Source organism: Mercenaria mercenaria, chromosome 18 (assembly GCF_021730395.1).
Source record: "Mercenaria mercenaria strain notata chromosome 18, MADL_Memer_1, whole genome shotgun sequence".
Taxonomy (NCBI): domain Eukaryota; kingdom Metazoa; phylum Mollusca; class Bivalvia; order Venerida; family Veneridae; genus Mercenaria; species Mercenaria mercenaria.
The window spans coordinates 18085522-18157610 of NC_069378.1; the positions used below are offsets into that span (position 1 = coordinate 18085522).

At 34.5% G+C, this 72089-nt stretch overlaps 2 protein-coding genes and 1 long non-coding RNA gene across 3 annotated transcripts; all 3 read right to left on the reverse strand.

Annotated features, from left to right (window-relative positions):
- Positions 1-1596: 1596 nt before the first annotated feature.
- On the reverse strand, positions 1597-15487 carry LOC123537876 (cytochrome P450 2C31-like). Its single transcript, XM_053530250.1, has 6 exons — positions 14340-15487; positions 13036-13248; positions 11880-12018; positions 4686-4951; positions 2832-2959; positions 1597-2441 (listed from the first exon to the last, which is right to left on the reverse strand). Exons 1-6 carry the CDS (start codon positions 14736-14738, stop codon positions 2228-2230), a joined length of 1359 nt encoding a protein of 452 aa, XP_053386225.1. The 5' UTR covers positions 14739-15487; the 3' UTR covers positions 1597-2227.
- Positions 15488-15507: 20 nt separating this feature from the next.
- LOC128550693 (uncharacterized) lies at positions 15508-34790 on the reverse strand. The gene is made up of 3 exons (XR_008368377.1): positions 34702-34790; positions 16068-16149; positions 15508-15684 (listed from the first exon to the last, which is right to left on the reverse strand). It is a non-coding gene; the product is annotated as an uncharacterized LOC128550693 (long non-coding RNA).
- Positions 34791-37423: 2633 nt separating this feature from the next.
- LOC128550493 (uncharacterized protein K02A2.6-like) lies at positions 37424-38053 on the reverse strand. Its single transcript, XM_053529686.1, has one exon. It carries the CDS (start codon positions 38051-38053, stop codon positions 37424-37426), a length of 630 nt encoding a protein of 209 aa, XP_053385661.1.
- Positions 38054-72089: the final 34036 nt, after the last annotated feature.

Sequence of the window (72089 nt, forward strand, 5' to 3'; positions counted from 1 at the left end):
TTAACGTTGTGACGAACGGACGGACAGTTGAAAACTAATATGCCTCCCTACGGGGGCATGAAAATCATGTTTCATATGCTGCTGCAATAATTAGTTGAAAAATATAACAAATCGTATTTTTTTAACATTAAAATAGCAATTTTTTCATTCTGCTTTTATTGTTATGCTCCCACTTTCACAGCGTAGGTGCTGTCCGTACGTCCATACATCCTTACGAACATCCGTACGTCCCGAAATCTTGTACGTCCAACTCCTTCCACGTTTTAAGCCTGATCTGCTTCAAACTTTCATAGATGAGCAAGCTTGACGGAACGTTTGCTGTGTCATAAAAATGAACTTTCTTCTATGACAATTTTTTTCTAGAGTTATGACTCTTTCTTAATTTCACAAAATAGGCCAAAGTGAAGAAACTCCTCGCTCATTTTTTGAAGGAATGGATTAAAAGTTGCTCAGATGCACAGCCTTATCTGAATATGTCCATGCATTTTAAAAAGATGGGCTGAGACCATTGTGACCAGTGTTATGGTCCTGTGTTAACGTTATTTTCACAATATATGGTATGGTGAAGAAATGTTGTGTGTTTAACTTTTCATAGGCTTCAAACTTGCGTAGTTGAAGAACCTTGATATGAAATTGTGCAGTATGTAGGGAAATCCGTGTTCTATGGATACAGTTCTAGTTTTTGTTGCATCTATTGTATTATGTGACATTTGTAAAATAGCGCGAGTAAAATTTACTGTAAATGCACATATTTCCTTGAGGTCAAAATTTCGCGAATTTGAAATTTCAAGTATGTTCGCGAGGCTCAATATTCGCGAAATCGTAAAAATGGTATTCTGCTTGTTTCTGCTTTTTAATAGGTAGGTGTACACAGGCATCTACACAACGCAAACGCCCGGTAGAAGTTCCAGTAGCAGAAATATTTTATGAGAATATTTATTCAGAACATTGATGTAGGTGGTCTCACACATATTTACAAACAAAGAAATGGAATTGCTTTATATTTTCGTGTGGGTTAGTGGAGATGAAGGGAAACGATCACCAAAATTGCTAAAATACAGTCAGAAAGAAATGTTCAGATAGGACTAAAACAACAATCTATTGGAAGACTTTTCCTTTAACTAATACGACATTCACTATGTTGCGTGTTTGTGCAATAGAACTGCCGAACAACAAAGAAAGCGATATTAAAACGTTCGTGTAACAAACATATACAACGGTCATTCAATTTGCAACTGCCTGAATATCTTTAAATTTAATGTATATAGAATCAATCTAAATCTAATGCATCAATTTGCTGGTTGTTCCAAAAGAAAATCATGGAGTCAGTTTGAACACATTCCATGGATAAGTATATCATTTAAATATTTGACGTAACATATTAGCTTTGTTCGTCATATGTACGTGTTTATTTCCATTGTTTGGTAGCATTTATTTAGCTTAAAAGAAATAAGGCATTGCATTACCAAAACATTTTAGCAGTCATGTTTAAAAACACAAAAATTTTCTATAAACATTCATTTGTTGCTGTGTGTTAAGTGATAATTGTTTCAGGGATGTAAAAGTTCATGATAAATACATTTTACGACAGCTATGTAACGCATTACCATTATGAATAATTTTATCTCTTTTATCTTTTAATAATATATTAAGACAAGCGTAATTTGGAGCATAAATGAGGGCAGCTTTCACAAATGACGTGATATAAACATTTACAGCTATTCTAGATTCTCACGAGACCTAAGAAATGATTTTATATTCACTTGTATACAAGTTTGCCGTGTCAGTTTGCAAAGAAATTATTTATCAAAATTTTATAGGGCTCCAATGTCACGTGACCGTTTGAGTATGACGCAGTCATATAGGATTTATAGACATTCTTCTGTTGCTTGGTAACAGAAAACCGTCGGCAAACTGTGAATGATGGCTGTAGCCAAAGGTACAATATCAGGATGATTTATTGATGTGCATCTTATCATTCTGTAAAGGAATTACAGCAATGGTTGCATTATATTTTGAATGACTCTCGTATTCTAATATATCTAATCCATCACACCAATTACAAAAAATGGTAAAGTTGTCAAACACCCTTCTGATCTTACACAGTACGTATATATACTAGGATACCCACTCATGTATATAAATCCTAATCAAGAATTTTAATTATGCTTACTTCAGACACTGAATAATCAAATTATCAAATTATAAGTGTAATTAATGACCTCTACTATCGCTCAGTTGCACAGATGGAAAAGGGCTTTGCTTTGAGAGTTACTTTTAGATCATAGTTGTCTAAATTTCTTGGGTCACAACCTTTCTGTTTTCCGTCAGGAAACTTGAAACGCCAGCGTTGTAACAGGGTCGCCAAGTACAGAAAATATCGTGTTTCTGAAAACACAGCCCCAGGACAATTCCGTGGACCGCAACTGAATGGTATGTGGCTGAAAACATGAGACAATTGGTATAGTAATGCAAGTGAGCACGTATAGTATCTCTAAATCGTTTATTAACTGTCACGTTAGTGCAATATATTCAGCAAATGTCATCGAATCGATCTTATTTTACATATATGAGTTGGTTGTAATCTATATGCAAACTTGCACAATGAAGGTATGAACAGTTTTCAATAAAATTTAATGTATATTTCATGTTGATCATGTACTTAAATTCTTTTGTTTTATATGTGTAAGAACATGTCTTATGTGTATATATTGAATGAAACCGAGTAACGCCACAAAAAGGATGTAAGTTCTTATTTTAATATTTATCTTGTTGATATACAGCACACACTGTCTGTTAGTCGTACATAGTCGTTTAACAAATTCACTTACCTTCTAATCAGCTTGTGCTCAGCTGGTAACAGATTGCCGTCTATGTCCAAGAACCTCTCAGGGCGGAATGTCCAAGGATCTCCCCAGATTTTTTCATCGTGATGAATATACCACGCATTGCTTAATACCTTCATATAATAAAATTGTTGTCAAAAATAATCAGTTAAAACAAGCTTCATCGACACATTTCCTGTTAGAAACCACAATGCGGTTAGACCCACCAAAACCAAGATTAAATACCAACTTTTGTAAAATGAAACGTGAAAACACAAAACGTTGACGATTGTCCTTCCCACACTCGTGAACACACGTTGACACAAATTGGCAAATAAAACCTTTATTCAAAGCATACCGTCTTACAACACGAATGGGCTATAACAAAAACAATTTGTCGAAATGGTTCATATTATACTACGTTCAATAAAATTTAAACATTTCTTTTTCAAAGGCACAACATATGATATACAAGATCGTGTATGTTTATTTAATATTGTAACAATTTTGCAAATACATATTAGTCAAAGCGAGCCACATGTTCAAGTTCAACAACAGAAAACGTGCATAAAAATTTAATATGTAAATTATTCGACAGTTCAACAAGAAAGGACACGCTCAAAGACCGCAGCCCAATCTAAACGAATCCTTATTCAAATATGTGTAATAGGCATAGGAAATTTCAGATCAATATAACTGCATTTTTACTAATCCTACTTATCATGTATAGCAAAACCTATTATGACATTTTGATACAAACAAAATGATTTTTCTTCACTATAAAATACTAAAGAGAATAGGTAAGGGTAGATTTCTCGGAAGCACAGAGCACTTAAAACACAGCCTCAGAGCAATCATATTTCATTTTATATTAGGCTTGTTAAAAGTCATTTTACCATAAGTAACCTAACAAAACATCTAAAGAAGCTTGTATGGGTAAATCAAATTCATATGAATATATCCTATATGTTTTTGTTGTGTCAAAATATAATTGTGTGTCTTAAACCGTTTTCATTTTCCTCTCAATTCTATAATTGCAAGGTAAGTAAACTAATAGATATCTCTGTTTGTAAGTACTTGCCTCAGGCAAGAGTTGTCATTCTTTGTGGATTTCAGCTAAATAAGATAATTTCAGTTATTGATATATATTCAACTTTAATAAATTTCCCGTTTGTAAAATTATTTGTGGTTATTGAAATGACTGATCAATTTCTAGACATTATTTAATGTCTTCTAATATTAATGTTTAAGGATAACATGGTGTAATAGCCATATTTCATATCTTGTAACTGGATGGTAATATTTAAACGAAATTTGGTCACTTTAAAGACATTTAAAATCAAAAACATTTCACCGAGAGATTTTTTTAATTTTATCATTTTTCGGGGAGATAATCGGTATTAAAGTTAACATTGATGCCTATGGGAAATATATAATTTCTTTGATTATGAGAATCTGAGCTTGAGTCTCGAGAAAATTTTGCGGTAGAAAGCTGCATTATATGATTCTGATACAAATATCAAAAAGAAATCTAAAATTCACCGTAGGGAAAACGAAAAATTTATTTTTTTTCTAGTTTTCAGGGGGGATAATTCATGAAAAACCAAAATTATCAGGGGAGGTAATCTAAAGGAAATTTTTGAGAACTTTTGTTACTATATAACTTGTCAATATGCACCTTATTTCTTTCGTTAGACATTTTCAAAGCTTACATTATCAAGTTGTATATACGCTTTGGTGAAATTGAGGCCTATTACGGGCAGTCATCCTTAAGGGTCTATCTCTACGTGTAATACTTTTATAATCTATCATATATAAAGAACTTAAAAGGTAAACATATTTGTGTAATAATGTACTTACCACGCTGTTTCGCCTAATGTGATATCCTTCGAATTCTATACTTTTCCGGCAGTAATGAGGAATTTGTAAAGGCCCTACATTTATGTAGCGGTGTACTTCCATGCCAAAGGCTTTCAGGAAGGTACACTTCCCTCTGTCAGAGTAGTTTGGGAGACGTCCCCTGCCAATGACACGATCAAGTTCTTCTTGTATTTTGGTCTGATACTCTGGGTGGTTCAACAGCACAAGCATGGAACTTGTCAAGACAGACAATGTTGTAATAATGCCTAAAATATTGTATAGCGGTCAAATACAATGCATGGTAAAAAGGTAGAATAAAGATACCGTTTTTGTCTACTTTTGCTGAACTATTTACTCAGTAATCTTTATTTAAGTTCCATGCGGCGGCCGTAAACTATCTCTATGTAATTGGATTCAGTGTTTTTAAATTTGCTGGTCCTTTGGGATCACGGAGTTCAATAATAAGATTCTGCTTAAGCCGATCCTTTGATTTATTCTTTAATTATACCAGAGGAAAGCTTTTCTGTTTTATCAATAACAATCCTGATGAAACACAAAAACCGGTATCTTTGGACCGATGATTGCATATATAGCGGTACAGTGCAGACAGTGTTACGACATGGTATCTATTCATCAAATAACCACCTGCACAATAAACGTTTTGATGTTTAAAGCCACTATGAAGGTCCAGAATAAAATTAATATTCCCCCTAAAACACGCCAATATAGTCAAACACGTATTGAAGTAGTTGTAATGATCACTGTGCGTAAGTGTAATGAATTAAATCATTTTAATTGCGTATAATTAAGAAAAAATAAGTTCCCAAACGTGGTTTATCGTAGAATAACCCGAGTTTTGAGTTCTTATGCGTAAGAATATATCACGAAGGCCGTAGGCCTGAGTGATATATTACTTCGCATAAGAACGAAGAACTCGGGTTATTCTACGATAAATCACACTTGGGAACTTGCTATATCGATTCTAACACGACATACTAGTACAACAGTGTTAAAAAATGGTAACTACTTTTTACGACCGTGCTACGCACCTGGATCGGATGACGTCATTGCACGCGAGTGGTTTATTGCAGAATAACCCGAGATAGATTTTGCTCTACATGTATGTAGGTTATTTGCTGGTCGTGTTAGAATGTAATATACAGTTATTGACTAAGGTTGAGGTCAATATGTGTTTTTACGGACCTGTAAAAATTGACAGAGGACGCAGTCCGTAAAAACACATATTGACCGAAACATAACTTTATAACTGTTATATTATATGCCCTTCTCAAATGCACTTATTTGACTGGCACATATTTCATACATATCAGAAAAAGTGATATCACAAGTCATTATCACATTTGTGCGTCAATATCGCTTTTTGCGGACCCGCGCGTGCACCCCTTCCGACCAATCAAATTAGCGCATTTGAGAAGGGTATATAATATTGTCAAATAATTTAACCTGTTATTTACATCAAAAATGACCTTTCCCGAAAGGGTCATTCACCTGTAAGTAATTAGGAGTTTCTATTTAGAAACTGAGGGGTGCTTGATGTTTCTTTATCAATATAATCGCTGATCCTTTAATAACATGCGGTCTAGCTATTGTTCAATATAACCAGTGTCCAATAAACCTGTGTGCAACCTTTGCCGGAAGGTCATAAAATGTTAATAAACACAGTTAAATTTACTGGTCGGCAGAAACTAAAAGTGAAAACTTTGTTGCTTCAGTAAAAATACTGTGGTAGTGCAAATAGCTTGTGACCGACAAACTTTTCTGGTCTAAATTGACTTCTGTAAAACTCGTACCTGATAAAAATTACCTATATACACGGCAGTGGGGGGCTTTAAGCGTGTAAATATTAATATTTAGAAATTTGACTATAAAGCAAAATCAAATCGTCAATTTCTGGCTTAATGCAAAGCGGACGTTGACGATGTAATTAACTTACATTAGTAAAATTATATATTCATTTTACGCTTTTCAGAAGTACTCGATAAGTTACAATAAGGAAAGATGTCAGTTCACAGTAATTTAATTCTTTATAGTTATTTATAACGCTTAAAGCGACTAACCCAGACATAGCTGTGTCAGATTTAAAAAAAATCAAACTTTTGCTATATTCACCTTTATGCTGCATATTCGATGTTCTAACAACATATTTTTCATCAAATTCTGTTGAAAATCGTTGTTTTCCAATATATTTAAGATCTACAATTTCTGATAAGGGTCTCCCGGTTTATAGAAAATGGAATTACCGTCAGCAAACATCACGTGAATATCAATAGAGCGCAGACGTATTTGAAATAAAATAAAAACAAACGAAACAATAGCGTAAATGAAGTCAGTACACTTAGTACGTATAAGATGCAGTCAATGGTTTCTCGTTGGCCTAGAGCGGTTACGCTTTTTCGTCGTGCGTTTGTGATGATAGCGTCTAAAAACGTTCTATATTTATAATCAATTTTAATCGACCTGGCGGGGCGGGTTTCGTGACGGTCCACTGCAATATTGTGCAGGATATGTAGTATATTGGGCAACCTGATTTATTATTCACTGGCATCTACCTTACACTGTAACCACTGTAGCTCTACCTATTTTGCTCGTTTTTAGTGATTACTATTATTTGCATTAGCCAGAGGTTAACACCGCCCCGCCAGGTCAAATAAAACGGTTTATAAAAGTTCATGAGAAAACTGCAAAAAAAATCGAATGTTCCCGTAATTCTGGAAACTATAAAATGGTCATCCATCATTTTTTATGTAAATATATGAAACAGTGGCGGCATTGTGCCTTTCGGTGATAAATTATTTTGATAATTACAAATCACAATGTGTGGGTTAGTTGCTTTAATTTAAGGAGGTAATATAACCTTGTCACTGGAGGAAATTCAAATTAATTGAACCGTAGCAATTTATTGTGTTTCCTAATTAAATGTTTCAGCTGATATAATATCAAATTCGTTAACACATCACTGTCACTTCAAGTACAATTGTTATCCTGGTTTGAAGCAAATTACCCTCCAAAGGTATTTTATATTGAAATATGTGCACGTAAGCTTTTTGATGTATATACCGCGGGCTCGTGTTTCCATTGTAACACATTTTCTCACATTTTTAAACAACTAAGTATGATAACGGATTGTTGGACCGCTTCAGTGCCATTCTCTTTATGACCAAAATAGTATACTACGGTAATATTATTAGCAGAATATTAAACACTTTACATGATGACCTTTTAATCTGAACATTAAAAGTATCCATGGCAACAGAGATGTTTAAAGTATCTTATATCTTGCTTTTTATCATAATATTAAATAAATTTACCTCTCTTGTTTAATGTAGCTTCAAAATATTTTATTTCTAATAAGTCAGTCACTACAGCATTTTTGGTCCTAATAGTCCGCGTTAATGATCCATTTTAGTTCATTCTCACACTAGAGAAACACCGTATGGCGTTAACGGACGTCCAACGTATAACAAAATTTTTCATCCGTTCGTGTCCGTTCGCATGCGTTTCTTTTCCGTTTCTCATGCGGCGCATGCACTCCTTGCCCGGCGATGTTCGTTCCATCGAGCGGATGGTCTTGAGATGTTCAAAATTTTGAACGTACACAAACGGATAAAGTTGTCCGTTAGATGTACGGTAGCTGTGCTGGCATGCGTTTTGTTCGTTACTCGTGCGTTCTTATTCTGTGCTTGTCCGGTTCACATCCATTCTTGTCCGGCGGACCTGATTCACAGCCGGACTAATACCGGCCATGCAACGGATGTAACGTATATTCAACGTACGATAACTGACAATACATTCGTCAAACGTTTGAAGAACGTTTTGTCAGTTTCTCGTGCGTTGCACTTACGTTTTACGCGGTACAAGTCCGTTACTAGTACGGTGATGTCCGTTAATTGAACGTTGTTCGTCTAGTATATGTGCATTAATCTTGCGGTCATTGTGCGTTTTGTTCGTTTTATGCGCCCCGTACACCGATCGCGAAAGCACCGATCTGCAGCGGGGGATGCCTTTCGTCACAGGATAACTTTCTGTCGCAATTTTTCTTTACGTTGGGCGTCCGTTAACTCTATACGGTGAAGTGTGACTGACCCATAAAGTAGGTAATACGTTCGTTTTATTTGCATTTACTTACAGCAGTACTCCTCTGACATTTTTATATTCTTGCAAATTTTATTCTCATGGATAGTGTTGAAATACAGATAAAAAAGCTGAAACTGTGTTCCATAGATAGACAAGTGTCAACGCCATTGAATTTTACATTTAGATATATAGGTCTCTGGGTTCGTTTCGATTGCAACATTAATTCAATATAAGATATCGCTATTTTCTGCTGAAACAATTTTAGAGTATAGTTTTAGTATATAAGTACCAAATTATCAATAGAAACAGAAAGAATATGATTACAAATCAAACTGCCCAGTTTTTATTTGAAAATGGCCGTAATAAGTCACTTTGCACCAAACTATATTCCAAATAACATCAGTTACTATAAACCAATTTCTTTCTTTCATTCCGCATAACAGTTCAATATTATACATAAAAGCCGCAAAATTTTGGTCATTTTTCAAAGCGAAAGACTTATAAAATATTTCGGCAAATAATGGCTCTTTATAAACAGCTCAAATAAGAAAATGCTCAGAATTACGTACTTTCAAGATAAAAGCTATTAATTTTGCGCGATAACCGGCACGTCACGTCATGACGTTGATGACGTCATTCTAAATGGTTTGTATAGTTACTATGGTAAGTTATTCATTATTTCAGCACTATTCAAGCGACTAACCCACACATCGTGGAGTTAGATTTAAGAAATCAAACTTTTCCTATATTCACCTATATGCCGCACATCTGATAATCTTACAATGTATTTTTCATCACATTCTGTTGAAAATCGTTGTTTTCCTAATAAACTGAAGATGAAAACATTCGTCTACAATTTCTGATAAGGTTTTCCCGGTTTATAAAACTTCCCGTCAGCGAGCACTTTGAAGAGTGACAGTGAGAGAAAATAACACCAAACATATTTATCAATAGAGCGCACACATATAGGTTTCGCACTGTATTATGACGTTTTGAATTAAAACAAACAGAACAATAACATTAAATAAAGTCAGTACACTTAGTACGTTAACGATGCAGTTGCCCGAGCGGTAACGGTATTCATATTATACGTTTTCGTCGTGAGTTCGATTCCCAGACCCGTTTAATTTTGTCTTTAAACTGTATGGATTTTCTTTTTCTTCAATACGATTCAATGAAGACAAAACGAGTTAGTAAATCTAGTTCTAACATGACACGTAATTATGTTTAGATACACTCTACCTTTAATATGATCTAATGTTTTTAAAGCTTTCTTGTGATATGTTTAAAGCTGTATGGGTTAGTTTTATTAGTTTTAAAACAATCTTACACTTCACTTTAATAAAAGCGTTGCCCGGCCATATTTTCAGGATCGATTGATTTAAAGATACTACCAATTTTATACGAAAATAAGAAATAGAACAATAAATTAGAAACCAGAGAAAAACAATTTTACAAAAAGTATGTATTGCAAACTGAAAGATATTGGGGATCGAACTCCCGACGAAATGGTATAATAGGAATACCCTAATCATCAATGATGAATCACAGACTAAATCGTAAACTTAGTATATTGACTTAAGTTTAAGTTATTGCTTTGTTTTCAATTCTAAGAATACTTAGCGCTACCTATAGTTCGGTTTTGAGGTCAGCGGATAAAGGAGGAGGGTTGGGCATGGAGTTAACACCCCCATCCTGTAAGACAAAAGCTGTTACAGAAACGTCAACAAATACAAATGCATACCAAACAACCTCACGTGGGACGAGGCACAATACGCTGCCAACGACAGAGACAGGTGGAGATGTACTGTTCATGCCCGTTCGGGACGAAGAGGATTAAGTAAGTAAGTAACTTAATAATAACGGTCCGTTGCTTAGATAATGTTATTCAGTTTGTTAGTGGTTCTTACCTAAATAAGGCAAAGGTGCCTAATCAGTAGACGAGTCTATAAATTGAATTCCTCAAACTGCATGCGTAGATTTGGTTTGCTGCGCATGTAATGATAGCGTCAAAAATACTGTCGCGTCTCGTTCTATATTTATCAATGTTAACAAAAATAAAGCGCTGCAACGGTTTATAGAAGTGCATTGGGAAAATTGCAAAAACGCGAATGTACCCTTAATTCTTGAAACTACAAACTAGTCAACCATTGTTTCATGTAAATATACGAAACATTGGCGGCATCTTGCCTTTCGGCGATGAACTAAAATCAAATCACAATGTGTTCGTTAGTCGCTTTAAGCATCAGATTAGAGACTGTTTAATGATTTTCTTTTTCAGACGAATGAACATAAAAACACATTTAGTTTTGTCCTATACGCTATCGTAAATACTCACGTTACCTTCCGGTTGGTCATGCACACACACAAATATTAAGTTATACTACCTCCTAAATCAAATTTTATTAGCATCCTTCCTATTACACATTGTATTTAGAAATTATAATTTTGGAAAGGTGTATTAGAAAAGCAAACCTAATCTAAAACTAATGAAAAGAACGGGTGAGGCTTGCCGGTAGCTAAAAGTGTTATTGCATGGCTTGGGGGAACAGTGTCAGAAATTTTGATAGTTGGGTCCAACAGAGGGATATACCCCTTAAACATACAACACGTGAAAGGAATTGCAGAATATAGATTTTAATATTTCCAGTATATGATATCGCAAATACAAAAGTCATGAACTGTCGTTTAAACGTTAAAAAATATCTACTTAAATCATGTACATGTACATTAATCGTACATATTCAGAGCTTTTTCTTGAAGTTTTCATATTTTTCCTAGGTTTAGATTTCTCATTTCGGCCTGTCGAATATAGGAAAGAATTGATTGACTGAAATCACTCCCTGTGGTTATAATTTGTATGCATGCATGCTCATCATATAATATATCAAATGCTTACAAGAATTATTTTCTAACTTCATATTAATAATATTAAATTATATTTCTATTTCTCCATATTCGAAACATTAATACCACTATATCATTTTGCTTTTATGTAACTATCTTAAATGAACGCTAGCATCATTCTCATAATAATAAGCAATTACCTTAACGAGTATTTCAGAGGTCCTGTGTTTTTCCAGTACTTAAATATTTTACCTGCAACTACAGTTTCGGTCAACTGAGCAATTATTCTTTCATCGGTGAAGAATATGTCACTCCCAGATTCAACTTGTTTTCGTTGCACTTCAAGATAGTGTTCAATAATACCTCGAACTTCGCCCGGAACGTGATTTTCCTACAGAAATCAAATGCGTAGCACATAACACTTTCTTTTACATTTTAATAAGGTATTTATTATAGCAAGGAAAAGTCGTATTTGCAATCATATGTATCAAAACATCGATATTTTCTGTACCGACAGATTTTGAGAAATACATTGAAAGAAAAATCTAGAAATATAGAATATACTCAGGCGGAATTCCTGAAATAGTATTTATTGCAAATATAGTAAAGGTCATAAAAACTCATTTGGTTCTGTTGTGAAATGACTGATACTTTACGATAACTCGATGTCGCGAAGAAATAACAAAAATGTTTCAAGTAAAGTTTAAATAGCCATATCCATAAATAACATAATTTTGAATATATGAATAACAGACAAGAAAGAAATGATTAATAATAATTATTCTAAATGAATTTCAAAACAACAGATTCTAACTTGAAGACAAAGTATTTATACACAAGTCATGGTATACTAGTTTATATATTCCTTTCATCTGTAAACATCGTTGTCTGTTGTATCCCTAACGTTTTTTTTCCTACCTGTGTGGTGCGTTTGTATGCTTGTGAGTCTATAACGGTGCCCTACTGTTTTCTTATGTGTTGCTTGTTCGTTTTTCTATGTTATTCAGTTGATCGTCGTTGTGTGTTTATCTTTGGTACATGAGTGTCTGCGCTATTGTGGTTTACGTTGTAGTGCGACTGTTTTTAAAGAACATGGCTTTCCCTTGTATATTCGTCCTTGTTCAACTTTCCCCTTCGGATTCCCCCCCACCCCCACACACACCACCACCACCACCCCCACCCCCGACCCTATTTCGCCACTTACCATTTCCTTCCCCATTATCAATATTTAGCTTAAATTAATATGTACTTGTTGGATGTTTGAAGCAACCCGTCTGAAATATTTTTCCATTACAGCTTCTTTTTGTTGAGGGCCTACTATGTAAATGCGTGGCTCTGGGGCTGTGTTTTTGGTGCTCTGTGCTTCCGAGAAATCTACCCTTACCTATTATCTTTTGAATACTCTTACCTTTATATCAAAAAAGTATCGTTGCACAATTTTGTCATACGAGGCTTTGCATTTTTTGTATTCTTCTTTAAATTTTCCAGGAATGAATCGCATGAATGGGAACGTGTTCATGATAATGTTAACCTCCGGGGTTAGAAAGAAGTCCGCTGCATCTACATGCTGCCAAAACATGTCAAGGTCAGGGTCGTTGTCGTCAATGACGCTGTCGCTGAACTAAATTATATGGATAAATATGTAGTTAGTATCCTACAATATGTTGAAAGAAACCATTAACAAATTCTGTACTAGTAACGTTTATACGAAATGAATTTAATATAAGGGCGATCTCATATTGAGATCGCATTTGAGTTGCATGAAGAACGTAATTTCATTCATGTAAGTTCGTAACCGTGATAATTCATATTATTATTCAAACAACTGCAAAACGTATACTCGTACGCAAATAAAAGTTATTATCCCAATACATATTCATCTGACAATATATTGCAGTCGCTTCCTTTTTCGAGTAATATATAATTACAGGTTATTAGCTTTGTATCGGGAAATATGCACGAGTTCTCAGACTTTAGGAGCGCAATATTCTTCCGTTGAAGAACGAGTGCATATTTTCCGATGTAAAGATAATAACCTTTTTATTACATACACATCTGCACGTATAAATATAATGTAAGTATCATAAATTTGTTCAATAGCCTGAATAGGATTGACAATACTGAACAAAATAGAAAAAAAAATAATGCAAGATCAAACACTGAATTACGTCACGCACCCGATATGAAATTCAGGCGTCAGTGTATGGAAAAATATTGACGTTTCCGGTACCAGTGTAACTTAACAGGGAATAGAAACGTGTATGTAATAATCTCTGATATCTAAACTTTAATCAATGATAAAATATTGATGCCATAGTTCAATTCTCAGATCTTCCTGTGTATAATGGTTTACTGAATAAGGTTTTCCCGGATGTGACAACGCATTTCGCTCTGCACTACAATATCAAACATTATTTAGCGACTGTTCCGTTTAAACAATACTAAAAATCTATCACGCGTGTAACATAAATAAAACATTATTTTTGGATGTGTACTCTACGCTAGTTTGATAAACCCAAATGAAAGGCACTATGGACAGTGACATTGTATATTTTAATTACGTGCCCTTTGGCCGTGTCGAACACGTTTTAAATCAACAAGTCAGATCGAGTACTTTTATTACTATGTCTGTCAATCCCTTAGGAATTCTCACATCCAATATATATGCTAATGTAAAGTGATTGCAAACTAGAAAAACAGGTGTCTACTCACCACCAATGACATTATATTTGATAATGATCTTCGGAATAAATCAAAACACTGCATTTCTTTCCCGTGCATATTTTCTATCCGATTGACCAGCAGTTCCATCTCTGTCATCACGTTGTTTTCTAGGTCTTGCAGGCCACTACCGTAAACATGCATAGCTTTTATGAATTCCTTTCTAGTAGTTCTATGTACATTTCCCGCACCGTCAATTGTTGTCCCCAAAGATTTCTGGCGACAATTGAAATGTTGGCCGTAATACAGATCAACCCTATCATTAAAATATTCATTGTATTGTTTATCTGCAAATGCTTTCCGTACGAGTCTCTCGCTATTTAAGACGACAAAGGTATCGACGAACATTTGAATCTCAAATATTTCGCCAAATGCCTCCGCATATTCCATAAACTGGAAGTGAATATTATCGGCATGAACTTTATGTGCACATCCTATCAACGGAAGTCCATGTGGTCCTGGTATATCATTTTCCGTCTTCTGATAGCGCCATTGAACAAGTTTATAAAGGGTCAAAACCCCTATAAGAGCATATATGGACTAGCTGTATCATCATACTAAAGCACTTTTACACACGTTAGTATTGGTATAAAAACAAATCGTGAATGGGTTAGAGGGTCGTGGCGTTATCTTTTGTAAATTTATTCAGTTATATAAACAATTTATGGTTTAAGGCCAGAAAAAAAAAACGGTTATCCGTCGGAACATGATATTTTGCCCCCGGCCCTACCGTTCGACTTAAAATAAATAAAACCAAATAAAAACCAAAAATGTGTAAAAATGACGCTCTAGTAGAATAAAATAATCGCCGTTAACAGTCGCTTCTTGTACGTTCGGTTTTTTGCTTTTTAAAATCGTAATTCTGCTAATCATACTGTTTCACTAGACTTGAAAAGTCATTCAGATGACACTGGAGTGTTACTGCTACCATGAAATACCTTTTCTAGGTAATTGCCATTTAAGATATGTTATATGCTACTGACACTTTGCTATATCATTTTCAATACGGTTAGCCGACACTTGCGCTATTGTCAACTTGCTCTTGGTTTACTTATTCTAAAATGTATTAAATTCTTGTAAAATGCATTGGTTCAAAACACAAGCGAAAAAGGTAGTTATACATAGGAAATGATTTTCAAGAACTTTATTCAGCCCCCCGTTTGCCAGATTACAGTGCAATCTCGTTGGTTTTCTTTAATTTATATCAATAGAATCGAGATATGAGGCGTGGATTCAGTTCTGTTAATTTATTCAATTCTGTAACAGTCATCGTCATTTCAAGTTCATCACTTATACCAACATAGCTGTCATAAGCATAATCCTCGTAATCCTGGCTCTGAAAACATACAACCAAGAGCCTGATAAAATATTGTGAGAGAGCTGATAATTAATTAATGAACACAAAGCATTCAGCCTCTCTTTACATACATATATACTTAAGACTAAGAAACCGGACTCACTGGTAAATGCCGGTATGGTTCATCACGTACTACAGCGTCACGGCATGTGCTCTGGTTCGAACCGGTTACCGGACACATAGTATCACTATACATAATCTGACTGTACTTATATATTATTAAATCACATATACAGCACAGTGGTCCGAGTCTTCAGTACTTATTTATAAAACATATTAAAATGCCTATATAATAAAGGTGTATGTTACAAACAAATACAGATGTAACTATATCAAAAAGGTAACTAAATAACTACACTTACCAGTTCTGTAAGAACTGTAAACCACAAATCTCCCAGCCATACATGTATACATTCACTGTGCTGTGCTGTTACTACATTGAAGCTGTTAAAATGAACAAACGGTTGATAATAACATGCATGTTAATATTTCAAACATGAGACGAAATAGAAAGTTGTATTTGAGACCGCCATCTTTAATCGCGAATTCACAATACATTACTAGGTTAAATGTCAGTAATTCAAATCCTTCTTTGTTTCATATAAAAAACGACAACTTCAGGTCGTCTTTACGTATCTTTAGAGAACATCACTTTTTCCTACACCTATTTTTCATGAAAGTTCTATCACAAATTAACGAAAAAATGAAAAGAAAATAGGGGGTTATGTAGTTCCTAGTGAAATGCCAGTCAGTTGTGGTCTGCTACCCTAAAAATGGCGCATATTTGCTCTCGTCCGCGCAATAAACACCTACTTCCGGTTTCGATCTGCAAAACTTGCCATGTGGGGTGTATGAACATGAAAACCGTCTCATTTCATGCAGAATGTATTCTAGTAGTGAAAACTGGTGATCAAAGCACTCGTTCTACACGAATTTGCGCAAAAAAATGGGAAAATTAGGATCTATTTATTATGGACTTCTTTCGACTACACCACGGAAGCACATTTTCGACCGAATTACTGACCTTATTCCTATAAGAAATGTTTCTTATCAGATTTCACACAATTTTCATCTCTGTTTTCAAGAACGATGTAATACCAAACATATTGCCAAGTTTCATTGTGAAATTTCGAGATTTTAGAGAAATATAGACATTTAATAGAAGCCACCCCCTACCAATTTACTGGACTAAATTTTGGCCCTATGGTCCTTTTATTGTATATTTTGGTAAAAGTTTCACTCGTTTGCATTATTTTTCACTTGGATTCTGAAATATCATTCATTCCGTCATGAATAAGACCTAGAGGAATGCATTTTGTGCATTTCCTGACATTCTGGAGACCAAATATTGGCTTTTTAATCCCAGAAATCGCTGCTGAATAGGTGCATTTACTCAAACTATGGTCAAAATTCAAAATTTTTCAAATTTCACTATTATTTTGCATTGGAAACACCCTTTTATATCACATACAACCGATCTATGACTATTAAGACTAATTGCGATGTGTTTCGAGAAAGTCTTATTTCAGCTCTTATAGGTTAAATGTCAGTGATTCAAATCCTTCTTTGTTTCATATAAAAAACGACAACTTCAGGTCGTCTTTACGTATCTTTAGAGAACATCACTTTTTCCTACACCTATTTTTCATGAAAGTTCTATCACAAATTAACGAAAAAATGAAAAGAAAATAGGGGGTTATGTAGTTCCTAGTGAAATGCCAGTCAGTTGTGGTCTGCTACCCTAAAAATGGCGCATATTTGCTCTCGTCCGCGCAATAAACACCTACTTTCGGTTTCGATCTGCAAAACTTGCCATGTGGGGTGTATGAACATGACAACCGTCTCATTTCATGCAGAATGTATTCTAGTAGTGAAAAATGGTGATCAAAGCACTCGTTCTACACGAATTTGCGCAAAAAAATGGGAAAATTAGGATCTATTTATTATGGACTTCTTTCGACTACACCACGGGAGCACATTTTCGACCGAATTACTGACCTTATTCCTAAATTCAGCAGCACTGAAACTATCAAAATCTAAAGATATTTTTATAAAAGGGGTTTAAATCAATCCAGCAGTTACCTTTATAAGATGACCAATTGCAGAGACTAAAAGAACTTGAAGTAAATAGATAAAACTTGCACAGAAGCACATCTGACAACCAACGTCTTTCCATTCAAGTAACCGTGACAAAAGTCCCGCGAAATCTCCCAAAACACGAGATTTCGTGAACTAAAATCAATGGACCATAAAATGAGAGACAATTGGGAAGAGACGTATCCAATGGGGATAACTGACCCTACTACATATTTCCCCCGTCCGTGAATTGACGTCCCGTCATTTTACCTTAACGTCAAAAAAAATCGCATGATACTTTTTAAAAGTGTCCTTAAGTTAATTTAAGTTACCGTTTTTGCATGACATAGTATTGTAATGTCTTGGTATATTTCTTCCAACACAAAATACATTATTAAAGTACAAGTTTGCAGTGTAGACTAGCAATCTCCCAATAAACCAGACTAAAGAGTCTACATTATCTTTAGATATACTCTATATCATCACTACACTGCAACAACTTTATACAAGATATGATAAAACACAAATATTTGTAGTACAATATATATATATACACTATCCTACCCTGTGTAACTTCAATAGCTTAATCTACACCATTTAAGTTTGGCTGTACAGCCTACTATTCTTTATTTATGTCTGTACTACTAATCAAATACAAGTATCCACACTTTACTTACCAAATTGTACATACATGGCCTTCCTGTCTGCTAAATTGTGTCTCACAATTTAATAGAGAAGGCAGAATGTTAAGGTAAGTACTATATAGTCTTTTAGGATTGTATAATGTCTACATCAGTGGAATTCATTACCAGCTATCCTTCACTGTACTTCTACAATTAAACATTGTATGACAATGTCTACTTTCTACATCAATTACTACTAAATTATAGATCTGTATGATATACAGCTAAGTACATTATTTGCTATCAAGCTCACTTCAAGGTTATCTAAGTACATAAAGTAATTCATACAAAGGTGTAGTATACATTTACATAAATGAACAATGACAGAAGTTACAATGACGTAGCAATTCATATAGTGACTAAAACATGATAAAAACATGACAAACTCATTTCATCAAAACATATACGATAATCTGTACTAAGTCAGGTTATAAAGTACCTAGCAGACCTGTTGACACAATTCTGTTCAGTGTTGTTAGTTTGGTGTCCTTGTTCTCTGTCCTTTTTACTGTCTGTTGTCCAACATGGTAATCTTTCATCCATTCTGGCAGCTTCTTTGGTCTTTCTGACCGTCTAAAAATTAGTGCTGCTGCTTCAGTATATTTTGTGTCATCATCAGAAGTGTCCTCATCTGTATGTTCCCCTTCTGTATCACTATTAGTGTCACCAGTTGTTTCTTCAGTCCTTTCTGTTCCTTCCTCTGTCTGTACAGTCTCTTTATCTGTTTCACTTGTCTCTTTATCACCATCTCCATCTTGACTAGGTGTTAGGGCGTCCCTTCATAGTATGTGTGTGAAACATACTTTCAGATTTCTGAATCTGTGACGTCACATTTTTCTCTTTCTCTTTCTGCATCTTTTCTGTACTTTTCTTCATTGAAACCGGTCGGTTTCTCTTCCTTGGTACTGGTCTTGGTCTAGGAACACGTTTAACTTCTGGACCTTATTCACTGTGTTGTGCTACTTTCTCTGTATCTAAATTCTGTTCTTCCTTTGTTCTTCCTTTGTAGACCGCCTCGGTAGCCTAGTGGTAGAGCGTCCGCTTCGAGTGCGGGAGGTCGTGGGCTCGATCCCCGGCCGCGTCATACCAAAGACGTAAAAAATTGTACTAGCAGCTTTTTCGCTTGGCGCTCAGCATTAAGGGGATAGTGCTAGGACTGGTCAGCCCGGTGTCAGTATAATGTGACTGGGTGGGTTATCATGCCACGTGTCTACGGCGTGATATTACAGTGAGGCAGCACTATAAAGTTGGGCATTGTGTTCACTGCTACAAGTAGACACCGTCGTTTATATGACTGAAAAATTGTTGAAAAAGACGTCAAACCCGAACACACACACTCCTTTGTTAGAATTGTCATACACATTTCCGACATGAAGTAGATGGTTTCTGTGTAGTTTCTTGACTATACCTTTTGATGATTTAATGACATACACAGGAATACTTCTGTTTCGTTGGTCTATATACTTTATATACGTCTGGTTCAAACTTGTCTGCTATTTTATGTCTGCCTTCAAAAGCAAGAATCCTAACAAGCACTGTCTTCAATTTTTAGTCTAGAAGCCATTGCTTTTCTATCATACACATCTTTCTGTCTCTTTTTTGTATTGTTCTGAGACTTTCTTAACAATACCCTGAGTTTCCCTAAGTCTTTCTTTTAGATCATTGGGGTATTCTTTTGCAGTTTTGTTGTTTGTTTCTGTTTCTACTTGAAATACTGAATCAATGGGAAGTTTTGGTTCTCTACCAAACATGAGTTCAAAAGGTGATATTTTAATGGTTTCATGAACAATACAATTGTAGGCGTAAACCAGAGATGGAATATACTTTTTCCAGTCTTTCTCTTGTTCTGGATCTAGTGTACCAAGCATGTTTAAGAGTGTCCTGTTGTATCTTTCTGATGTTCCATTCCCCATTGCCTGATATGGTGTGGTTCTAAATTTCTTAATGCCCATGATCTTGCATAACTCCTGAATAGTTTCCGATTCAAAGTTTGCACATTGATCTGCATGTAATCTTGTGGGTATACCATAGTGAACAATAAACTTGTTATACAGGGCCTCTGGTCTTAGCTGTTTGGTTCCTGCAGGGTACAGCTAGGGAGTATTTTGGAAAATGGTCTGTGACCACTAAAATATGTTCCATTCCTCCCTTTGATGGTTCCACAAATAAAAAGCCCATTGTTACTAGCTCCAAAGGGTAAGTTGTGACTATATTGACTAATGGGGCCCTTATGTTACGAGAAGATTTCCTTTTAATACATCTGTCACAATGACTAACCCACTTCTCCACATCTGCAGGAATACAAGGTCAATAGAACCTGTAACGGAGTAATGAATACATCCTATCACGCCAATGGTGGCCTACTTCATTATGAAGTCCTGTCAATATCTCTTTCTTGTATGTTTCAGGAATGACAAGTTGTTTTTTTAATTTATCTCCCTCTTGAATGCATCTATACAGAATACCTCTTATGATCTTAAAATGGTTGAAATTCTTTTTCATCACATGGCCTTTCTTTTGAAATATTACTGATTTTCCAGGTAATATTTTGTCTAATACTGCTCTGTGCCATTTTCCTATTACACTGTCCTCTCTCTGAGATTTCTCTCTTAATTCAATTTGTGCCAAACGTTCTCCCTCATCTGTGATGTCTACTAAGTTCACACTACAGACTGATATTGTGTCAATATTTTATGTAAACTGTGCTGAGCAAATGGCCTAAATGGTGTTATCTCCAAGCAATATTTTCTCTCCATCATTAGAGTCAAATTTGTCATATGGGTATCTAGACATCCCGTCAGCATCTGCATTTTTCTGTCCACTGCGGTAAATCAGATCAAAATTGTAAGTTCCTAAAGCTGATGCCTATCCCTGTCCTGTTGCATCTAGTTTGGCCGAGGCTAAAACATAAGTGAGTGGATTATTGTCCGTGTATACTGTGAACTTGTTGTTATTAAGAAATTCAGAAAATTTCTCAGTGACGGCCCATTTCAAAGCTAGGAATTCTAGCTTGAAGGCAGAGTAATTCTTCTCTGACCGTGACAGGCTCCTGCTTGCATAAGCAATTACTCTCTTCTTGTCATTCTGTGACTGGTAGAGGACTGCGCCAAGTCCTTTTGTTGAGGCGTCTGTGTGCAATTCAAATTCTTTTGTGAAATCCGGGTATGCTAACACAGGTGGACTGGTTAGCTTCAATTTGATACTTTCAAGTATATGTTGTTCTTCATCTCCCCAAGTCCAAGGTTTTGTCTCTTTGTTTGATTTCTTTTTCTTTGTTAATCTGGGAGGTAACATATCTGTAAGGGGTTTTGTAATCCTTGGAAATTTCTTCATGAAGCGGCGACAGTATCCTGCGAATGAAAGAAATGAGCGGAGTTCATCTGAATTATTCGCTGATGGCCAGTTCTTGACTTTGTCTATTTTGCTGGGGTCTGTTTCTATTCCCTGTTCGCTTACAACATGTCCTAAAAAGTTCACTCGTTTCTTGAGAAGAAAACATTTATTGGCTGATAGTTTCAGATTACATTCCTGAAGACGAGTGAGAACTAAATCGAATCGACGAAGGTGTTCTTCGAAGCTGTCAGCAAATACCATTAAATCGTCCAAGTATATTATGCAGATTTTCAGATTGTAATCGCTTAAACATTCCTCTATTAAACGTTTATATGCCGCAGGAGAGTTAGAGAGACCGAACGCCATTTTAACATATTCAAAGAAACCAATAGGTCCCACTGTGAACGCTGTATGTTCTTTATGCTCGTCTTCTATCTCTACCTGGTGGTAACCTGCCTTCATGTCTATTGTACTGAACCAAGACGATCCTTTCAGTACATCAAACACCTCTTCAATTCGTGGGAGTGCGTATGCATCTTTTATGCACCTCGCATTAAGACACCTGTAGCCCACACATAGCCGAAGAGTGTTGATTTTCTTTCTTACGAGCACTACATTAGAATCCCAGGGTGACTTTGGTTTCCTAATAATACCGCTGGCTAGAAGTTGTTCTATATGTGCTCTGACCTCATCGATCATGCCTGGTGGAATCCTACGATGACGTTGTTTAAAAGGTGTTCCATCATGTAGGTCTATTCTATGTTTGATTAAGTCACAGCTACCAATGTCTGCATCGCTTTTTGAGAAGATGTCGATGTGCTTCCTTAATAATTCTTTCACCTTATTATCCTGTTCTGTACTGAGTGTAGATTCAATGGTGACTTCAGCAAAGATTTTCTTGTATTTTTTTTCCCTTTTCTATTCTGTCATAAACAGAGTTGTCAACTGTCACTGGCTGAAGTTCACATAAAATGGCATTTGGTGATATGTGAACTGTATCAGTACTGACATTTGATAAGTTCACTATGACTTCTCCATTAGATTTTGATCTATAGTTTGTAACAGTTGGTGTAATGTCCACAAAATCAGGCAAGGAAGATAACTCTGTTGTCTGAAGATTAGCACAAGTTGGATGGTAGTCCATTTCTTTGTCAATATAGCCTTTCACATCCACCGACATGTTTGGTCCTGAAGTTATTTTCTGAAATTCAGCTGGACGTACAATAGCTAACTGGTCCTTATTCTTTTTCAGTTCCTTTTCCCTTAATGTTACACATCTGAACGCCAAGTACCAAGGGGTCTTTAAAGATACTTTCTGTAAAAATTGTTCTCCAAATGTCTCTTTGTAATTTGATGTCAACTTTTTCAAAATGTTAGTGCCAAGTAGTATTTGAATTATAAGGTGTATCTGCAGACATTTTGTTGTTTGCGGTTTCACCTTTTGTTGTTCGCTCTCGATTTTCCTCACTTCTGTCTTAAATTCATCCAATTTGGCCGTAGTCTCAAATTTCAAACTGGACAGTTGTTTCAATTCAATTCAATTCAATTCAAATTTATTCAGGCATAAGATCATAAAACATTATATAAAACTAATGCAATAAAAAAAAAACATGTATACAATAGCTAATATAGATTTAGGGGTTGGCGTATCCCTTGATAGACTACACTCATTAATATTTTCTCTTTTAAGGCATTCATTTCAACTGCCTGAGTAAATAATTCTTCCACACAGACACAATACTTTGTGAAAGATTCTGTTTCGCCCTGTTCACATGCGTAGAACTTCTTAAGGTTTAGGAGTATATCACCAAAACACAGAAATATTTGATAAACGAACAACATCGTTACCAATATTTTACCTGACCATTACATGTTCTGCCGTACTGTCCTGTACTAAAAATATTCTGGAAAAGTTGTCGCCCTTTGAAAATGAATGCCATTTGTAAAGAAATAAAAATAAACAATTGCTGAAAACTGTGTTCCATCTAGTTATGTGAAATTTCAACATTTGCACACTATTGCTAATGCATCAAAACAAACATGTGTAACAGTTCTTTGAAAATGGTGAGTTTTTGAAGGCGTTTGACTGTCTGTAAGTGGGGCCCCTGTAGGCATTCCTTTTCCGGAATTCAATGTTTATATCAGTATACTGACACTTGTTTTGTAGTTTTTGTAATGATATGTGTATATTATTCTACAAAATAAGTGTCAGTATACTGATATAAACATTGAATTCCGGAAAAGGACTGCCTAAAGGGGCCCCACTTCCGGACAGTCAAACTAACCATTTACAAGGAACTGTTACACATGTTCGTTTTGATGCATTTGCAATAGCGTGCGAGTGTTGAAATTTTACATAATTAGGTGGAACACAGTTTTCAGCAATTGTTTATTTTTATTTCTTTACAAATGGCATTCATTTTCAAAGGGGGACAACTTTTTCAGAATATGTTAAGTACGGGACAGTACGGCAGAACATGTAATGGTCAGGTAAAATATTGGTAACGATGACGTTCGTTTATAAAATATTTCTGTGTTTTGGTGATATGCTCCTAAACCTTAAAAAGTACTTCAGCAGAATCTATTTGACCATAAACACTATGAAATTTGGTCAACATTTCTCCAACTGTGGCCTGTACCCAATCTCCTCAAAATATCCGCTGCTTCACCCCTTAAAGATCTCCGGATTGCTAAGAGCAACATTTCTTCCGGATATGCCTTTTCTTTCACAAGGCATCTAATCTCATATCTCCAAGTACTTTATGTGACGTCTCCCTTGTCCTCCTCTCCAAAACATGTTGAAATCCTTGGAAATGTCTTCTTTTCAGTAATTGTGTGTGTCTTTACATCATATTTATGCATATATTCCTCAAACTCCTCCTGAGTTTCAATACCTTCAGGCTTTATGCCTAAAGTCCTGATTGCACCTAATAACTTCAACTCCTCTTCCGTAACATCGTCCTTTGTCGCAGGAGTCGCCATTGTTTCTTTATTTATCAATTCAAATCACAATATTTTACAATATCACATGTACATATACGTATTTATACACACATTTAAAAACACTGTTTAAAATTGACTGAAATAAAATAGCATATGTTTCATCAAATGTAGGTATGCAGGAGCCTTAATCTCTTGCTACCACTTTTCTGAAATTGTTTCACAACAAAATTGTAATATATTTATTGTAGGTATACAACAACCTTTACACTAATCACTCTCTTATAAATTATTATAAACACCGGTCATAGGTATACAATCACCTTAATTCTGTTTCTCTTGACAACATGCTACTACTCACTCACTTACACCCTAACTATCAACTTGATTATCCAAGTCAAGGTTAACTAAACTTTTCACAGCCTACTTAACGGAATATATCAAGCAATATATTTCACAGTGAATTTTGAATTCACATTGGTTAAATATACAATATGATACTACTAATCTATCTATGTCAGTTTCCTCTATGTCAAACTCCAACCCTACATAAGCACCAAATCAGATACAGTAAAAAAGTGAGGTGCTAAGGCATACAAGTACCTTAAATTAAATGTCAATGGTAACTAAGTAAAATGTTATGAGGTATTCAGATACCTTAAGAATGAGTGTAAGCTTATTCGGTTTGAATGATCTTCGCCGACACTAACGGTAGAACACAGTGGTATCCATACACCTTAAGTAAATCAAGACACTGTACTGAATAGCTTATCACTAATGTGCAGGTCTTAACTACCTTAAATGTAAATAATGGTGGTATACAACTACCTTAAAGTAAATGATTGTGTAAACCAACTACCTTAAGTGTAAATGATTGTAGTGTACAGCTACCTGAAGTGTAAATTATTGTAGTATACAACTACCCAGGCCCGTAGCCAGAGGTAAAACAATAGGGAGACATTTGGTAGGTGGTCCGGGGGCATGCTCTTCGTGCTTTTTTTTCTGCATTTCAAACATGTTTTTGTTACTTTTAATTAAAAGATACATGTACCGATTTCGGAAAAAATAAATGACGTTAAAAAGATTCGCACACATTTTGGTTCATATAGTTAATATAGATCTACAGAAGGATAAGAATTGCGAAATAGTCAAGTTGAACGTATTTTCGATTGTTGTCACTCTAGAGCCCAAATTTAAAGGCATATGGTCATGTCTGCTTGGTTCTTACATCTATAGTTGAGTAAATGGATATATGTTCATGTATAAACTTTTTAGCATGGCTGACGTGAAACGAAAATTTTAAAGAAGCAACACAGTTTATGCATATATAAATACAATACAGAAATGTAATACAAAATTAATGTACTTAATACAAAATATATTTTGTCAAATTTCTTTAATTATCCTTTATTTTAAAATTCAGCAAAAAATGTTTATACTTAGATAAATAGTGCGTATGTCATGTCAGATCTAAAAGATCAAATATTGTCATAAAGTTATACTTATAAGTTAATCAAATTCTAAAAAGTAACACATTTATATAAAAAGTATAAACGGGAAGATTCCATACTTACAAACAATTAATAAGTGTATCTGATACAAGTTCTTAACTTTTAAGTGATCATATGTTTTTGAGAGAAACCTTAGAACGAATTTTTGAAATGATATACGTATAATTGTGACCTTTTAGAAATGATATGTTCAACGGTGTGTATAAAGAACAAAACCTCATGATTGCAAGACTTCATACTGCTGTAATGTCAAAATGATTCAATGCAGGAAAAATATCAACATTCAGTCAGATAAGCGCCACGTTTTATTTAGGTATGCATACCATAAAACTTCTTTCGCAAGAACATGAACCAGCTGACAGCGACAGTGTACGCCGGAACATAAACTAACGGGCGCATAGCTTATGCGAAAACTATGCTATATAGCATTGCCGTAGCGACTATTGAGGGCACTTGCCTCGGTCATTTTTTCTACCTCATTTGCCTCGGTAGTTTTTTTTTTTATTATTTTCATTTTGCCTCAGGCTTTACGGTAGTACTTAATCTCGATTTAGTAATATGTGTCACATCCGATATACCTGTCTCACAAGTGGTGTGGGAAATCGTATATCAAAAGACACTCTGCCAAATAATTATGTTTTATACTACTCGAACAGTACTGTAATAGTATTTTAATTTTTCCATGTAAAAGGAGTCATATTCGGGTCTGTCGTATATAGCTCTTCTGTCCCAAGGAGCAATATACGAAAACGTGTGCCGAATACAGCTCCCCGGGAAGCTATATCCGAAGGGAGCTATATGGGGTGTGACCAATATGTCTTCAATTTTCATTTTCAAATAGGTATGTTATATGACAACAGCGTAAAAGCACGTAACGACATTAGAATTAGAACTGTGTGATGTTTGTGAGATATTTCAGTATCATTATGATTACGAAAAGCAATTAAAAAATCATGTTTGTTGCTTATGTAAGACCAAATATAATACATAAGTCATGAATTGATCATTTTGAGCATGTTGTTTTAATATTCTGGGGTTGGGGGGGGGGGGGGGGGGGGGGGTTTTTTTAATTTCCATGTAGCCGCTCCTGCAGATAGTCCTACTTACAAAGATATTGATAAATGTTTAATCCCGATTATTGCAGATATAACTTCTCTCAATGACGCAAAATTGTAAGATACAGGCATATTGTATGATATCAGAAAATGTTGTAATAAAATAAATTCAGATCCATTTTTTCATCTGAAATTTAGATATAATGTTATTCGAACCATATCATATATGAAAACAAGCAAAAACTATTCAGTATTTATCATAATAATTAACATTACATTGAAATGACTTTTCACTAAGTTGTGACAAACAGATGTATGGATGAATGCAAGGTTTAATGGACGCAACTTGACCCCTATGGTTGACCTTTGCATTATAATACATTATGAGGCACAACCTATTATTGAAAAGGAGCGTACGTAAAACACGAGCTGCGCGAGAAAAAGGAAATATAAATTTATGTAAATATAAATTAGTGTATTGGAAAGTTTTAACTGATCAAATGTAAGTATATATACTTTGATACTGCAATGTATACAAACTAATTCAATATAAATATACACGTCTACCCTAAGCACCCTTGGTTACTATAATGAAATAATCGATATGAATAATCAGCCTAAGGTCAACCATCGCGGTCAAGTTGCGACGACTATAGGATTATTATCTGAGTCATTGAGTGTTGTGGTCTCTCAAGCAAGTTTGACTGTACTTAAAATTGAAATCTAAGTATAGCACTGAAGGCTACCTTCCACCCTACTACCCACTCACATTCTTTACTGAAATTTAATTTGTAAAGTGAGTGATTTTCAACAAATGGTTTTACAACTATAAAGATAAATTCATGTCAGCTTGACATATTAAGATATCATTTCAGGATTCAGACACGCAAGTAAAGAAAAGAAATTGTAATAATCTTTAAACGATTTACCAAATATAATACTACATCAAGTTTGCAGTCAAAAATGTTACTCATTAAGTTACACTTGCATTGTAATCTAAACACGCTAAATGAAACAATATATACAATACTTGTAAAAAATGATCTTAAAATGTATGAAGCATAATGAATGCCGAAAAGTAACTTTTTATGCCTTTTTAGTTGTTTGGGTCTTATTACTTGGAAATATGGGCATAACTTGCAGTGTCATTGAATTTGTGAAATAAAATAGGAATAAAAAGCACCTGATAACACCGTTCGAATAATAGAAACAGGCAGCAACCTCATACTGTAAATGAGATGATTTAATGGAAGATGTGAAATTCAAAAGATTACCGGAAGACAGCGTCTTGTAGAAATTGGAAACGTATTTAACTACGAGTAGCGAAACAATTTTCCGATTTGAAATTTAAACCTCTTTCGGTCAGCGGTGTGTAGTCTAATACTTATCATTGCAACACTACATACTATGTTTCGTTCAAGATTGTACGATTAATTTTTACGAATTTATCATATTTGAAAAGTATATACGCGTATTGCACAAGTTTTCATAGCTTTAGATATATCCATAATATTTGTGTCAAACAAATTAAGTAATTCATTGTAGATACCAAATTCACACTTTGATAATCCCCTTTCATTTTCAATAATTTCCCTAAATGTAGTATCAGGGCCAAGGATGAGGGTGCATGGGGTTGCCCATATATCAAAACAATATTGAAGGACTTTCCATTCAAAACAATAGAGTTTCTGCGTTCTTATTCTTTTAGCAAACCAAGTCGAATGAGATTATAGCAAACCTATTTTAAGTCAAAGGGAGCGTCTCAGCGTGACTGCTTAAGAAAGATGGCTGCTTAAGTCATGCTGAAATTAGTTTGTTGATTAACTACTTAATACAGTTGACCTCTAAGGCATGATTAACTCTATACCTCTATTATAGTTTAATAGATTATATTATTTATCAAATGTGTGCAAAATGTCTCCCTAAATTTTAATTTTTAGCTCGACTATTCGAAGAATAAGGAGAGCTACCCTACACACAACACCGTCGTCGTCACACCTTGGTAAAGTTTTTCGTATCAGTTCTCATTTGACAAATCCTTATGTCATATAGCTTTGAAACTTTCAACTCTTGTGTACCATAACCATGTCAAGTTTTAGGTTAGAGTACACAACTCTGTCAAGGATTTAGACTGAATTATGGCCCCCTTTTAACGTACAAATCTTGGTTAGATTTTTCGTACCAGTTCATATTTAGTGTTAACTGTCTTACATATGGCTTTGAAACTTCGACAAAGCCTAAAATAAAAAGGGAAAAATATCGAATATTTAGTCTTTATTGTAACCTAATTACAGGTATATAAAATAATTAGCATATTTAAACACCAGTACACAGTCATTAAATACATTAGAATTATAAGACACTTTTGTATACTATACTATATCTACCTTTCACATGCACATGCAATTACAGTGTTAAAACCAACATGTTGTAAAAGTTACTAATCGTTATTTAAAAACTGATATAAATACGACCTAAAATTACATTAAAGCTCAATAAAAACAAGAGCTGTCAGTAAGACAGCAAGGACAGCACGCTCGACTTTTCTCGACTAGAGCTGTGTCCTAGAGAGCTGGGCTATCAAATGTCGAAAATAGCAATAAAACAGATCAGGCGAGGGTATTAGGCTAGTGCCAATGTTTGCGCATATATAAGTAGACTTTTTTTGTAGATTTGTATTGCATCTTTTTCGGTCTCCTAATTAAGAGGACATATTTGAAGAATTATCATACCTCGATGTTTCAGCTGTTCAATTAATAATGAAATTTATTGGCAAGTGCAGTGATTGATAAAACACTTCTGTTGCATATGCATATCTTAAAATGTTCATCTTGCTTAAATGTACATGATACCATAGTCTGGTTAATACCAAAAAACGTTTTACCACTATTTCAAGAAGTGGAAGTCAGGTTAACATAATCTGATATCCTTTCATGATCGTTTCATGACTCAGCTACGCCAGTAAAGAAATTTTAGTTACTTTAAGATGTAATACTGAATCAAGACCGGTCAAAAAATAGTTCCTGTATCAAAATAACCGTATATGCGTCATAATCTAAACGCCGCTAAATGCAAAAAAAGTATCTAAAATACTATGAAAAAATACGGTGCCCCTAAAGTGACATGTTACACACATTTTTTCCAATTAGGTAATGTGAGACATTTTTTTATTTCGTTTAAACGAAATCATTTCGTTTAAACGAAATCATTTCGTTTAAACGAAATAACTTATTTCGTTTAAACGAAATCATTTCGTTTAAACGAAATCATTTATTTCGTTTATACGAAATGATTTCGTTTAAACGAAATACGTTATTTCTTTCGTTTAAACGAAATGATTTCGTTTAAACGAAATGATTTCGTTTAAACGAAATAAAAAAAAGTCTCACATTACCTAATTGGAAAAAATGTGTGTAACATGTCACTTTACGGGCACCGTAAAAAAATGGTGAAACTGCTTTTAAATGTAAATAGTGAAATACATACCTATAGAATCCCGGTGCGACATGCTTTTTTGCTATTTGCTTTTGCGTTTTGCGCTTTCCTTTATGCCATTTGCTGTATGCGTTTGCTATATTGTGTTTGGCTTTTTTAAAAGCAATGACATACACATCGACTAAAATCTATGAAGACATTTACAAGGGCTTCTAAAATATTAAGTCAATGAGATCTTAAACTAAGGCCGTGAACTCAATTGTATTTTTTGGAAAACATGTGCTCCATGTCTTCCGCTATCTACTTTTTGAACGCTCATGGAACAGGACGTATTTATTTTATTGGAACACTTGTGGCGGTGGACAGCGTTCACTAAAGTTTCCGCTGCCTCACTTGAGCAGTTCTTATCAAATATCCACTAACTTGGACAAATGCCAGATATTATTTGTTTTTCTTGCAAGTACAGGGCCTATTTTGGGACAGTTTACCATTCATGTTGTAACTTGATTGTTTTAGGAATCTCTGTGCGACATGCATTTTTTGCTCTTTGCTACGGAAGGCCACAAGGTACGTTTTCCCCCCTTTAGTTGCTTGGATCTCATTACTTGGAAATATGGGCAAAGTTGCAGTGTGATTGCATTTGTAAAACTAAATGAGAGAAAAAGCTCCTAATAACTGCGTTCGAACAATATAAACAGAAAGAAACCATAATACTGTAAATGTAAGGTAATTAAAAAAGCAGGAAAAACTGTGTCTTATACCAGTGAGAGATGTATTTAGCTACTTTTATTCAAAAGAGCGTGGCAGAATATTATTATAAGTTTCCCGTCAAATTAAGAATTTAAATGATAGCAAAACTCTTTCGGTCAGATGTGTTGAACCCAATAATAACTTCTTGTTACACGTAAATTTACCCTCACCACTGCTTCAAAATTGTACATGTGAGTATTTTATACGAATAAAAAAAAATTATCATACTAGAAAAAGTATATTCGCTTTAAATATATCAACGTGTCTGTCTAAAACAAATTATGACATACATTGTAGGTACTTGTTTAAACTTTGATCTTCCCTATTCAGTTTCAAATAAGCTCATGTACCAGCCAAAGTGTTGCCCATAAGTATATCAAAACAATGTCTCAATATTTTTTATTCAGCACAATAGAATAGTCAGTTTGGGAAGTTTCTTGATTGGCTACTTAATGATTAATACCTGTATGTGACCGCTAAGGCAGAATGTACAGTATACTTCTATCACAGTTCAACATAAATATCCTATATATGTAATAAAATAGGCCTATTAAACCAACCAAATAGCTATTTCCAAACATTCACAAGGAGTCCCGAATTAAAATTCGCACCCCTCCCATCGTCGTTTCTTACTTGTGCACTTATAGCCGGAGGAATGATTTACGGAACCTCGGGATCGGGAGGTAGGGGCACTAGAAAAGTTTACATACCTATGTTTTCTAGCTGCTTTATGTATAATTTCCTACAATATAAATCTTTCTTTTGAAACCTAATTTATTTCAAAGTATGGTTAAGATTCAAAATAAATCGATGAATTTGTTGGTGCCAAAAGCAAAATTATTTGTAATTTAATGATTTATCATTATAGTTTAAATGTATTTCAATTTTATCAAAATATCATTGATGGAGAACAGCGGGATTTATTTTCATTTATTTTGAAGAATATTAAAGCGAAATTCTTGTTTAAGCAGAAATTAGGTAGAACATGTGGTGCCGTGAACAATTGATGAAACTCCATTTATGCTGTAATCATTAACTGATATGAATTTGAATGTTCTTTTCAACCTAATGAAGTTTTATTTTAATTTCACGTCGCAACAATTTGTTTCAGCATCTGTGGTGAGATATACTGATATCTAGTCGTTGTAGCAACATCCTTGTCATTGTATGAAAGAGGAACTTTTTATAGAAAACTAATGTCCGTATCAGGATGAGAGCAACATTAGACGGAAATTTTATTTTAGGGAAAGTTGTTTGAACATTTTTACATTTAATTTTACTCGTATAAATAAATCAGAAGCTCAATCAAAACTATTCAAATTTACCTTACAACCACGAACAAACAAACATTTAGTCTCTACAGCCAGGTAAAATGTAATTATTCGTGATATTAAAAAAGTGGCGTAAAATAGTTTAACAAAATAAAATGAAATACTAGTGCCTCAGTTCGGTTATGCCTTTTAAATTTGTGACTCAAAACATATCCATTTTTTCAATCTTGACATAAAAACAGGGAGGCACTGGCCTCCCTGTGCCTCAGTGTAGCTACGGGCCTGTCTACCTTAAGTGTAAATGGTTGTGGATACCACTACCTTAAGTGTAAATCTAAGAAACTGTGATACTAGACAACTAACGTCTAAGTATGTTAAAAGAATATTATTTACCTAAATTGGAATGCAACCACCTTAATTATTTATCTAAGTTAGTATGCAACCACCTTAATTAGCTAGCGTTCACTAGGTGGGTGTGCACCTTAATTTAAGTATATCTCACTTAATGTTTAAGTATAGGATTATCTGATATTCATCCACTGTGTGTGTGTTCACTACCTTAAGTAAACTTAAGTAACTAATTACTAATTACTTCTCTATTCAAATTACACGATATTGTCGTAATTAATTTCGATTAACCCGAAAATATCCGTTTACGGTTTATTATAACACCGATAAGGCCTAAAAAAATTCTTTGTTTCCGGTAACATGCTCAAAAAATAGGGTAGGTAGGTCGGAAATTTTTTTTTTGGGGGGGGGGGAATTTTTGTTTATTAAGAGAGACTTTTCAGAAATTATTTTTGAGTCAAAAAAGGAATACAAATAGGGAGGTTATGCATTTAGAGCATCAGTAAGTTGATTTCTAACATCACTGACCATGTTTAAAGCATAAAAGTGCAGTTGTGCAACTTTTTGTCAAAAAGTTGAAAACATTATTCTCCAAGGCCATAAAAACATTTAGGGTCGGGCCAAAAATTTAGGGTAGGTCGGGATACCAGAAACAAACAATATTTTTTACGCCTAACACTGAGATTTTATTCATAAATATTTCCCAATATTTCTATCAGGCAATATCATTTATTGCAAGAATAAATTTATTTTCTGAAAGTAATTCCTCGATCCATCTCAGAAAAGAGTGATGAATGAAATTTCTATTTCAAACATCCCCTATATAAATTTGTATGTACACACATTGACTTTGAAGTCTGTTTTAATTTTATTCTGAAATATACAGTTTAAATTGTTCAAACTGTTTCAGTCCGTACTGAAATTATTTAGTGTAAATTATCTCTATTGTTGGTAGACAGTCTTTATTATGACTGAAAAAAAATAAATGTAAACAATTCAATGTCCTGTCAGTCAGTCAGCTATTTTCAGAAAATGCAAGTGGGATTTTCCAATACTTGTACACTGATTTAAAATAGCCCAGTTACTGAACAATGACAATACAGGTGACCTGACGATGGGTATAGAGAAACTCATTTGGGAAACCAAATCAATACACTACAAGTCCCGAATGGGGATTAAGAAACGGAAGCAACCAATTGTGACAAAGCTATAAACAGATAAAAATAGTTTCAGTTTACACAACATACATGTACATGTATAGGTAAACTTTTAATTTCTTTATTTATTTTTCTGATGGCAGTCTCACTAAGGATAAGGAGATTAGCAAAATTTCCTGCGAGATACATATAGAAGAATCCCCCAATTATGATTAATTAGTATTTAAACTTGCCCTCCACCAAGTGATTTTTTTTAAATTTCTCTTTCACACCTTACAATATCACACAAAAATGTAGCTTATTTTATTTCTTAATATACTTCACCTAAACCACTCACTTATTTCCCTGTTAACAGAAGATTTCCCATAAATCTACTGTTATAAAATTACTGATATGAGTGGATTAAGTGTGTGTATTTTAATATTTCTAACACTCACCACCTATAACACTATATATGGACCACAGGCTGCTAAGTACAATTAGTAATGAACTGGTAACTGTCAATGTTCTGTAACTGTTCCACTTGTAGATATCTGTACCGCCTGTTGTATACCCACATCCATTAAAAATACTAAATGTAAATGCTTGTACACTACTAGTAAAATAAGTTCTATAAAATACTGTGAAACACAAAATAGCTAGAGTTTATCTCTAAATGACACACTGTTTATTCTCCTCTTGCCTCTAATTGAAAATTTGTCCTCAAATTTTTCTTGTTCGTGTAGTGTCTGTCTATGTCCAGACCCTTGATATTAAGGGATAAGTATTCAGATCCAAGACTGGGATGGTTTTATACACTTTACTATCAAACAGGCACATACACACTCACTGACCATATTACAGAATTGTATAATAATATATAGAGGCAATGCAATAAATGATGCTGTTCTCTGATTCGCTGAGAGGCGGAGCTTAACATGAATACATTAAATACTATATCCCTGCCTTCTTTTAGATTTGTCCTTGCGATAAATGTCTGAAATTGTATATAACATGTAAACATAAACTGATTAAGTAATTGAAACAATAAGATTGGTATATCAAACACATTAAACACGTGTTTGATATTAGATAACTGTATTAATTAAATTCATATTTACGAACATTGTTTGTTATGCTCACTTCTCCCCTTCGACAAAATTGTAATGTCATACAAATTAGCAACTTGAGATAAAATCTGTGTATTGATTACCAGTTATGAAAATATATATAAAATAAACATAAGCCTTTTTCGGATATAAATTATTCCACCTTTTACAACGCTTTTTGTCTTTATTATGATATTCTTGCTTTTCATTTATTTTCAGTTCAAGTATACATTGTTATGTCTTTCAGAAGGATGTCGTCATTTTGGAAATTACATACGTGTACTTGCGTCGGCTGCTAACGGTTCGCTACAGTTTCGTACATTTATATTATAAAAAAGACCATTTGAAACAAACAAATATATCACCAAAAACTGTCACTTACTTTTTAAACTTACTGTTCCATTTTTATATCACAATATTTCCCAGAAATACACATAGGAATGAAAATCCCAAACGATTACACATATCAACTTGTTTACTCTGCGTGACAGAAAAGGTGTCCAAGTAGATTTTAACCGGGTCGTTTTTATGCTAAACAAATAGCTATTTATTCAGTTCAGCACAGCGCAGAGTCTTTGAACCATTACAACTGGCTTCATTTTTTAAAGATTTCTTTACAACTGAAGCTCAGATTTTAGAAAATACTCTTTCTAGAACAAAATTAACGGATAATTTAATTCCTACCATTTGACCATGGACCAACGCCCTCAACTCTAATTTTTATAATATTTACCACCGGCACAGCTGTCGACAGTCATAAGATTTTTCTTGGACAACAACACAGATCAAAGAATCTTCTGTATAAATATTTCGGTTGTCGAGAGCTGTGCTCATACTTAAATTTCTATTTTAAGTGATGGAAACTTCAAAAAATCGCGCTAAATTTCGTATCGGGGGTGTTTTCTCAAACTGTTGCCGTGGTTACCATACGAGGAAACATGTAAAAAATGCATCAGTGTGAGTTTCAATACTTGTTTTACCAGTATACATTACACAAATAATTGTAAATTTTTGCAAAATATTGGGCCATTTCCAATACTTACCGAACCAAGCCCTTTTGTTGGCACGCACAATCTTGTACCACGTAGCAGTACTTTTCCGTTTTCTGTGTCAAGCACAGACAGTTCTTTAGATACCATTTCATAGCACTTAAACGAATCGTCAACTGCACACTTTTGTAATTTCCAAGCATTTGTTTTCATTGCTTTTATTGTACACTGTAAGACACAGTCGTCCTGTGTTGCACGTGCAATCTCCGCTCATGTCACAGCTTTAGGAAGCGCATTGTTTACTATGAAATTTACATAATCCTCGGCGATGCTATAGACTGATCCTTGTTTGATTTGGTGTCTGGATAAATAATCACTTATCTGTGACGGACCCAGTACCCGGACAACTTCGAAATTGTTAGTCGTAAGTTTTAATCTCCATCGTTCAAAACGTGCTGATTGAATGTCCTTGGTACTGTTTAAAATTCCAAGAATCGGGCGATGATCTGTTTTCAAGATAAACTTTTTCCCAAACAGATAAAGATGGGAATGAGTGATACTGTGCAGGCTGCTAATGTTTGGATTTCGATTTGCGAATAGCGTTGCTCTACTTCTGTTAAAGATCTACTAGTGCATGCCACTACTTTGCCCTTTTGTGTTAAAATCCCTGACCCGCCTACTGGGGATCCATCAACCCAGAGTTATGTTTTTTTCTTGGGGTCAAAGTACGCGAGTACTTTATCACTTTGCAACACAGACTTCAGATGAATGAATGATGATTCGTGCGAGTCATTCCATTGAAATTTCACGCCTTGCTGCGTTAATTTACGCAGAGGTTCTGTTAGCGTAGAGTAATTGTCTATGAATCGGGACAGATAATTTGTAAATCCGAGAAAACTTTTGACCTCAGGTGCACTTTTAGGTCGGTCTGCTTTCTTTAAAGCTTCCACTTTTTTCGGATCTAGCGAGATTCCCTGGTCTGAAAATACGTGTCCATAGAACGCAATTTTTGATTGTCAGAACTCGCACTTGTTTTTATTTAAAGTGAGATTTTTCTTTGTCAAACGTTGAAATAATACTTCTTAATTTCTGTCATATTCCTTCCGCGTTTTACCATGAATGATTATGTCATCACTGATATTCATGACACCTTTTAATCCACTAAGAGTTTGGCGTATTCCGTTTTGAAATATTTCCGGAGCTGTGTTAACACCGAAATTCAGACGTTTATAACGACGTAGACCAACATGAGTAGCGAATGTTGTCATATTGCGTGATTCTTGTGATAACTGTATCTGGTGAAAACCTTCTACCAGATCTACGCGACAGAAAACGGTTGAGCCGTTGAGAGCCATTAAAATGTCGTCAATCGTTGGTGTCACGTGACGTTCACGTTTGATAGCCTTGTTAGCATGTCTCATATCGACACACATTCGGATTTCTTCAGGAGCGTGAGGCTTGCTAGTGATTACCAGGTTTGATACCCAAGGAGTCGGACCGTCGTCCTTTTCTATGACGTCAAGGTCTTCAAGGCGTTGGAGCTCTTTCTCGACCTTTTCTCTGACGTGGAATGGAACACGCCTTGGCGGCTGTGTTGACGGAACAACTGATTCGTCGACGTGGAATTTAACTTCAACATCTTTAAGTTTTCCTAGTCCATTGAACAATCGGCTATATTTTTCACACAGTTCCTTGTAGTCACTGTTTCTCATGCTGTTAATCACAGGTACGATTCCAAACTCTACAGCTTTTTCATAACTGATAATGTTTTCTGAATTTCCATTTGATATTTTGAAAATCAGTAAGCATAAATTTACTGTAAGATTCCACTGTTAATCTATACTCAAGTAACCTTGACAAAAGTCCCGCGAAATCTCCCAGAACACGAGATTTCGTGAACTAAAATCAATGGACCATAAAATGAGGGACAATTGGGAAGAGAGGTATCCAATGTGGATAACTGACCCTACTACAACAGTACGTGTGATGATATAGTACATTTTCAGCGTGTACTGTTTTTTTACTAAATGTATAGCACTGTTAATACACATACACTTGTAAATGTTATGTTTACATAAACCATATGTAGTGTTTTTGTTCATGTTTTCAAATATGAAATAACGTTTTATACATATTAAATTTCAAAATACTGAAGCTATTTTTGTAATAGATTTGAAAATTTATCACAACTTTTGTGATGATTTAGCATTTTAAAATAGTATCTATTAAACCCGAAATCCAAGCAAAAGTTCAACAGCGGAAATATTTAATGAACAATATCACAGGGGCGTAGCTGGGAATTTTGAAGTTGTAGGCCTGCTGAGATTTCGCTGGGGTATGCTCCGCCTATCTATTTTTAAATGGTGCAGTCTAGCGTATTTGGAATTATATTTTTTTCTGATTAAGTTTCGACTTGATGTTATCTAGTGAATGACTGTTTGTTTTTCAAGTTTGGCGCTCTGCTTCTGTATTTTCAAATGTACTGTTTCTAGATTATCAATAGGAAACTATTATTATCATTATTCTACAGCTTCTGAATCTGAATAACGTGTTTTGCAGCAAGCCGGAGTCCAAAATCATGACGAACGGAGACGCCAGGTTGGGGTAGGGACGGGAGGGCTCTGATTAATTTTGAAATCTTAGAAGCAGAATGGTGCATTTTAGGCTATTTAAGACATTATATTGAGCAAACTATTTGTGACTGATGTTGCAAATCTGATTGAAAAGTCCACTTCATCCGCGATATTTCTTAAAAATATGGAATTCTTTGTCTGAAGAAAACAATAGCTAATTTGCGTTGTGGACAGAGGGTTCTAGAAAATTTGAAACTAAAAAAAGTAAAATGGCGCACTCTTAAGCTAAGCAATGTAAAGATGACTTATAATAGTTTTGTAAGCAATCTCACCAGTGTAGAAGTTCGAAAACAAAAGCCACAACCATTCACCATTGTCAGTTAAATGTTGAAATTTCGGAAAAGAAACGTGTTAAATTATAACTTATCTGTTACACGCATTTGTTCCGTTCAATATTTTTCGTCAGTATTACACATTAATTCTAAAGAAGTCAAACAAATTGTAATAGAAGTTCTTTTCTTTATCTTTTCATATGGATATCTTTTGAATTCGTCATCAGGGGGTTGTTTCTATTAGTAAGTCATGGCCAATGTCATCTGTAGACTTATACCCAATTTAGAAACGTAAGCCGAAATTTCTTCTTCCGGCCGACACAACTAGGCTAAGGAATGAAATTTTCAGATGTATTTTACATACGTATGGCGACATAAAAACATTATTTGCGAGCTGACTTGGAAAAAATGTTCCTGCGAAACGCTGTAAATCCGGGCTGGATGCAAGTGCCATTTTCGAGATGTTCCAGCGATGCAAATATTATCAACACATTAAGAAGCGTGCCAATACGTATGTGTATAAGCATGCAATGTTTTTATTACGACCTAAAATACTTGCGCGGTTGTTTTGTTAAGAATTGCTTTATTTTAAAATATTCAATTGTTGAGTTATGTTATTTGGTGATAAAGCTCATCAATTAAGTCCCTCAGCCCACACCCTTTATGCTTTTATTGCACTTGACGTATTAACTTTTTTGCCGGAAAAGTGTAGGCCGGGACCTGTAACGACTACAGGGCGCCACGCCGATACATATCTTGCGCATATAAGATATAATTCAGAATATTGCTGCAAGCTGCCTAACATATATTGACATACAAGAAAGGGAATCTTTGGAGGAGGTGTTGGAAACGATCACCTAAATCATCAATAATATGTCAGAAGTGAGTTATCGAACGAAGTTTCTTTAACTAATTCAAACTCTCCCATGTTTCAAGTTTGCGCAAAAGAACTGCCGACCAACTGAGAAAACGATATTGAAACGTTTGGATAACAGTTATAAATGATGGGGTCTACTTGTAGCAGTGAGCACAATGCCCAACTTTATAGTGCTGCCTCACTGGAATATCACGCCGTAGACACGTGGCATACTGACACCGGGCTGACCAGTCCTAGCACTGAGCGCAAAGCGAGGAAGCTACTAGACAAAGTACCATTTTTTACATCTTTGATGATGCGGCCGGGATCGAACCCACGTCCTCTCGCACTCAAAGCGGACGATCTACCATTAGGCTAGGCTACCGACGCAGTATCTTTAATGTATATAAAATCAATTTAAATCTTATGCATCACATTGTTGGAAGTTCCTTAAGAAGTCATGGAACATGTATAAACGATTTCCATGGATAAGTCTAATCCATTCGCATTATCTAGCGAAAATTTAAAGACACTAAAAATCACTCTAGTAATTTTGTAAACAATAGTTGAAAATGAAATGTTGATTTCCATATTTGTCTAGTAGCACTGAACAGCTTAAAAATCAGGCATTACATTATCAAAAACACATTTTTGTTTTCGTAGCTTAGCAACGCAATTATGCTTTCTTCAATAGTATTGTCTTGCAAAGTGGGGACTGATACTAAGTGACAAGACAATTATCTGAGGGAAGCGGCGATGTAAAAGCAAATGTTCATGATAAAGGAATTATATTACCACAGACTAATTGCACCACATGAAATACATTTATTTCTTTTGTTGTTGAACAATTATCTAAGACAAGCGTAAATTGAACCATTTGTAAGAATGGTTTTTCACAGATAAGTTGATATATACCTTTATAACGATTCTAAATTCTTAAGAGTTTTTATATATGACCTTATATTCACTTGTATCACGAACCGCATAGTACTGCTTTCTCTTTCTGGAATATAACGAGGTAAACGTATGACATGGTGCTACATCCGGTCACATTATACAGAAACCGGGTTGGCCAGTCCCAGCTCTATCCGCTTACGGCTTGCGACAAGGGAGGAAGCAGCTGTATAGTTTTTACGTCTATGGTATACACGGCCGGAGAGCGAACTCTCGAAGCTGGCGCTCTACAATTAGGCCATAGAGGCGGTTACCGCATTATATTTCGAGTTAAAATTAATTCGTCTCATGTTTTAATCAAATCACACCAGTTACAAAAAACGGTAGAGTATTCAAAACACAAACGCACGCACGCATGCTACAAATCGACTTGCTTTCTAATCCGCTTGTGCTCATCTGGTAACAGAATGCCGTCAATGTCGAAGAACCTCACAGATCGGAATGTCCAAAGATTTCCCCAGATTTTTTAACCGTGATGAATATATCACGCGTTGATTAAAAAATTCATATAATAACATTGTTGCGAAAAATAATCAGTTAAAACAAAATTCATCGCCAGATGACCTCATCCGGTTCACTCACAAAAATCAAGATTGAATGCCAGCTTCCGTGAAAGGAAATATAAAAACACAAAACATTGACGATTCGTACATACTCGTCAAAACACGTTAACATAAACTGGCTAAAAACTTTCATTCCAAGCATACTGTCTTACAACACGAATGGGCTATAACTAAAACAATGTGTCGAAATAGCGAACATTTAGGCTGGTCCGGAGGTTGTTCGGTTTTCGGAAGTTACACTGTATATGCAATGACATTTTCTTTCTGGCTTGATGCAAGTGGTTTTGAACACAAGAATAAGGATCTTGTGACTGATGAATACATATATAGCTTTAAAGTGCATAGTAGGGGCTAGTTTTTATTTACTAATAGATATTTTTACTTCATTTGCTTTAAGTAATGTATTAGATCATCAAATGAAAACTTGCGGAATAAAGATCTGACATTTAAGCTCTTAAATACTATAAAAAGAAATTAGAAAAAACGCACAATTAAATCGTCAATATCTGGCTTCATGCAAAATGAACATTGAAGATGGAATGAAATTATAGTGTTGAATATCATGTTTGTTCAGTAGAACTAGGAAAATGTCAATAACGAGTGACGTCAATTTACAGCTGTTTAATTCAGTAATGTGACATTGGACTCATAACTTCAATAGAGTTTCGCTTAAGCCGGTGCAAGACTTTCCATTACCTCTCATAATCAGGCTCAGTCATACCGAGTCTTTGATCTTTTGCTTTGCTTCGTTCTATTCTTCAGAAGGATCCTCTGTAGATTAATTTACTTTGACAACATCAATCTTAAAGTGCGCTGTGGCGACCAAAGAAAATCCTACCCATATGTGGATTCAATGTTGTTATATTATCTTATACTTTGGGATCATGGAGTTAATTTAACCACTTTTCAATGGAATTCCGCTCAAGCCGGTGCTAGTGGGCATGGGAGTGTTGTACTTCCCATTACCTCTCATGAACAGACTTAAATCTCTTGGTTGCATTCTTTACATCAAAGGATCTTCGTACAATTATTTTACACTTTAACCAGAACCAGTCTAACACAAAACGTTCTATAACCAAAGAACCATTTCTAAATCTTCCATATTCCTTAACCCGCTCTCTAACCCGAGCCCGAACTCAAATTGTTCAATTAACCGATTCCATTTCTAATAATCATTTCTAATTCTATCCCCGTCTCTCTTCCGAATTCAGTCCTTTTTTAATTCAGTTCTCTTCAATCTATCTGAGCATTTCCTGGGTATTTATACCTTTTTTACAAACTGCATCGCAATAACATGATTACGAGTATTTCAAAACATTTGTTGCAATTTCACAAACATGTAAATCAAAACATCCATTATGTACTCATATAACCGTAAACAATAGATGTAGAACCAATCATCATTCGGTATTTTTGTAAATAAATGACTGGTACCGAAACAAACAAGATAATTAGGACAAACATTCGACTGTGATTCATTTTGCTAAAGTTGTAAACAAAAAACAATAAGCTGAAAAGGTAAACGACGTATTACTAATTAACATTTCTGAACAATTAATGAAAGTTCCGTGGAACACAATAACAAAATAATTAAGGCTGTCCAAATCAATTTCTGTTGAGAACTTCGCAATATCTGACTGTTATAATAGCTGTTATAATAGTAAACAAAGTCATTTGACCAAAACTTAATGGAAAGAACATTCCGATGTTACGAAATTTGCTAGGGTAGTAAATACCAACAATGGACTACACATGTAAACAAAGTGAGTATTATTTGTAAGAATTGTCAGAATTGTCTACCAAAAGTCAATTACAGGTAAAATAGTCACAATGATTTATTAACTGAAAACTGATCTGCGAGCTATCATTGTGTTACATGGCCTACAGAATTTGGAATATTTTCAAATCGATGATAATTAAAAAACAACAACATTGTTTGCCTTTATACTGTGAATTTAGCATTTTTAGAGAGATTTAGTTCAAAAGATGCCTCTGAATATTACCAAAATCACAGAATTTTGAGAATATCGGCACTTTACCATATTTTAGGGCACCATAAAATGTTTCAGTAATAAACGCAGTCAATGACCACAAAATAATTTGACAATTGTTCCAGATCCTTTCAGAAGTTATTATGTGGTCATTTTTTAATTGTGGTTGACTGCTGTGCTCATATTGAACATTTCAGATTTGTTTAAATATTCAGTTAAAGACTGAACGTTTCCCATACCCATAATGTTAAAAGTATCTCAAATAACGCCATATAGTTTCATAGATAAATAGATTGTAGAATAAATAGTTTGTAGATATATGATGCGGTTTGATAAATATACCTGTTGATGAAAGAAACCTTTGAATAACATCATATAGACACTTCCAGTTTTTATGCCATTTTTGGGCAAAAGTGAACTCTCTCCTTTGAAAGCCTTCTTTAAAATATTGCAATGTTCTTGTAGAAAAGTAACTGTTTGGCCATTTTCATTCTAAAGCTAAATGTATGTATTGATTTATTCTAAAATGTTACGAATGCTTTTCAAAATCGTTCGTTAATTGTAAACCAGGTTATATCGAAGTTTGTATCAAATCAAATAAGAAATAATATAAGGAAAATCCGTGTTTTAACGTTATTAATACAAGAAAAGAGGTTATACGTCCGCGGAATAATTTTACGAGAAAGAAGCCCGAACGAATTATTCTGCCGACATATATCTGATTTTTAGTGGATACATCAAAGTAAAATACGATTTTCCTATACATGATTTCAATTCTAATATGCCTTCTTTTTTTAAAAACGGCAGTAAAAATAGCGTAGCGCTCTTTCTTTGTCACAACAAAGATATTGACGTCATCGCACGTTAACGTGACGTCATTTAAGTTTAAGCGTGTTTCAACTGAAATACGCATATGAGAACAGAAAATGATATACGACCATGGCAAAATCATTATGAATATCCTATGTAGTGTCCCGTTATACAGCATATAGCGAGTAAGATATGGAACAAAAAAATGCAAAGATGTTCCCCTTTGTGAAGAAAGCACCAAATTTTGCATGAAATTACTTTGAGGTATCCTTAATCATACAAGAGGAGGAGACACGCTCTATCTGCCCTGGAACCTCCTTTTAAATCAGTTTAAAAAAGGGAGGTAAAACTGTTTTGAAAATAATAATGTTTCCTTTAAATTTAAATTTAACTATAAAGTAGTGTTTCATATGATCCAAACATGGATAACATATCACTAGCATAGACAAACAACCATTTGGTATTGACAAATATACAAAGTTTACTACAAAATACTCTTATTTCTCAATTTACATACTGAAAAGGGAGGTAATCAGATTTTACTGTATGTTTAATTTCAAAACTGCGTGTGAAAAGATGAAGAAAGAATGAAAGTTGCATTGAAGTATAATAATGTATACGGGATCAGAAACGGACTACATATACGATTTGTTGGCTTGAATAGACCAAACCAAAGAGGAACTACCTTTAATTTATTTCAATTAAATATATCTAGAACAACTTCAAAAATGTTAATTCATTACCTTAACCAATTATAACCCTTGACACAAAATTTATTCAATTACATTTTATACACATTCAATATACATGACTCAGGAAAAATAATATGAGGTCCTTAAAGGGGAAATTGTTAACAATCACATTTTAAGGGCAATCTAATTTATTTCAATCGTTAAAATATCATATTACTGAACTTAACATAAGTAAAGAAACAGAATTGATGGATCTTATGTATACGTAAGTAAAAAAAATCACATGTTAAGGTCCACGAGTTAACCTATATACATGTATCTGCATTTATTAGGGCAATAGATTTATATAAAAAAGAGAGACCCTGCAATGGATCATTTTTGTATGTTACATAACAATATAATATGACATAATCATGTTTTCAAATCAAATGACTCATCCAAAGACCCATAAAATGAAAGAAACTGATATTTACACCCTTTCAACAGCGATCTAAGAATTGTAATACATGTAGGTTTACTTCTCTAATATATTTGTTTGACAAATTTATATTTCTTATACATGAATGTGATGTGTTATTGTACTGGTATTTAACTGGATCTATGAAGTGTACATAGTAATGAAAGTCAAGTGTCATTACTGGTCAATCCAGATTCAACAGAATTAAGCAATGCAAGGGTCACAATTAAGGTATGCAGACACTAAATAGAAAACAGGCGCGGAAACAAATCATGGTAGTCGCAAAATGGTGCATTCAAAGAGTCCTCATTCTTTGTTCTGTAGAGCTTCTTTCCCTTCCTTCTTTACATTTTTTTTGCTGAAATCAAATAACAGATCTATCCTTGACATATAGGAAGCATTTTCGCAATAATATGATAGCATGACAGATCTATAATGGAAATGTAGGTCATACAATTTGGGGTATCATTTTTAGTTGATATTGGAGTTGGTTTGTTTGACTGAAGTATATGGCCCCCAATTTTCTATTGATTTTTTTTTCAGCACTGACAATATTCTTTAAGAAAAGGTAAAAATGTAAGCTATAGACATTTAAAACGGGTCCTGCTCTGTGCTGTAGCCATTTGAAACTTGTCAATTTTATCTAGAATAAAGAAGGCCAGCTATTTAGTATGTTCATACCTTAATGTCTCTCCCTAAACATGGCTCCATATATAAATATTAGAAATGTGAACATCAGGTAATTTATATGTTTTCATGCTGTCTGTATCCTTTAGGAACTAGAATTTTATCTGGCACCATTTACTGACTTACAGCTTGATACCTTTGTTTATAACATGACCATGTATTGTTCCAAAAGTATGAAATCACAACATGTGGTGCACTAACTGGTATGCGACATGGTACACATTTGTTTGCCGCATATGCATAAAGACACAACCACAAAGAGATAATGTTACGAGCAACTAACACTGATACACACTGTCTTTTTTATAGTAAAACAGTTTGCTAGTTGTTAGCTGTAGCTTCATTTTGCTGTTCCAAACAGTTCTGGTACATGCTGACTAATTCCGTAGTAAGCCGTCTTTTTTGGCATAAAAACAAGGATAAAAATCCAACAGGAGAAGACACATCAAAGAACGTAGACTTAAAGCTAGCACTTTTTATAATGCATTATTTGGTTGTAATACTGCCTCAATACGTTTGCAAGGCATAGGATATCTTTATTTCATAAGTCGAAATAAAACAATTTCTATAACATATGACTTTTATCATTATTTCATCAATGAATGAAACACAATCTGGAGTGCGTATACAATACACAATAGTAATCAGAGCCTAATTTATATAGTAAATGGTTGGAAGGTTATTGGCCGCTCAAGTAAGGGGGAAACAGACGTGAACGTGTTATTTATTTAATTAAAATTTTTAATGCGGACCGATGATTTATTAAGTGCAATATACCACAGACAAATCACCGCAATGGCAGCTGAATCGAAGATTTTATTCCTCGCCGAGTCGTCCTGCGTAAGAATAAAACCCCGATCCATGCCAAGTACGATGAGGCCATATACTGCAACCGTACGGGATTGCCGTCCTTAGGGCAAAACCCGAATGCATTCCTCCATTCCAAACTATTTGGGTTGCCATTCCTTATGACAAGCCCGAAACATTCAATCCATTCCAACATACGGTCCATTTCCTATAGATTCCAATCAAGAACGCCAAAAGTAATGATTTCCTGAAATATGGCCTGCCTTCCCAGACGAGTGCTCGCCTCGAGAATTGAGCCTTAAACAGGGTAAATTAACTAAGCACGTCTGTTCCCCTCTAAGAATTTAAGAACTTTGGCCACAAGAAATTGAGTGGAAAACTGTTCACGAAATTTCCCCCCTAATTCTTAAATAATCTTACAAGTGTTTAATTATGGCCTGTTTAATCTCATATAAGAAAAGTTCTAAGCCTATATCATTCAAATGAACCCCGTCTTTGCGAAAGAAGTTTGTTTTGGCATCAATATCTGTTCTTATATAACATCTACATTTCCTACATCTTTCAGTAACTGACGACCAATTCTGTTAACTCTTTTTCCTTTCTGTTCTATTCCGACCCAACCACCCGTAGCACCCTTCCAGATGCGGCGTTGTAAAATATCGACCCATATAATTACCGCATCTGGAAAAGCGTCACGCCTGTAATTCAGTTCTTTCTTAATATAATCTTTTATGTCTAAGATTGACAAAGAAGATAAATCATTCCCACCTAAATGTATGAAAATAATTCTGTGGGGCGAGTTACAAAACAGCACCTGATATACAACGGTATGTCGGAAATCATGCCAATGCAATCCACGCACTCCTAACCATGCTATTGTCGTATCCAGCTTTAAAGCTGGCTTGCTAGTTCCAGCCTCACGATTTCCCGCCCAGTCTATATTGAATCTCCCAGACACCATACATCTAAACATAAAGGAATAATGACAAATTGACCGGACAATAAATGTATTATAAAATTCAATAATGCGGTACCAGTAAATTAAACAGTCGAAATATTACTTGTATATTATAACGCATTATGTTGCTATTCAGTTGGTTACTAAGCTGCTTCATTTCACTTCAATTATACTTGTATAATTGTTCCGCTTTATGATATAGAACAAACAGATGGCTTAAATCTAATACAGAAAATTGTCTTGATCCCTGACATCGTGACTAAAATTATTCTTTTTTAAAATTGACCATATATTTATTGCCTAATATAGAGCTTAAATGCACTACTTGACCAGCGGCCTAATTGTTTGATCACAGATGAAGGAGCCCCTTGTAGGCTTAGATCTGTTGCTCGGCCGATACGAAATGAGTTACTTTTCACCGATGTATTTGAGAAACTAGACCTACTGATACATTTAGTTAAGACGGCTGAAAATTATGTTCTTGTAACGGGCGTTCCATTACTATGACAAAACAACGGTCCTTGTATTTTTGGCCTTGAAAAAAATGTAATCTAATAATGCAGATATCGGGCACAGATCGCCTGTTTGTTTTGGTATTTTAAGAAATACTGGGAACCCGCTTTGGTTCGTTTTTGAGTGACGTAATCTTATGACTACGTATTTGTTGTTTTGAATAAATGTGAGATCCAATAAGAATATTGCATGCTGTGTTTGCGTTGCTGATGCTACAACAAGTTCACCGATGTGAAACAGACAAAAATAAGCTAAAATAAATATTGATTTAAATAGTCTGTATCCATAAAAATCATAACATACATGAGAAAGGATCCCACATATTTCTGATAACATTCGTATTGTCATTGGTGCTCGGTTATCATTGTACTGCGAGACCTATAGCAACCTTCTAACAATTTGCTTACAATGAAAATCTGACTAATATCAAAATAGCCATGCATTTTGTGACAAAATTTTATGCCAGCAATGTATGTAGAGATTGTTTTAGGTGATTGCCCTTTTTCAAAACAGTATGCCATGAATAGAATAATATGCCTGACAGGAATTGGCCACTGTGTATCTAAGTTGTAAAGGGATCTGAATTTTTCAAAAGCAGTGATGCCAGTTTGATACGTGAGACGAGTATTATGAGCTATTCCAGACTGCAAAAGTTGTCCAGCTCTAGACTGAAGGCGTTCCATAGAAATTCCGGAACCTGACATGGGATGCTGTCTGCGTCTGGTGCTAACTCCCGGAATCTGGTTAACTGAAACCGAGATAAAGCATCGCAGATGTTGTTTTGGTGACCAGGAAGGTGGCAAGCTTTTATAAGTATATTTAATTTAGGACCATTTAGGACCGTAAGGTAAGAATTCTAACAAGGCACATGACAAGGTCTGATTTGGAGGACAGTTTATTCAAAATTTGAACTACTGCTATATTATCACAGTTGAATTTAATTTTCTTGTTCGCTAATTCATCTCCCCAAATAAACAATGCTACCACGATTGGAAATAGTTCTAGGACAGTAATGTCTGCCGTAATACCCGATAAATGCCAAGACACTGGCCACCTAGCGTTACACCAATGGCCCTGATAATAAATACCAAAGCCTAGTTGTTCGCCCCCAGCACTGTCAGAAAATAATTGCACATCTTCATTTGTGACCCAGAACCTATCGCGAAAAACGGAAATACCATTAAACTTTCGAAGGAATGTCAACTACATAGTCAAATCCTGTTTCACCTCATTTTTTAACCTAATGTGATGGTAGGGTTTAGTGAGACCGCAAACTGTATTTATTAACCGGCGTATAAACGGCCTACCTACCACAATAGGCCTGCAGCAGAAATTCAGAGACCCTATCAACGACTGTACTTTCTTTAAAGTGGTTTTGGGGTGATGTAACATGTCTTCAATTTTTGAGATAATTTCTTCGATTTTCGAAATGGGAATCCTTACAGACATGTCCCGGCTCGAAAGTTCAAGTCCCAAAAACGTAAAACACTCACAGGGACCTTCTTTCTTATCGTCTGCTAACGGTACCCCTAGCTCGGACATCGTTTCTTTAAAAACAGTTAATATTTTTGAACAAGAATCTTGAGTTTTATTTCCCCCTAAATAATCGTCTAGATAATGAATCAGTTTTCCCGAAATCTGGCAAAACGTTCAAAAGTAATACAGGAAATTGAGGCTCCGAATGGGAGCATTTTGTCCACAAAAAATCTGTTATTGAATTTGAAACCAAGTAGTTCCCAGTCCGCGGGACAGATCGGAATTAACCTATATGCGCTTTTTATATCGGATTTAAACAATTTGCAGTTGCGACCAAGAGCCTGTACCAAATTTACTGCCTCGTCAAAACGGGTGTATTGTACGGTACAGAGGGCCGGGTCGATATAATCATTTATAGATTCACAGGGTGGATATGACAAATGATGTATCATTCTGTATTCCCCCGGAGATTTCTTTTGCACTAGTCCTAAGGGTGAAACAATTAAATTCGATACAAAATACGGATCTTGGAATGGTCCCGCCACGCGCCGAGCCTCAATTTCCTTTCTAATTTGCTTTTCTACAATGTCTGGTTTGAGTAAAACTGAAAGTAGGTTATTAGCATCACGAGAAATCCTAGGACCAGAATATCGAATAGAAAATCCATTCCTAAAACCATTTAGTAAGAAACTGGCTTCAGCTTTATCATAAAATTGTAAATAATATTCCAGAACGGATATATTTATCGGGGAAGGGGCTAAACTCTGAACATCTAAATTAGAGGGTTCGTTTTGACTTACTGATTGCTGCCCTTTCTTTTCTGTTGTTTTGACCCCTAAAGAAACCTCTACCTCTTTGAAAGCCTCTACCTCGGAAAGGCCTTTGAAAAGCAGAGGTGTTGCTTATATTTCCCTGACTGTTAACCGATGGACTGCACTCAGCTTGAGGATGAGGCCCATTGCATCTAGAACATACATGAGGGAATCTACAATGTGGCCATGAGCAACGGCCAGCGTTAAAGTCCAAGCATGCAAACCTACTTTGTCTAACAGCAGGTGGAGTTGATGAGCTAGGCTTTGCAAGTGTACAACGCCACCATAGGTCGTTATTTATCTGTGACCACAGGGCGTGAGATATAGCTTGGCGAAGCCTAAATTGTTCATCATACGTTCTCCACGCAAAGCCAGGTTGACGCGTAGCATATTCACGGATGTTGTACATATAGTGCAATAATTCATATACTTGATCCGGATGATTAGATAAATAAACAGATGCAAAAATAAGAAATGCGTCAGTCCATTTTTCAATGTTCGAGATAATTTCCTTACATTCTTTTTGAGAAGATATAATAAGGCGCTCTGAATTTAACTTAAACACTCCACTTTTGCAAAATTCTGACAACTCTATCGCACCCTTAAGAAGTAGCGCTAAGTTAATATATTCTCCTCGACATATCTGCTGTTTTAGAGTAGTTGGCACGTGCACCGATAAATCATCCTGCGCTAGACGTATTATAGAGTTAGAATAACTGTTTGGTAGAATAGAGTTCGTCCCGTTTTGAAAATTATTTTCACAGACGGGTGAATGAACGGCTGTATTACCCGCTTGATTCATAGAGCTACACCCATTCGATGTCAAATTTGAATTAATATTGTTTTGAGAAATTAAGCCAGAAGATCTTAAAATCTGTTCAAAATCTATAGTATTTGACCTACCGGCTTCTGTGTTTGTGATGGTATCATCCACCAGGTCCTCCAACTCCTCCGATGGCCGTTTCCGCCCTCGCTGTCGCTCAGGGTCCCGCTCCGCTGGGTGTTCCCGCTGTAACGCATGAATATCGCCAGCAGGGTGTTCCTGCTCTGCCCCTGGGATTTGCCAGCAAGGTGTTCCTGCTCGGCAACCGCATGTGCTTCGTTGGCTCGGCCCCTAGCGATGTTAGCCTGTCTCCGCTCTGGCCTTTGTTCCCTTAGATTTTCTGCCCCCGGGATTTTGCCAGCAGGGTGCTCCCGCTCGGCAACCGCACGTGCTTCATTAACTCTGTTTGCTCGACCCCTAGCGACATTAGCCTGTCTACGTTCCGGCCTTTGTTCCCTCAGATTTTGTGCTGCCCTATTTTTCAACACACGTTGGTTGATTCTTGGAGGACTCCTGGCTCTGTCCCTCCGTCGAGCTCTTCCTCCGCCCTGTCTACGCGGCATAATTTCTTATAAAAAAAACTTAAATAATTAATTGTTAAATCCTGTTTGCTAAATTTGACGCAGCTATTTGTTGACAGTGTAATCAAGGAAGATATCACGGTAATTTCGTGCTTTTATGCTGTCTTTAGAAGATAAATTGTTCATGGTAACAATGATTGGATTATTTATACCAAAACGTCTTTTCATTGGATGTATTTAGTTGTTTTTGAAATTGCTTAGCTACAACTGTATACCGACGTGTAATGGGGAACCAGTAATATTCTATAATTTTTATAAAACAACAAACACCGAGTAATCCCTGTTGCTAAGCAACCGCACCGACTTAGTACCGTATTTCTCCCAAAATAAATAAAATTATTTTAATTCTATTTAATTCTAAAATAATTTCTATTATTTACGGTTATGCTGTGTTAAAAAGATTCAAGAAGCGCACATGACAACTAGAATGATGGGTTGTTCTATCATGCAAAGAAATATCAAAATGAAGCCAGAGAATATATTTTCTTAAGCACTTAGACGTATTGAAAGCAAGCCCCTGAGAGATGTTCACGTATGTAGCAAATATCATTGTATCAAGCAGGTTGTAGACAGGCATTTATAGCATATATTGACATTGCTAATCCTGTTAACTGGAAATGGTCAAGAGAACTTGGCTTTAATTATGTAATACGCTTCATAATTAGCTACTATAAGGTAGAGGAAACTCATCAATGTAATTCCAAGAATACATACAAAGGCAGATATAAATGTATCAAGCCAATGTTATGTACTTAGACATGTTGAAGACATGTGAGCTAGAGAGTGAAATACTGGAAAATCTATCACAGTTTTAGTTAAATATTGAAAGGGTTGTTACGCCTAAAATTAAAAGTTGTTTGTTTAGGGAAACCTGATCATAACTTTTCATTCAATTTTTGTAAGTTCACGAAAAAATGCTTGGGACATTACCCTAAACAAGCAATCATTCCAGGACTTATAATTGCGCTATTGAGAGGCATTCCTTACACTGTATATGACAAAAAGCACATATCAGCTATGATTATAACTAAGACGGCCTGCAATAGTCATTTTACCCGTGCTGAATGAGCTTCATCGGCTATATCGAGAAGCAGTGTATACTCAACTCTGACCCACGAGTACAATGTTCTGAATGATCATTTCTTTATCAGTTACATGATATCATTATATAGACCGATTTGGAACCTAAGACAGAAAATACACTATTTAGTTATTTGTCAAAAGGCTTAATATGCAAGATAACTGTAGCTCAGTATATTTTAAGGAGACATTGTTTATAAACTAATCGATTAATCTTTACCTTCAAAAATTTACATCTAACTCTATTTGGTTTGATTCTCTTTATTTCTGTATCATATTTTCATCTTAAATTTTATATGTAACTATTTGCGTTCTTGGGATATCTGCAGTAAATCACTGCACTTTAGAAATGTTTATAGTTATAAGCTCTGTGGAGGGATTCAGTGAGAGTGACCGTCTAGTGGTAAAGGTGTTGTCAAATCAATAGGTAGGTCGTTGGTTCAAGCCGTACAAAGGTTAACCTATCATACAATACCGGTGCTATTTTCAAGAAAGCAGAATTTAGACTGATTCTAAAACTTGAAATCGTAATCAAATAAATTAGTATCATTGAATATAGTATAAATTAGCAATAATAAATACAACAATACATTTAGTTTACATTCCATTTTCTTTTGTTGTAAGAACTGCATTAGGATGATCGTATGCTTTAGCTTGAAGTCATTAATTGTCTTGGAAAACATATAAATAATGTTTTGTATAATACGTTTTACATCAATTTAAATTCAATATTGAATTACAAAAAAAAACACACAAAATAACGCCTTCTTTAGCTGCTCTTTTGAATGCTTAATAACAATTGAACTATCGGTAACCCATATAAGTATATGTACTGTAAAATCGATTATATGAATTACAGTATGTACGTATATGTGAACTTGTTCTATAAAATACCCTTAATCAACCTCAAAATGTAAACAATGTTTAAATAATATTTTGATATAATTAAATACTAAAATTAATTTTGTTTACCTGAATGATATAATATTCACCCTTAAAAATAAAGTCATCCAGTCAATGAAATTTTCAAACAATTTCCCCCCTTTTAGGGTCTCATCTAAGTCATTTGTCAGTTTCCTATATATTAAATGTGTATAAATGTAACTAAATAAATATTATGTCAATAATAGTTACTTATTTAGGTTATAAATTAACCTTTTAGACATTGCTTTCAAAAATATATGATTAAAATAAATAAAATATAGATCCCTTTTTGGGGCCTCATTTTCAGCTAATTGAGGTTAGCGAACGGTGTGTCTCCTCCTTTTTTTTGGATTCAGCATACTTCAAAATAGTTACAAACGGAAACATCTTTTTCCTATAACCTACTCACTAATATTCTCATGCAAAATCAAAAGACGTTATCATAAAAATTAAAAGTATAAACAAATACAATTCAATTTACTGAAGTATACTGCAATACTCCATATTACAAATATTTAGAGATACGTTTTGACTGAGGTATGCTACCAGTTTTAATAAGTATCGTTTCTGTGTAAATACTTTATCAAAATAATGTTGTTGTTTTCTCCATAACTTAATAATAAGAAACCGTTAAATGTTCCCGTTTGATGTGCAGATCTGTTTAACAGGTTTCTGTTTGTTTGGTCTTATCTCAGGGTAACAGTAAATAGAAGTTTGCATGATGGTCTTAATTTAAGTCTGTAAATTTGAATGGGAAATACTCGTTTAACAGTATCTTCTGAGAGTTTTTTTTTCCATAGGAAATAATGACAAAGATTTAGGATGAAAGATATCATATTTCGGACTTAATTACTTTTCAAATGAATAATTTCCATGGTTCTAATTTGAGTATGCAACAATTTTAAAGCGTTTGAAGTGTTCCAGTAAAATGATTTTCATTTACTTTTAATAAATATCTAAGATGGCAACGGCCGCGAAATAGAGCATGCTAAACCAATGCTCTCCAGCCATGAACGGCTAAAATATGGCATCAGTTTGCACGCCTCTTTGTAACTGCATTATATTAAATGTTGCGCCTTGACATTTTGGGTTCAATCTAATCTTTTAGATTTTATGTACTACAGTTACTTAATATTCTATTTCTTATTCTTTATAAGAGAGTCAGTGGCGCAGTGGTTAGCATGTTGGACTACAATGACAGAGGTCCGGGTTCGATTCCCGGTCGCGGCTGATATCCCGACTAGTGTTCAGTGCTGGGTGATTTATTTAACCTAACAGTGATTTACTGTTTCCAGCAGTATCGGCCTAGACTGGATGCTGGGGAGGTAAATATGACGCCAGCCGTGGCATCGGCTTGAAATAAGTTGTTCCTTCCATTCAAGGTGGGAACTGTCGTCGATTACCCACGTTGAACAAGAAACTTTTTACCATTACTGTATTTCTAGATTTTATAGAAAATTCTTTAATTGAACCGGACTCTTGGTCAACTAAAATTTCAAATTCTTTTTACACTCAAGAAGTTCAAATAGTTAAAAGAATTACCTTGGCAAACTTTAAAATTTGAAAACAAAGATTGTGTTGAAGTAAATTGAAAACAATTTATTTCAGCATAAAGATTTTTAAGGAACGCAAGCACGTGTCGAATTGCATTTAATCACATTAATGGGAAGGCAATGCTTATTTAATGTTTGTTATGAACATATATGCATTTTTCAAAATGACGTCCGCTTTGTTTTCATAACAACGTAACACAATATGGTGGACTTGATGAACTTTTGGCTATACATATATATTTATATTGACTGTATTTTCATAAACATGAAATACCGTATAATGTCTGTATATTTTCAACTAGAATAAAAAATAGTCATTTTTCATTTGAATCTCAAGAAACTGTAGAAAATAATCTACTGGAACAGATTTTGCTGAATAAATAATCAAGCAGTGTGTAAATGACGTCATAGATACTAAAATAGCCAAATTCGAAAGAGCTGTATATTTGTCGATAGCGATCCGCTTCTTTCAGTGGTGAATTTCTGAACGACGACTGTTATATAAAATCCACTCATAATTAAGCATTCAACAACCTCTACAAAACTTTGTGTTCACTGAAAGAATCAAACATCTCAATCTTCTCAATGGTTTATTAAACATAAAGATATATAACGTTAAACATAAAATACATCACCGGCAAAGAACCAAAACCATGCTTTGCTGCGTGATCACAGCCATTTGAAAGCAAAAGCATTTTTGTGTGTCAGTGTACATAACGGATATAAACACACAGTCATAAACAATGTAATAATATTACAAGTTCTCTTCTTTTTACCATCTTTTGGTTAGTTGATGTTGTAAGGCAATCGGTGCAACTCATTGGCAATTACAGTATCATAACTGATGAATGTTCAGATGAACGAAACAAAATATGTACATTTTGTTCACAAGTTTATTAAAACTACAGATCTATTCCACAAAATATAAAACATCATTGTCAAAGAACCAAAACCAAAGATGGAAATATCGAGGGATACCGCCTAAACAGTTACCCTCGTGCCGGATATTTCCATCTTTACCCGCTGCCAGTGATTAATTCTTTTTCTTGCATGCAATATGCATCAATATGTAGAAGATATAAAAAAAACGAAACGTTTTTCTTTAAGGCGCTATTTTGTTATAGTAGCGTATGAATTAACACATTCATTCATAAATCAGAACATGAGGAAAAGCAAGGGAAAATCCTGTCCGGCATGCAAGAATACTGTATGTGTGTCTGTGTACTGATATTAACACGTAATCATAGACAAAGTAAATTATATAACCGGTTCTCTGTGTTTTACCATTATTTCCTAGGAATTTGGTGCAAGCTATTTGGCGTTTATTGTAACATAATTGTTTTGTTCATGTATATACATGATTATATGACTAAACCGCAGTATAAAGCTAAAAACATCCATGTGTTTTTGGTAGCCCCACTTTATTTATTTATTAACTTTTGAGTTCATCGTTTTAGATATATATATTTCGTTGGTGTACTGCCACGGCTATAATATACTTATGATATCTATGGGATGGGTTTCTTTAAATATGGGACAACCAAAAGAAAGTTTGCAGACTGTAATAATTGATTCAATGTTTCTTTCTTATATCAAGATCACGATAATAAAGATGATAAACAGAGATACTTGTGTATCGGTATCGGTATCAGTATCCTGGAAATAAAAATAATTCAATTATATTATCTATTTAAAAAATTATTCAAATGTCAAAATTGCAACGCGATATGACAGATGACAGCTGTCAAAAATGTAAAGAAACATTGACCACCTGATAAAATCAGTCATGCTTAGCATTATTGCATTACAGGTAAAATATAATGTGTTTACAAATTGCGATCATACAATTATGTACCGATGATAAAAGAATATATAAGTCAAAATATTTACCTGGAAATGTATAAGTTCCAGTTGATATACAAAAATGCACAAAATATATGAGCGGCTTAAAATGCAACAGACATCTTGAAATTTGACTTAAAAAGTGACCAATCCAGTGATTGATTGTTAGTGATCACGTGCATACGTTTTATATAGGTTCATTTATAGGATTCATATTGGAAGATTATTGATTTATTTCCCTTGGACTGAAAAAGAAAGTTTAAAATTTGGAACTATGGAACGCCATACGTGTCATAAGTCTGACAACACACAAGTAAAAACAACAGAGTATTATTGGCAGATCATTTAATTTCACTCTATGACATTCTCCCCCTGCTCCGAAAATGTCGTCCCCGACATTTATGGGAACATCTTAAGTAAAGAATTAACAAGTATTTGCAGATCAAATACAAGTTGCAAGTTGCTTCCGGTATATCGCTCGTGTGCTCATTATAAAAACAACGAAGTATTTAAACGAAATATACATAGGTGAATACTGTGGTGAATATTGTGAATCATTACATGTGTGCTTGTAAATGTAATGGCATAATTATTGTAGTATGTTTGTGAACTATACGATTTCAAATCGCACGCAATATGCTACACAAATCCATTTTCATTTCACAATAATCCACAAATAATCTAAAACGATGAACTCAAAAGTTAATAAATAAATAAAGTGGGGCTACCAAAAGAAAGTTTGCAGACTGTAATAATTGATTTAATGTTTCTTTCTTATATCAAGATCACGATAATAAAGATGATAAACAGAGATACTTGTGTATCGGTATTGGTATCAGTATCCTGGAAATAAAAATAATTCAATTATATTATCTATTTAACAAATTATTCAAATTTAATTTCACTCTATGACATGTTCTTTAAACACATTAGAAGTTTTTCATGTAAATTGCAAAACAAATGACATAAGAAAAATAAATATAAACAAAAATAATGTTTCTTTAATAATTTCATTGCTAAATGAAATTTTGCACTAAATTTCTCTTCCATTATTTGGTAAAAGTAATAACGGAAGCCAATTCTTCAAATTGTTCAAAATAAATACAGTACTAGGAACATGTATAAAATGAAAGGACAAACGCCCAACAGGAAAACTCATATTCAAAGAACATAGCAATCCACATAGCACTCTACGCGGGCTTCAGGTTAATATAACTTTGTGTTACTGTATGCACGTGCACACCGTCTAAACGAACGTTGTATATTACGCAAAAACAAAAATAAAACACAGCACAGCCACAAACACATGCAGAAAGCGATTGGTTTTCTTAACAGATATCCAATGTATTCCGAAACATATATTCACTAATAGAACTTTTAAGGCCACCAATATCTTTAACAGTATTTACTGCAAAGTCATGAAATTTCACTGACAGAATAAACATTCATTCCATTTTTGGGGTAAAGGTGAACTTCCTCCTTATCACACTTCCTATGGAAATTTTCTAATGTTCTTGTAGAAAGGTTACTATTTTGCCATTTTCAATCTAAAATTTTATTAATTTATTATAGATATTTCTATATTCGAAAGTGTTACGGACGTTTTATAACAAAGGTCGTGGGGAAACTACTTGGCGTTTATTTCATAGATATACTACCAAGTCACCGTGCTAGAAAATATATATACTAAAATAGATGTTTTCTTTCTTATAAGGAACAATTAATCCTATATTTTTACCATAGACTTTCTTCGTTTATATTGTTTTATCTAATGAGAAACTGAAACAAAATCTTTTGTCAACATTGCTACAAAATGTAACAAATCACGAGATAATAGGACACAACAGTGACATAATCATTATAAATATCCTATGTAGCTTCCAATTATACACCATATAAATCTAAGTCATTAAAATATAATGAGAAATACTTGTATTATCATAACAATATCTTCTAAAGCTGCGATATTTTATTGTTTCGAAGAGGAAATAATGATGGAACTAAGACTAATTAATGAAGCTTCAGATATTATTTTCGAATGAAATATTGTTTTGTGGTTTTAATTTGAGAATGAAACAAATTTTATGCGCTTTAATTGTTTTTGTAAAACTTTTTTTTCAGTTACACATAAAGTATACTTCAGTGTGTGTCCGAGAGGTAATAAGATATGAAAGAACCTTAACGCCCACTAGCACCGGCTTAAAAACTTTATTATACAGTAACTTTGGATGAATTCCATAAACCCAAATGTCTAGAAATATTTATAGCGCTGATGGAGTCGAAATACAAGGCAACGGCTTTTTAACACTGCCGCTGTGGAAGTGAATCTTATCTTTATGCAGATCCGTTGGAAAATTAGAACACCTACATCTCAAAAATACTTTATTCGATTTATGTTATGAAAATTATTATCAGAAATAGAATATGACAAGAAATTAATGTATTTTATGTTCATAACAGAAAATGTGGCAGTCACATTTAACAAAGGCTCGGCGAGCCTTTAACGTCAAGGCGGTCATATTGCATATAATTTCAACGGAATTATTAAATATAATGGCAAAGAATTGTACCACAGTATCTTCCATTACTGCGATATTTTTGTTGTTTTCACAGTAGAAATACTGAGACTGAGATTAAAGATGTTTGTTCAATATTTAATATTCAATATTTTAGAAATCATTATTTTTCAAATGAAATATTGTTTTATGGTTTTAATTTGAGAATGAAACAACTTAATATATGCTCTTTATGTGTTTCGGTGAAACGTATTTTTAGTTTCACATAAAGTAATAAATATCTAAGATGGCAAAACGCAGCGAAAAAGGGAATATGCTAAACCAATGCTCTCTGTCTAATGCTGTGGTGAGAAAAATGAATGGTTAAAACTTGACGTCACTTTGTAAGCCTTTTTGTAATTGCGTCACCCTTATGTGTTTGTTTATCTAAGAAATAAGAGGAAATCCTTTTGTAGCAGCAGACTCCTTTTCATTGTCTTTTTTTAACGCAAGAAGTTTAATCACTTCAAAGAATTGCCGTGGCAAAATTTATCACTTGGAAACAATATTTAACAAAAGAGAAATTCTGAAACGATTAATTTCATCATTTTCATTTTTTTTCTAACGATTTTCAAAGAATGCATTGATTTGTCGCAATGCATTAAATCACATTAACGGGAAATGCAATGCTTCCCTTACGTTTGATCTGTCTGTTTGGTTTATCCATTTTGTGTCCATGGCAACGTAACACAAAATAACGGATTTAATATACCTTTAACTATGTATTTGCACTGTATTGTCATAAACCTGAAGATATTTTCTGTATTATTTCTAACTAGAATGTCTAGAAAATCTTCATCTCAAGAAACAACTAAACATGATAATTATATAACTGAAACGGTTTTGGGTGAATAAATAATTTAGCAAAGTATAAATGACATCATAAACACTGAAAAAAGATGTGTCCATGGTTAGCTAGTTTATAAAATTTCAAAGTGTTACATTTTGGGTTTAAACATTTTTATTAGCGAAATACATAATTTACAAACTGTATACAATCTAACAAATACCGAAATACGCTTAGGATAGGACCGAAAGCCGATGGCTTATATAGACCTTTTCCTGTATGAAACAACTACACATTCAGGGTTATTGAGATTACTAATAGTCAATTTTACATAAATGTCATGAAGTACAATTGTTGATTATAAATATAGAAAAGTGAAAATAATAAGAGTGACACACAAAGTCTTGACGAGAAAGGGCAGATGGTTGAGTTCAAGTATTATTCAAAACGTTTAGAAGACTCAACATACCTATAGACTAAAATGTTACATTTTTTTCAATCGCGATCCGATTTAACAAGTTCTTTTAGTGTTTTTGAACGATGACTGTAATATAAAATCAACTCATAATTAGGCATTCCTTCCCCTTTAAATTATTTTTTTATTTTAGAAAGGACTTTAGATTCAGTAGTTTAGTTTACATTTTGACTAGGAGAGCGTAACTGCTCATACACCAACGATGTTCATTTTTTTAATCTCATTGGAAAAAGAAGAATCGCAAATTTCAAAAGTAAATTTTGTCTGCCTTTATGATTTTGTATAGAATTTTACTTTAGTTTTCTTACATTCGATGTGATGTTAATAGATATAGATTTATTTCTGTTGTAAAGTATTTTTCCTCGGACAAAATTCCACATAATTGGATCTTCTACATATTCAAATTACTGTGCTTATAAGCAAATCTACAAGCTTAATGAAGCAATTTTATTAAGAAATCGAAAAAAATGGACCCGCCTCTGAGAGAATACTAGGCCTTCCTCTCAGAGACTTTCTGTAGACAAAATCTTTATGAATCTGAAATGATAGATTTGAAAGTTACAGCATCTCTACATCACAGCTCCTTTTTCTAAAACATAATCAATTTATACAATCACATAATGCTTTATTTTCTGACAGTGCAAGAAACCATTTTTGTGCATAATGTGTCAAGTAGTTTGGTTGTAGAACCAGTCATAATAATTTCTAAATAGACAATAAAAGAAGTTCCATTGATGTTTCAATAACAACCAATGTGGATACCAAACTTTGTTCAGCCACGTTCGCATCAAAAAGGACACCAAGTTGCATATTCATTTTATTTGAAGACAATTTTTCCGGCATTAATGTCGCATTAACTTGCATACTAGTTTTAAAAGAAAAATATTGAATACCTTTTTGTTGTATCACTGTCATAGGAGTTATCAATTTTTATCATTTACTTTTTGTCAACATGACGTTATCGCCTCAATAAAATGGTCGTGATGTACTATTTATTTCGAAATATGACGAAGCATTTTTATTTAAAGGAAAAACAAGACATCTACAAGATGCGGAGAGGTATATAGTGAAAAGTGCTTACACTGTGGTCAAATATCAACCTAAATTTACATAATTCAGATTGTTTTGGCCAATATTTACCTTTTTAAAACGACATAACGCTCGTTCGTAAATTCTAGACAAGGGGAGCGGTGGTCTATTGATTAAAATCAAGCCACTGGGGTGACAATTTTGATTTCTCAAATGACACCAGTACTGGATTTTCCAGATAGCAGACTAGACAGTGGTTCAAATAAATCTTCAAAAGAGCTTCAGGCTACCATCACAATTGAGGTAAAATAAGTTAGTATAAACTGTATTTTAGACTTTCTGTAGATGAAATCTTTATGAATCTGAAATGATAGATTTAAAAGTTACAGCATCTATACACCACAGCTTCTTTTTCCCAAACATACATAGAAACATAGGAATAACCTCTGACGTTAAACTTACTCTTTTCCTAATTGAGGCCACTCTCTGACTGAACGCGCTCCGTGGTTTACATAATACTAAATCCGAGGATGATTGATTGATTCATTCTTATTTCCTCCATTCTTGAAGAGCATAACATATGTACAAACAGACATATATCAGCAAATTTACCTGTTAACAACTAAATGTCATTTTTACCTTCCAATGCATATGGTCAATATGTGTTAACAAACCCATTGCGACCCTTAATTATGCGCAACAAATTTACACTACATATGGAAATGGGTTGACCGGGTCAATGGTCAAGTGTATTCTTATTGCCGTATTTACCAACCTGAAATGGTAACGAGCGTAAAAACTTACTTGACATCTTGAGGCGGTATAAAACAAAATATTTCTTTTTCAAAATTTAGTTTCTTGTCGACGAAAGTCACCACCCGGAATGGATGGAATAACTTATTTCCAGCCGAGCCCACGGCGGGCGCCATTTACCTCCCCGGCATCCAGTCTAGACCGATACTGTTGGAAAAAAGTACAAAATTAAAGTAAATCACCCAGCATTGACGCTAGTCGGGATATCAACCGCAACCTGGAATCAAACCCGGATCGCTGGCGTTGTAGTCCAAACTGCTATTCACTGCGCCACTGACGCCTTGTTTAAACAGGGCATACGGAATAAGGTAGAATGGTCTTGTCCTTGCGTCCGATCCTGGGGTTCCACACACTGATGACCAACATTTTAAACTGACATTGCAACCAAAATTTTACAAGATGATAATTACATATTTTATAGATGTGCCCTAGAAGGAACTTTTGCTATGCTTTAACTTGTATTATACAGGTATGAATAAACATTAAATATTATTCTGTTTACCATCATAGCTATGCTATATTCTGTATATTTATGATTTCAGATTGATGCCCCGTTCTACACTGCAACTCTCTAACCTTGTCATATATCTCTGTTGTAAGGTTTTGCCATTCTTGTTTAAACAATGTTCCGCTGACAAAATACAGCAAAAAGTTGAAGGTGAAATTGCTGTAAAGCAACATAGATATTATTACTGTGATCAGTTGATGTAGGGCAAAAGTGTGTTCATCTAAATACTTTATGTCGCTTTTAACCACCAAGTATATTGTGTACGGCAACGTTGTCACCAAGAAGGTAGCACTGATTAAAATAAGCATTTTTGCTGGCGACTTTCTTTGCTGATTCCTGGCGACAGCCGTAGCTTCTGGGAATACACGCCGGAGCCTTTTTCTTTGCTGTATAATTGGAACACCTATGGCAATGTTCCCGCACACAATGACTATGATCGGAATTACATTAAGGAATAGCAAGATGAGCGGTCGCCAAATGTCATAATAAAACATTTTATATTTCACGGAAGTAAACGTGCACTTGTACCTCTTGTTGTAACGCGAGGCGTTTGTAACAACATGAAAGTCTATTTCTTCGAGGTGGAATCCAAATATCAAATGACCAGTAAACATCACTATGGCGAAAAGAGTTACCGTTGAAGCAACTATTGCAAACTTTCGTGTCATTTTGGGTGTATCAAATGTATGTATCTTTGAAAGCAAAATCCGTTCAAATGTTAGCAAAACGAGCAACCAAGCAGAATATCCTGCTGAACTAATAGTGATAAACCTGACGAACCTGCACGTAAAAGTTGACGTGTCCGTTATAAGTGTCCCTGTAATACTTTCACGTGTATCGAGAGCAGTTCCTGACCATAACACTACTAGATCAGATCCCGACAAAAATAGTAAATACACGCTGGTTGAGTACTTCCGTATTCGTTTTCTAAACAGCACCACAAAATTCAGTATGTTGCCACAAGTACCTAAACCAATTAAAGCAAACGGAACGGTTCGCCATATGTAATATGCAATCCAACATTCTACATAAGAATCTTCATTACATTTCACTTTAATGAAATTATATGACGTTTTATTTACCATGTTAGTATTCTCACATTAAAAACAATAATCGAACAATAAGTTTTAAGTTATGTTCAACTTTTCTTTGACAACCGCTCCCGTAGAACCACAACTGACATATCCAGCTCGCGTATTGCAATGAACGGGAACAGATCGAGGAATTTCCAATATATAGGTACAGTATGGCGATAAGGCAACTTACGACTATTTGCACAGTATTACCTTTAAAGATCAAAGAGGCTTTCGTATTATCTTTTACAACCAATTCCTTGCTATTTTGTACTTTTGTAAAGATTAACGTAGTAGATAATATTTTTGAATCCCTTCTTTTTTACATCTGTTTATGATTCTGGCAGTGTTAGTTTATTTGCACCATGACAGTAGTGCTTTTCTTACAATCTAATTATGCTCAAATATTTATTTGCAAATGTTAGCCAATTTATCCGCTTTTATGCTATACGACGTCACTACAACTTGGCGTCATGAAATGTCATTTATATTTTGTAATAAAGTTAAATTGATAGCTTAAGCAATAAGTTTAATTTATATAAATCATCTGAAATCATAAAAGTATTGAGTAGGGACTAAAGAGATCACAGCGAAAGATAGTCAACTGACCAGTGTTTCAATCCAACCTAGCGTGGAAATGTAGTATATCACCTGTTGGAAACACAAGTTTCAAGTGCATCATGACGTATAAATTATTGCGTCAAAGACTACCTGAGCGATTTTATTATTTACAATATAATTATAAAAATAGTAAAGGTTGGGAAGAAAAATGAGCTTATGTGTCTGGCCGTGTTATACCAGGGACCTCCAGTGCTCTTATACCATGCTTTCCCTAAGAGCAGTGTCATTTCATGACGTATACTGCAGAAGAATGTATAGAAATAAACATCATAGCAAATCCTATATTTATTTAAGCTTATTATGAGTAAAATGAAGGTACAAATGCATTACATAACACCACAATAAAATACGAAACGGTTGAACCTTTATGCCTGCTAGTGGCAAGTGATTCTGCCTTTACAACCAGTGCAGACCAAGATTAGCATGAACATTCGTGCAGGCGGCTCATAGTCTGCACTATTCACTATTTAGTCAGTAAATTTCCAGTGAACACCACTTCGAATGATAAATAGTACTGCCCAAATTAAATGATGGACCAGTCCATTTTAGAAATTAACAGGCTTAAGGTTAAAGTCACACCGATATAATTTAGGTCACATGTTGGTTTTCCCAGATTTTGTTTCGTGACGGAACCCCCAAGGTGCCCTTTTAGCTTCAGTCAGGAGCTGACAGACTCGTCAGCATTACCAACATTACATTTACCAGTTAGGTTGCTCCCTCGCATAAAAAATCTTCTCCGAAAGTGGAATTTTGAACCTCATGACCAAAAATATATAGTAAATGAACATAGCCTCAAAAGCAAAGCCCTTCTTGTTTCTTTAAGGTGGATGACCAGTAATGGCTTTGGTGATTTCTGTCCAAATCCTTATTTTTATATCGCGTTTCGACATTTTTTCGGACGACAATGCAGCCCATACGCAACCTGGCTTTCTAAAAGCCAAAATTGCAAAAGGAAGAATCAAAAGAACATTTTCGCTTGTCATCAAAGGTCCACTACGTTATTTAATAACGTGGACATATTGTATTCCTCTTATACATATGTTCCTTATTGTAATCCATATCGTTGAAATGCAACATTCTAGTTGATCAGGAAAAGAAAAAACGAACATTTATAAATACAAACTTATTTTTCATCAAACAATTTTAAATACACATTGCTTAGACAGAACGTTTCTTTATTTTCAAATCTGTTCAAAGCATATATCGCAAGGCTATGTTCAAAGTCTGAGGCATATATCTGGGAGGAAATGTGTGCAAAATTCGTTTTCCGTACACGTCCCTCTAAAGCAGCGACATCAGTATTGAAGCTCCATTTCACAGTAAATGAACCCATTGAATTGACTTCATGATCTCAAAAGTTCAGAAGTTTTGATAAAATTGAGTCCAGATATGAGGTACACATTACAGTCACGGCACTTGAAATACAAATACTGGCTGCTGCTCTGCAGGTTAGTGATGACATGTCTTTTTAAATACCCGTTCTATCAATGTTGGTAATCGCTAAACACACAACGAGCTGTCTGAACAGCAATCTAGTTAAACTTTTACGTTCCTTTTCTGTGACTTCCAAAAGAGCATTGAAACCGTATGGCACTCCTTTTTTGGATTTGTTAATATTGATTTAATACTATTTCAATTTAGTATTAACATGTAAAAACATGTTCACACAATTTATGAATTTTCAGTCTTTTTTTTTCGTCAGTCAATTTGGAGAAGCCATTAATCCTTTCAGTGTAATAGCGATACTTGCTGCATATATATTTACATAATTTGACCATTGCCATTCCAATGTGATTTCTTTTTTTTAAAAAAAAGATAGTTATCTAAAGACATTTCTTTGACAAGGTATATAATAATCAGAATTCTAATATGGTGCTTTTCCCCCAAACGTACCAGTGCAATACCACGTAGTCTTTTAAGTTTCTGTTTTGGCCACATTGTTTTAGTACGTTTTAATTCATCTGTGAGGTTTTGTGTACACGTCAGTTATGTACATAATCATACATTTAACGGAAATGCTCAACACAATTAATACTTCGTTCAATTTGTAAACGCTCCTTTATCTTTACCGGATAGTATAAGCGTGGACTGGAGAATTTAAGTATATCATTTTATATGATATTAACTCATTCTGACATCGGAACATAAACAGACATACAAATCATTTTTTTTATATATGATGATGGATTTTCAGGGGGTAATCTCTTTGCTGGTTAAAGCACACCTGCGGGAGTCCGGAGATACAAGTTTTTTCTAAGAAAACCTTAAAAGCACTGCAGTATTAGTGCAGTCAAGTAAATAATAGCATTAATAGTATCGCCTGATTTAGCAGAAACCTGTCATAAAATATCTAATGTCACAAAATCGGGGACCTGTCACTCCGATGAAAATACCATTACGAACTAACTCATTTATTAATTGGTTCCAGTATATTAAAAGAAAGACACAAATCGGAAGAATGTTATTAATTCATTCTACGCTATCGTGACTATGTCAGACAAGTCTTGATAAGACTTTCATGTAATGTTTCAGCGTTAAGCCAAAGCAACAAAGCAACAGTTTCTATATTTTGAACAGCAATTAACCTAAATCTATCTGTGCACGCAATCAAGGTAACTAATAATACCTGTATCTTTCTTGTGCCAAGCAGAAAAAAAAACGATAAAAAAAGATCAGGTTTTACTTTTCAGTTCTGGTCTGTCCTTTAATAACTTATTTTTAATTTGCCAAAAACCCAACTTGATAACATTTTATCTAAACTGAATAAATGATATTAAATATATTTAGAATACATTCATTAAATACGTGATAAAAAAATTCCAAGTCACTGAGCACCATGTATACAGAATTACGGACGATACATCATTTTATTACTGGAAGTAAATATAAAAGCACAAATCAATTGTACCTAAAATAATACATATCGTATTGACATCTGTATATGACCAGTCTTGTAACACTACACACGTCGACGAGGAACATTTACAGAAATTACATCTGTGAAATAGATTCTGGTCACATCGAAGAGCAACAATTATTCTCATGGATGTCAATAGCATCTGCGAAGATATTGTTGGTTACAACTACTGAGTAAAACTGCAAGTGGAAGACAGAATTGCATAATATTGTAAACACCTTTGAGAACCAATTACAGATATGAACAGAAACTGCATCTCTAAGACGACAAATTGAGGATTCATCACCCGTACAACATCGAGATTGAAGAAAAGCAAAAGTTACAACAGTTATTCTACTGGACACAATTGATTCTGACTTTGCGACCAGCGAATTCAAATAAAATTAATGGTACTGTCCAAATTGAAAAATGGACAAGTTCATCATAGAAATTTAGCAGGTTAATGGCTAACAATGATTTAAATATTCTTTCATTTAAATGTAACATTACAGATTTGACTAAATAAAATACTTGGATATTAAGTGGCATAAACAGCATGTAGTTATTGGTTGAAGACTAAATATTAAACAAAACCCTAAAACAATTTACATGAGAAAAGTACAAGGATGCGTTGGGATATTGTAATAATGTCATCGAGAAAATTCATATCTGTTATAACAGAAATAATTACATATAATAAGGAAGGATTATATATAATAATAATACTGCAAGGAAAATGGCACTTAGTAGATTTTTCTAATGATTGACAACTATGCTGATAACTGAAGAAAGAGAACAGAAACTTTATTTAGTTACGTCTTTTACTTTACAAGATTTGCATTGCAGTAAAATCTGAACACGGGTTTGTCGGCAACCGTGTAAGTGTAAAACTAGGATACATTATTTAACGACAAGCACCCATTATCTTACATGTAGATGAGAAACAACAATTTACACAGATGGGTAACATACTAAACACACTGAGATTTAGTTTTTTAGTGATGTGTGAAAGTAACATTTCGCATATAAGGTGAAGGTAGTTTTGTAAAAATAGGCGGAAAATCAACAAAACAAATATCAAGCACAGCAACGAGCAAAATACTTAAAAACTGACAACAATCATAGTTTCAAGATCTTCATGCAACTGGCAGCAATAAAATCAAATTACAATGAATGACACTGTTCGTTTATCACACATGGCAACTCAATGATCTTAGCTTATACTGCTATAATTATCTATTAAGTGAACAATTCTTGTACTTGCATATCCGGAAGCAAAAGGGATCAGGAATTTAGTGATGCGACCGGACAAATAAATAACGTAATGTACATAATGCACATGCTGCGCTTTTGGTGCGAGGCATTCCCTGTTTGATATTTTTCTTTGTTTTCATAAAGCAATATTTAAAGAGACGTTCTGTAATGATATTCAGAAAACAGTACTGTTATTGAAGAGTGGAACACATATCGCGTGCATTTATGATTAACATTAAGCACGCTAGATATGACAGCGCACTAAGTTATTTATAGCCAATCGGAAATTATTTCAGTGACAGGGAAACATTCATTGTGACAAACAAAGTTGTATAGTTTATACAAGAAAAACACCGTCTACGGAGAAGGACGCTGGCTACTACGGAAAAGGACGGTGGTTACTACGGAACAGGACGGTGGCTACTACGGAAAAGGACGGTGGTTACTACGGAACAATATTAAGGTACAAATTGCATATTGCCTTGTTGCGTATTCATGTCTCTGTCTGAGAAGTTGACTGTTTGATTTTGCCATTCGGAAAACCATCTTGCATTCTTACATACATGCCTCTATTTGGTATTCAGTTTTGTTTGATCGTGTCGCTTTCGGACATGCTGTAATCTGATATACTACTTCATCATATTGACTAGCGGTTCCGTACATTGTGCCTTCTTTCGTCCCCAGCTTTTATTATATTTGACTGGAGCAATAGACTATTTAGGAAATTTATTTTCAAGGATTAATTTCAAATATGTCTTTTGGTTTGTAAATATTTTAGCAGATATGACAGTGTACATCAATTTCCTCTCTTCAATTAAATGCTGAAATATTTATTCTAGCTGAACATCTTCTTGCTTCCAAACGTGTATTTAAAAGTAAAGTATGACCATCGCTTATAAATATTTCAACTTTATTTTACTGTAGAGGCAAATAAATTATATTTTCTTAAGTACATGTATGACAATTTGCTATCACAAATGTAGGTATTCTTGACTTTATAAACAATAGTATAGTTATAACTGTAATAGGGTAAAGGCTTTTTGCTTCCATTTAAATTTAAAATGTATCAAGAAATAAACAAGAGGGTCATTGATCCTAAAGCGCTCACCTATGAACTAGGCTTCAAGTTTATTTGTATAAGTACAGAGTGAGGTTTATTCTATGTAAGCCTATCATATTCATGTCACACACATCTTTGAACATAGGGCAATAATTCGAGCAATTACGGTAGAAATTACAAATCTGATAGGACACGCCAAGACTCATATCAAGGCTCTAGCGGTTATTGATTCAGAGAAGAAGATTTTAGTACATGTCAAAAACGGGCATAGCAATTGATTTAGAGAAGATTTTCAAAGCTTCTTATATATAAGCCTATAGTAAGTACATGTCAGACACATGGGCATGACAACGTTCTTGACCTTAGGGCAATAATTTGGACAAGTATGGTAGAGTGTCAAACCCTTAAATAAGATACCAAATATCAAAGCTCTAGAGAAAAGTATTTTTAAAGTCGGATAACTGCAAACCTATTTTTAACCACAAGAGGGTCATTGACCCTAAAGCGCTCACCTGTGTACAATGCTTCAAGTGTGTTTGTATAAGTACAGAGTTAGGTTCTTCTATGTTAACCTATGTTATATACATATCGCACACACTTTTGAACCTAGGGCAATAATTTGAACAATAATGGTAGACATTACATATCTGATATCACACGCCAAATATCAAGGCTCTAGCTATTATTGATTCAGAGAAGAAGATATAGTACATGTCAGACACGGGCATGATCATTTTATTAACCTTGGGGCAATAACTTGGACAAATATGGTAGACAGTCAAAGTCAAACCCTTATATCACATGCCAAATATCAAAGCTCTAGAGAAAAGGATTTTTAAAGTCTGATAGCTGAAAACTTATTTTTGACCAAGCTGATCCATATGTTAATGAACCGGAGCCATTGAACGACTTTGAAAGAGGGCTACCCAGAGATCATTTGTGTAAAGTTTCATCAAATATATTCAGTAGTTTTGGAGAAGATATTGTTTAAAGAAATTGTTGATGAAAAGTGACCACGTCCTCTGGTGGCCATGATTTTTGACGAATCAGAAAAAAATAACAGTATTTGCAGAAGGTCACAGAAGGACAATTTGTCTGAAATTATTTTTAATCAGGCTAACAGTTTTATACAAGAAGACTGTCTAAGTTTCTACTATATACATAAAAAGAAAAGTGACCACGCCCCTTGCAGCCACGTTTTTCGACGAATCGGAATAATTTGAACAATCTTAGTAAAGGGTCACACAAGAACCATTTGTGTAAAATTACGAGGGTTGTTCAAATATAAATGCATCTAGAACGTTATCTCGCTCAATAATGCGAAAATCACATAGAAATTAAGATAATTGTGTAGATAAACTTGTTAGCTTTACATTGATACCACACCAAATAA

Excerpts from the sequence above, each read along its gene's own strand:
- LOC123537876 (XM_053530250.1), bottom strand. The coding sequence starts at position 14,738 with ATGGAATATGCGGAGGCATTTGGCGAAATATTTGAGATTCAAATGTTC. Across the intron at positions 13,249-14,339 it reads CAAATATAATGTCATTGGTG|TTCAGCGACAGCGTCATTGA; the intron begins GTGAGTAGACAC and ends CATATAATTTAG. Across the intron at positions 2,442-2,831 it reads GAGCACAAGCTGATTAGAAG|CCACATACCATTCAGTTGCG; the intron begins GTAAGTGAATTT and ends TCATGTTTTCAG.
- LOC128550493 (XM_053529686.1), bottom strand. The coding sequence starts at position 38,053 with ATGAGAAACAGTGACTACAAGGAACTGTGTGAAAAATATAGCCGATTG.